The sequence below is a fragment of the Ischnura elegans genome (assembly GCF_921293095.1).
Source record: "Ischnura elegans chromosome 13 unlocalized genomic scaffold, ioIscEleg1.1 SUPER_13_unloc_2, whole genome shotgun sequence".
Taxonomy (NCBI): Eukaryota; Metazoa; Arthropoda; class Insecta; order Odonata; family Coenagrionidae; genus Ischnura; species Ischnura elegans.
In genome coordinates, this window is record NW_025791658.1 from 1,526,072 (window position 1) to 1,590,680 (window position 64,609).

Genomic DNA, 64,609 nt, shown 5'->3' on the forward strand with positions numbered 1-64,609 from the left:
CCTCACACGGCGCGCCGGAACCAGAATGACGTCACATTGGCTTTTCCCAGCACTCATTCTTAGCCTTCGCGTTTTTTCGCCCTTGAAAATTTTCACTTTTCATTTAATAGCGAATCGTCTTTTAAAAATCTACAAGCGTATACGTATACGTATCCCAGAAGTAATAATATTTCAATTTAGGCAATAAAAAATAATAGGTAACCACCCTATTCTAAACACACCCTAGTGTGTATATTAATAAAGCCAATATAATTGTTTTATCCCAATTAGCTGTATAAAAAATGTAATAATTACGAGTAGTTTTAAAGGGTGAAAATTATAGTTACTTGCAAGTTTCCTTGGATATGAAGCCATTTCACTCCTTCCAGGAGAATGAAGTCATATCCTAAGATCCTAGTATCATTAATCCTCTTCTGTAGCTGTCATGGTAACACAACAATCTGCACAAACACTACTAGATGCTTCCACACGCACACACCATTCAACATACTTAACAATATATCAGTATACCGATACAATAAAATAACAATATATCATGCACTCAACCAGTGATTTCCAAATTCAGATATTTTCGCATTCCACACAAACCAATGCACTTCACAGGGTTTAACGAACTATTTGCTTGTTTTAGATGCACACATTACTTCCTTCGTGCTATTGGAAATTTGAAATAATTGCTTCACTAGACGGAGAAGGCACACCACTCACAATCAGAAATGAATCCTAGCACTATATCATCACATGGTTACCAAGCAACTGAACTATTTTCTTTGCGGCTTCGCACCGATCCCATATGTTTTTTTCCACCCTCAACTCTTAACTGCGTCATGCCGAAGGCCTAAAGACACGACCTCTTTCTACAGATACTATTTGAAGGCAGTTCACGACCATTTTTTAGTCCGTAATCAAGAAAGCAAATACTGCCGGTTGAGCAGGAGTGATGCGTTGTGTTAACCGCACGAGTTAATGCTAGCGATTATTCAATATGGCTTTGTACGGAATTCTGGGTAATTATTCCCTTCGAGAGCATTTCCAATGATAATATGAAGCGAGGAATAAAAGACAAGCGCTCATCGCAGCATGCAATGGAGTAAACTCAAAATTGAAGGTATACGGTTAGACGGGGATTCATAAATCCATCATCAACACCATCATTAGTCAGAAATCCTAAGATTGGTGTGACGCAGTTCTCCATTCCTCTCTCCTATCCGCTAATCTCTTCATAGCTACATATTTATTCTCTTTTACATCCTTTATTACACATTGTCCTATGTAACTCATTAGGGGCCGTCCCTTACCCTTCTTCCCTACCGCCTGTCCTCCTTCGATTGTCTTCATCAGGTCATCTTGCTTCAAAATGTGGCCATATAAGTTATCCCGTCCTTTGCTTAAGGTTTTTAGGAGACTTCTCTATTCTCCCACTCTTCTAAGCACGAAATCATAAATCCATACACTGGAATAACGATCGCCGCATTTCGCCATTAGCTGAATTGCATAGTCGCCCACGAGATGTGAAGCAAGTCAGGCAGTGCAGCAGCTGTTGTTTCCACTTAAAATAAAGGGAAGACAGGAATTTAACCGCACGCGCAAGTGCTAGCGACCAGGGGCGCAGCTATAAGGAATTAAGGCCAGGGGGGGTTTTAGGCGCAACTAATACTTACGAGTGTGGGGGTATTGCATACCTACCAGGGTAAGAAGCAGTCCCGGGGGTCCACCTCAAAGAAAAATTTGAATTTGGTATGGAATACCCACCAGGATAAGCGGTAGGTTCGAGATTAACAAAATTGCTGAATTTTAATATAAAATGGTTCAAAATGGCGAGTTTTACGGCTTTCTGAGGGAAATTTGATAAATCCCAACACTATTCTATGAGTAATACTAATTCAAATTCTTAAAATGGATTAAACTTAAAGATTTCTCTGAGGTCTGAGGGAGGGGGGGTTTATCCCCCAAAACAACCCCCCCCCCTCGCTGTGCCACTGCTAGAGATTACTCATTACAGGTTGCACGGAGCCCTACCATGACTCACTCCTTCTTGACCTAGGGTGGGCGGAAAAAACACGTGGTTGGATAGTTAGAAAACTAAGCAAAAAATAAAAAATGGAGCTTACGGGATAGAGTTTTCTCTAACTTTCGATGGGACATAGAAGATCTTTCACAAGAGAATAGAGGAGCCGCTGGGGAAACTTTTCCTCTAGCAGCTACAAGTCTGCTGAAATGACCACTAGCCCACAGAGACAACCATTGTCTGATTGTCTGACCAGTGGCGCAGCGAGGGGGGGGGGTGGTTTTGGGGGATAAACCCCCCAAGAGCTCAGAAATTTTTTTAAAGGTATATCTCTCTATCTAATATATTATTTCTACTGTATAGATACCTTTTTCTCAACTTATACGCAACCGAACTCTACAAATGAGGTACCAAAATGCACAGAATTTATCAGAGAACATGCGACGGCATATCTTACTTCCTAAATATTGCTATTGTTTCCTAAAATTGGTTTTAAAAAATGAAAAAAATCGATTAAAAATATCGATTCAGACATTGATTGTCCTCATCCCAAGAATACAGTTGATGCCGTCGGATCCCACCATGCCTTTTAATTTGACTCGCGGACAATTTCCCATTAAGGTTTCCTATGCGATGACTATTAACAAGGCTCAGGGTCAGACTTTGCAAAGAGCTGGCTTATTGCTGCCTGACCCTGTATTCTCTCATGGCCAACTTTATGTAGCATCCTCTAGGGTAAGATCTTTTCAAAATATTTTTGTAAATATTAAGGAAAACGCTAAACAAGTATTTACAGAGGATAGTGTAATTACTTCCAATGTTGTGTCTAACGAGGTCCTCTGACCTCAATTTGTACGTGAACATTCCAATTAAATTTGTACATAAGACCCTGCCTTTTTTTTCTACATTCTAAAATTAGAAACGCGCCTATCCCTCTGTGGACCTGCATTGAAAAGAGCGGGGGAAGCCCGCTGGGAGTGGGCGCAGCACGCTCGTCTGGTATTATCATGTAAATGCATATACAGTAAAACCTCTTTACATCGTAATGGAGGGGACCAAAATTTGGGCAATTTCATGTATGGCGGTTCACTGTGGAGAGGTTTCAGTGAAAGGCATCGATTTCCCTAACCAGAACGACGTCACACAGGCTTTTCCCAGCATTCATACGTAGCCGTAGCATTTTCGAGCGCTGGAAAATTTTTCACTTTTCATTTAATTGCGACGCTGAGTTTACCACTAGCCCCCAGGCAAACATTCTCTGACCAGAGGGGCAGCGAGGAGGGGGTTTTGGGAGATAAACAGACCTCCCCCCTCCCCCAGAGCTCAGAACTTTTTTTAAGGTAAATCTATTTTACTCAATTGGGTTAACATTACTTATGGAATAGAGTGGGGATTAATAAAATATCCCTCAGAAGTCCATTAAACTCATTATTTTGAACAATTTACTTTAACTTTTTTCCGAGGGAGGGCCACCGCACCTCCCGGTTACCCTGGCGGGTATTCCGTACCCCTAGGCACCTTAGTATTGGTTGTGCCTGAAACGCCCTCTAGCCTCAACACTTCGCGTGCCATGGACGTAATATTACGTCCTGTTAATCTTTCTGAAGATTGCCATTGACGTAATATTACGTATTTCTATTTAATTGTCTTTGTTTGCGTGAAGCCGTAATATTTCGCCTGTGGTACTTTTCCAGTTTACTGCTTAGTGGTTCTGTTATCTCAAAATTCAACTGCTCGATGGAAAAAGAATTCTTTTAATGTCTTGAGGACGAAAAGTCCTCTGTAGCTACCGGCACCCTTATCTCAGCCTACTTTGCGTGAACATTCTTTGGAGGAAAGAACCGTTCGTTGAGGGTGCAGCGATCCTTTTTGTCATCCAGGATTTTGAATGCTACGCTTGGAACAATACTTTGGTATACGATTTCCATGGTTTAAATAGCTCAAATTGAGCGTAATAAAAATGTTATACATTTTATGGCGTTACATCATTTGTTGCAACTTTTTTATTTAAAAAAAACATTAGGTTTTCATCGTTAAAAATATATATATATAAAAGTTAGCAATGAATGTTATTCAACTCATTCGTAAAGAAGAGCAAAGTCCATTTTTATTGAAATACGCATCGATATAAATATATTTTTGATGATATTGTTTAAAATAAATTTGCGAATTTAGTAAAAAATGGCCGTATTTTTCAGTAGGGCTTTAGAATTAGCGATCGGCACTCAGAGTGTTAATTCCTAGCTGAGCCCCTGTCTCTGACCCTCCCATTTTTCGATACATTTCATAATGTCGGCCAATGGCCAACGATGAATTTAACTCTAGGTATTTTTCAAGCGAAATATACAGCCGATTTAATTACTTTTTGCTTCCCAAAGGGAGCAAATTCAGAGACTTAGCCAGGAATTTCTCTTTGGGGGGGGTCCCAAAACCAGGGGGAAAATATTTGAGAAACAGGGTACTAAGTCATGGGTTTTAAACTAATTTTAACAATTTTCACAATCGGAAAAATTTCATTTGTTAAATGAATATTTTGTAAATTCATGACGTTTCAATGTTTTGTTTTCTTTTACGAAGGAAAATAATTGTTTATATGATGTCTCCATGTTCCTGGGCTTCACCGCGTGGAGTTTCCTTCGTTTGATAGGGTATTAATAATCCTTATTTAAGCCAAGCGCTACCTGCCAGCAGGGTACTCTGTTACCTGCTGGCAGACTGTATCGTAGCGGCGCTCATGGCCTCGCCCAAAGGTGGCCTCACACGGCGCGCCGGAACCAGAATGACGTCATATTGGCTTTTCCCAGCACTCATTCTTAGCCTTCGCGTTTTTTCGCCCTTGAAAATTTTCACTTTTCATTTAATAGCGAATCGTCTTTTAAAAATCTACAAGCGTATACGTATACGTATCCCAGAAGTAATAATATTTCAATTTAGGCAATAAAAAATAATAGGTAACCACCCTATTCTAAACACACCCTAGTGTGTATATTAATAAAGCCAATATAATTGTTTTATCCCAATTAGCTGTATAAAAAATGTAATAATTACGAGTAGTTTTAAAGGGTGAAAATTATAGTTACTTGCAAGTTTCCTTGGATATGAAGCCATTTCACTCCTTCCAGGAGAATGAAGTCATATCCTAAGATCCTAGTATCATTAATCCTCTTCTGTAGCTGTCATGGTAACACAACAATCTGCACAAACACTACTAGATGCTTCCACACGCACACACCATTCAACATACTTAACAATATATCAGTATACCGATACAATAAAATAACAATATATCATGCACTCAACCAGTGATTTCCAAATTCAGATATTTTCGCATTCCACACAAACCAATGCACTTCACAGGGTTTAACGAACTATTTGCTTGTTTTAGATGCACACATTACTTCCTTCGTGCTATTGGAAATTTGAAATAATTGCTTCACTAGACGGAGAAGGCACACCACTCACAATCAGAAATGAATCCTAGCACTATATCATCACATGGTTACCAAGCAACTGAACTATTTTCTTTGCGGCTTCGCACCGATCCCATATGTTTTTTTCCACCCTCAACTCTTAACTGCGTCATGCCGAAGGCCTAAAGACACGACCTCTTTCTACAGATACTATTTGAAGGCAGTTCACGACCATTTTTTAGTCCGTAATCAAGAAAGCAAATACTGCCGGTTGAGCAGGAGTGATGCGTTGTGTTAACCGCACGAGTTAATGCTAGCGATTATTCAATATGGCTTTGTACGGAATTCTGGGTAATTATTCCCTTCGAGAGCATTTCCAATGATAATATGAAGCGAGGAATAAAAGACAAGCGCTCATCGCAGCATGCAATGGAGTAAACTCAAAATTGAAGGTATACGGTTAGACGGGGATTCATAAATCCATCATCAACACCATCATTAGTCAGAAATCCTAAGATTGGTGTGACGCAGTTCTCCATTCCTCTCTCCTATCCGCTAATCTCTTCATAGCTACATATTTATTCTCTTTTACATCCTTTATTACACATTGTCCTATGTAACTCATTAGGGGCCGTCCCTTACCCTTCTTCCCTACCGCCTGTCCTCCTTCGATTGTCTTCATCAGGTCATCTTGCTTCAAAATGTGGCCATATAAGTTATCCCGTCCTTTGCTTAAGGTTTTTAGGAGACTTCTCTATTCTCCCACTCTTCTAAGCACGAAATCATAAATCCATACACTGGAATAACGATCGCCGCATTTCGCCATTAGCTGAATTGCATAGTCGCCCACGAGATGTGAAGCAAGTCAGGCAGTGCAGCAGCTGTTGTTTCCACTTAAAATAAAGGGAAGACAGGAATTTAACCGCACGCGCAAGTGCTAGCGACCAGGGGCGCAGCTATAAGGAATTAAGGCCAGGGGGGGTTTTAGGCGCAACTAATACTTACGAGTGTGGGGGTATTGCATACCTACCAGGGTAAGAAGCAGTCCCGGGGGTCCACCTCAAAGAAAAATTTGAATTTGGTATGGAATACCCACCAGGATAAGCGGTAGGTTCGAGATTAACAAAATTGCTGAATTTTAATATAAAATGGTTCAAAATGGCGAGTTTTACGGCTTTCTGAGGGAAATTTGATAAATCCCAACACTATTCTATGAGTAATACTAATTCAAATTCTTAAAATGGATTAAACTTAAAGATTTCTCTGAGGTCTGAGGGAGGGGGGGTTTATCCCCCAAAACAACCCCCCCCCCTCGCTGTGCCACTGCTAGAGATTACTCATTACAGGTTGCACGGAGCCCTACCATGACTCACTCCTTCTTGACCTAGGGTGGGCGGAAAAAACACGTGGTTGGATAGTTAGAAAACTAAGCAAAAAATAAAAAATGGAGCTTACGGGATAGAGTTTTCTCTAACTTTCGATGGGACATAGAAGATCTTTCACAAGAGAATAGAGGAGCCGCTGGGGAAACTTTTCCTCTAGCAGCTACAAGTCTGCTGAAATGACCACTAGCCCACAGAGACAACCATTGTCTGATTGTCTGACCAGTGGCGCAGCGAGGGGGGGGGGTGGTTTTGGGGGATAAACCCCCCAAGAGCTCAGAAATTTTTTTAAAGGTATATCTCTCTATCTAATATATTATTTCTACTGTATAGATACCTTTTTCTCAACTTATACGCAACCGAACTCTACAAATGAGGTACCAAAATGCACAGAATTTATCAGAGAACATGCGACGGCATATCTTACTTCCTAAATATTGCTATTGTTTCCTAAAATTGGTTTTAAAAAATGAAAAAAATCGATTAAAAATATCGATTCAGACATTGATTGTCCTCATCCCAAGAATACAGTTGATGCCGTCGGATCCCACCATGCCTTTTAATTTGACTCGCGGACAATTTCCCATTAAGGTTTCCTATGCGATGACTATTAACAAGGCTCAGGGTCAGACTTTGCAAAGAGCTGGCTTATTGCTGCCTGACCCTGTATTCTCTCATGGCCAACTTTATGTAGCATCCTCTAGGGTAAGATCTTTTCAAAATATTTTTGTAAATATTAAGGAAAACGCTAAACAAGTATTTACAGAGGATAGTGTAATTACTTCCAATGTTGTGTCTAACGAGGTCCTCTGACCTCAATTTGTACGTGAACATTCCAATTAAATTTGTACATAAGACCCTGCCTTTTTTTTCTACATTCTAAAATTAGAAACGCGCCTATCCCTCTGTGGACCTGCATTGAAAAGAGCGGGGGAAGCCCGCTGGGAGTGGGCGCAGCACGCTCGTCTGGTATTATCATGTAAATGCATATACAGTAAAACCTCTTTACATCGTAATGGAGGGGACCAAAATTTGGGCAATTTCATGTATGGCGGTTCACTGTGGAGAGGTTTCAGTGAAAGGCATCGATTTCCCTAACCAGAACGACGTCACACAGGCTTTTCCCAGCATTCATACGTAGCCGTAGCATTTTCGAGCGCTGGAAAATTTTTCACTTTTCATTTAATTGCGACGCTGAGTTTACCACTAGCCCCCAGGCAAACATTCTCTGACCAGAGGGGCAGCGAGGAGGGGGTTTTGGGAGATAAACAGACCTCCCCCCTCCCCCAGAGCTCAGAACTTTTTTTAAGGTAAATCTATTTTACTCAATTGGGTTAACATTACTTATGGAATAGAGTGGGGATTAATAAAATATCCCTCAGAAGTCCATTAAACTCATTATTTTGAACAATTTACTTTAACTTTTTTCCGAGGGAGGGCCACCGCACCTCCCGGTTACCCTGGCGGGTATTCCGTACCCCTAGGCACCTTAGTATTGGTTGTGCCTGAAACGCCCTCTAGCCTCAACACTTCGCGTGCCATGGACGTAATATTACGTCCTGTTAATCTTTCTGAAGATTGCCATTGACGTAATATTACGTATTTCTATTTAATTGTCTTTGTTTGCGTGAAGCCGTAATATTTCGCCTGTGGTACTTTTCCAGTTTACTGCTTAGTGGTTCTGTTATCTCAAAATTCAACTGCTCGATGGAAAAAGAATTCTTTTAATGTCTTGAGGACGAAAAGTCCTCTGTAGCTACCGGCACCCTTATCTCAGCCTACTTTGCGTGAACATTCTTTGGAGGAAAGAACCGTTCGTTGAGGGTGCAGCGATCCTTTTTGTCATCCAGGATTTTGAATGCTACGCTTGGAACAATACTTTGGTATACGATTTCCATGGTTTAAATAGCTCAAATTGAGCGTAATAAAAATGTTATACATTTTATGGCGTTACATCATTTGTTGCAACTTTTTTATTTAAAAAAAACATTAGGTTTTCATCGTTAAAAATATATATATATAAAAGTTAGCAATGAATGTTATTCAACTCATTCGTAAAGAAGAGCAAAGTCCATTTTTATTGAAATACGCATCGATATAAATATATTTTTGATGATATTGTTTAAAATAAATTTGCGAATTTAGTAAAAAATGGCCGTATTTTTCAGTAGGGCTTTAGAATTAGCGATCGGCACTCAGAGTGTTAATTCCTAGCTGAGCCCCTGTCTCTGACCCTCCCATTTTTCGATACATTTCATAATGTCGGCCAATGGCCAACGATGAATTTAACTCTAGGTATTTTTCAAGCGAAATATACAGCCGATTTAATTACTTTTTGCTTCCCAAAGGGAGCAAATTCAGAGACTTAGCCAGGAATTTCTCTTTGGGGGGGGTCCCAAAACCAGGGGGAAAATATTTGAGAAACAGGGTACTAAGTCATGGGTTTTAAACTAATTTTAACAATTTTCACAATCGGAAAAATTTCATTTGTTAAATGAATATTTTGTAAATTCATGACGTTTCAATGTTTTGTTTTCTTTTACGAAGGAAAATAATTGTTTATATGATGTCTCCATGTTCCTGGGCTTCACCGCGTGGATTTTTCTTTATGACGACAGTTTCTCCGGTATTCCAACCGGCGTCTTCAGGTCGATCTGAAGACGCCGGTTGGAATACCGGAGAAACTGTCGTCATAAAGAAAAATCCACGCGGTGAAGCCCAGGAACATGGAGACATCATCTAGACAACGCCGCGGAAAACTACGCATCAACTAATTGTTTATATATTTCGTGAGGGGGTCCGGACCCCCCCTCCCTTCCCCGAGCTACGCCACTGCGCGAATTACCCACAAAATAACAGAATTATAAGATCAAGGCCCCGAGGCAGCTGTCAAATAGACTAAAATTTTCCTTCCTACATCAAGGGATTGGAAGGGAGGATTGGAATGGTTTACCGGAGAAAATATTTTTTGAGCCCTTTCCAACTCACGCCACTACATTTATCAATTGGATTAATAAAATTGAATTTTGAGGGCTTTATAAACGTATATTTTTTGAATTTGGTGTTCCTTGTCTTTTTTACTTTGGTCTTCGTATATTATTGTGTAAAAATGAATTTTGTGGGCTATGTCAATGTAGACATTCATTGTTTTTTTGCTGATTTGGTGCTATGTAAGTACATGGGGACATGTATTGTGCAAAGAATGGTATTTTGACGGCTTTTTTAATTTTTTTGTTGCTAAGTATTTTGTTTTGTATTTTGGTTTATGTATATTATTGTGTCTTTATGTTACCACCAGACTTCATGGTTGACTTGTAATTAATTATTTGATAATATAATATGCAACGCGCATATACCACACCGGCATCTCAAAGCATATTTTTGGAAAAATTAGACTGCAGCCTTCTAGGTTGATTTTGATAATTGCGCAATTGTCCATGGTTTTATTTTCTGCACGGTATGAATAGTAGAGTTCATTACGATTCTGGAAATGAGTGATCAGGACTAGCCTCTATTTCACTATTACCACATTCCTCCCAACATAATCAGTGCCAAATCACATTTTGATAAATATGATAAATGAATAACTCTTTTTAATACCCTTCATATATTTCTATCGATGCCAGTTTTCGTTTAGACTGCGAATTTGAAAGCATCGAATTACATGTAAATATGTATAGAATCTGTATTTTTTCATCATCGTTAATCTGGAGCAGGGGTTCCCAAACTGGGGGGCGTGACACCCATCAGTACCGCAGCAAACTTGATGTCGAAAGTGACCTACGCTGTGCTTTGTCTGAAACTCAACCCAGGATCTGTCAACGTATCCAGAACATGCAAGCGCACCACATCTCACTAAATTACATTTTATCTTTTGTTTTTGTAAGTAGGTAGGCCTATTGTTTCACCTTCCTTAAATTGAAAATGTATCTGTGTTACAATGTTAAATTTTGTATCAGTAATTATATTCGTTTTTCATGTAATACTTGTTTTAATTTTCATCATACGTACAATTATTGAATCTTTCCATTCTGCGTTACCGCATTCAACAGTGAACAAAAAAATCTACCTACTCACCGTATCAAGTAGGAACATACTTGTACGAGTACAAGTACTTGTGCAAGTAGGAGTTGGTATGTACGGCACCGTGGAAATAGGGTATTGCAAAATGGAAAGCTGATCTGTGTAGCGGGGGGGTGGTACAAAAATGTTTGGGAACCCCTGATCCATGTCCATGGTTTTATTTTCTACACAGTATGAATAGTAGAGTTCATTACGATTCTGGAAATGAGTGATCAAGAATAGCCTCTATTTCACTATTTCCACATTCCTCCCTACATAATCAGTGCCAAATCATATTTTGATAAATATAATAAACGAATAACTCTTTTTAATACCCTTTGTAGGTATATTTCTATCGATGCCAGTTTTCGTTTAGACTGCGAATTTTAAAGCATCGAATTACGTGTAAATATGTATGGAATCTGTATTTTTTCATCGTGGGTAATCTAGAGTATATAATCTGTGTCCATAGATTACTCAGAATAAAGTTATTTTTCAGCCGTTGTACTGTTTGTTTTGTTTTAACCCTCGACCATTTCGTTATTTGTGATCATAGCACTTTCGGTCGGTGTTTTTTATACCAATCCTCTTAGCTTTTTTTAGTACTTAACAAATATGGTATTTAGATTGATATATATTACGAGGAATTAAAAGAAGTCAATAGTTTTATTAGAGCTGTGCTAGTTGCCTTCGTATGGGGGACGGGCGAACGGACCCGCCATCTACCTGTGTCATACAATAGGGTAGTTTCCTTCATCAAAGAAAACGAAACGCATTGATTGCGATTCGTTACCCACCATTAGTGTATTCATAATATAAAAATTATTTGGTTTTAGAATTCGCAATTTAGACTAATGGCAATGGTCCATTTTTATCCTCATTTGAAAAGGGCCAGATTGGCGCCCATGCGATGCCACTCCACGTGACGTCACAGGGACCTGGTGTATATACGAGTAGATAGGAGTTTTACATCGTCTGAGATTACCAATGCATGCATGAGGCGCAGAGCTCAGGGAAACATGTCTTAATAATCACTTATTAAAACTGGTTAAGGTCGGAAAGTTTTCTTCATTTGATAAGGTATTAATAATCCTTATTTAAGCCAAGCGCTACCAGCCAGCAGGGTACTCAGCTACCCGCTATCAGCCTGCGTCGTATCAGCGCTCAACTCGCCTCAAGGTCACCTCACAGGGCGGCAGCGGGAACCAGAAATACGTCACACGGAGAGATTTCCCGACATTCATGCTTACGCGTCGCGTTTTCTCGCGCTAGAAAATTTTCACTCTTCATTTAATCGCGAGAAATAGTAGTTTAAAAATCTAAAAGCGTGAGGAACGTACTCCAGGAGTAATAATCTTTCGATTTAGTCAGTAAAAAATTATAGGAAACCACCCTATTCTTTTGTCGGTCCTTTCTTCCTCCTCTCCCTTGCTCGCGGCTCATGCCCTTCGCGGGCTCTCTGAGCCAACCAACTCACGGCATTCACACTATAGTTTCGACGGACATCAAGACAAACAGAAGGAGCGTTACATTGTCGAGCCTCATTTATATCCGACAACGGCAGGGGTGGGTGGACAGTGCGAGGGAAGGGGGGGGTGCACGTTAAAGGGAGGGTCAAAAAATATTAAAGCATGGGAGTACCCAGCGAGGGGCATCTCCCCCCCTAGAAGCAAAAATCGCAAAAGTCTTTGACCCTTTCTAACCCAGAGCTACTTAAGAGAGAAATAAAATTTTCAAGATTTTTCACTTTTTGAAAACTTGAAATTTTTCCATAAAATCATGTTTATCGTGGTTGCTGAATGTTTCGTCATTAAAATTTAAGCCACAAAATAATGTCAAGTCTTGATAATTCCCCAAATAGGGCTGAAAATGTATACATTTTTTGATGTTGCTTAGAAGTAACATTGGGTTATTTAAGGGTTCAGCAAAATCAGTACTGAATTGAAACGAAAGTATTCATAAAATTGTCTTTAATGCATCGAAAAATGATACACGAGGTTGTAGCAAAAGTAAGGTTGCCAATTAGCTACAATGGGTGCTTTCTATTCATGCGACTCACGCGTCGACTTGTGTCGACTCGCGGTAACTGTTTATAACTCTCCTATTCCTGTGCGTTACCGTTTGTTGACTTGTGTCACAACAGTCGGCGACACACACAGAATGGAACACGAAAACCGCGACGCAAGTCGACTTGTGTCGACGTGTGTCAATGAATGGAAAGCATCCAATGTAGAGGGAAGGTCCTAGGCTAAATCCAATTACAGTGCCGTGTGCAGTGGTTCCACTACTCTCGAGCCCGCCCGTCCGCGATTCACTACTTCGCTCGGTGTTGGCTTCGCAACCATCAACAATCGAAGTGTTTATCCCCGTTCCCGCCAAATGTGAGGTTAAAGCAGTAATCAGATTTCTCCATGCAAGGAAGTTACCGCCCGTGGAGATTTTATCTGCAACTGACTGAGGTTTATGGTGAAGAAATCATGTCCGTTCAGCACGTCCGCAAATGGTGCAGAGCTTTTGCTGAGGGTCGCACTGAAGTTCACGATGAAGAACGGAGTGGAAGACCGCCGGTTTCGGATTGTCCAGAAGATCAACAGTGAGCTGCTCAAAGATCGGAGGGTCACTGTCCGTGAACTTGTTGAACGCATTCCTGAAGCTTCCCGCGGCACAATTGAAAGAACTTTAACTGAAACGTTGGGTTATCGAAAGGTGTGTGCTCGCTGGGTCCCCCGGATGCTGACTGATAGACACAAGGAGCAACGCCTTCACTGTGCTCGCAAATTTCTTCAGCAGTGTGAGCGGGGAGGCAACAAGGAGAAGTTGTTGGACTCGATCGTCACGGGAGATGAAACATAAGTGTTGCATTACACCCCTGAAATAAAACAGCAATCTCGTCAGTGGAGTCACTCTGGTTCACCGCCTCCGAAGAAATTCAAACAGACGCAGTCGGCAGGAAAGGTTTATGGCGACAGTGTTTTGGAATCGAAAGGGGGTACTCCTCATCGATTTCATGCAACCAGGGACGACAATAAACTCCAAAAGATATTGTGAATCTTTGACTAAACTCCGGCGAGCTATCCAGAATCGCTGAAGAGGACGACTGACGGAGGGAGTAGTGCTTCTTCACGACAACGCTCGACCACACGCCGCTCGACAAACTCAGTAGCTTTGGAGAAATTTGGGTGGACTGTTTTGCCTCATGCCCCGTACAGCCCGGACTTAGCCCCTGGCGATTATCACCTCTTCCCCAAGCTAAAGGAACACTTAGGCGGCAAACGCTTCAAGAGCGCAGGTGAAGTCCAGACGGAGGTCACACGCTTCCTCAACGGGTTGGCGGAAGACTCCTTCAACTTAGGGATAGAAAAGCTGGAGCAACGTCTTCAAAAGAGTCTCGAAAAAAACGGAGACTACATTGAAAAATAGGCGAAAGTATAAGCTTTTCAACGATATAAAAATTTATAACAATAAAATTTTTTTTCTATTTGTAAAAAATATGGGAACCTTACATTTGGTGCAACCCTCGTATATTAGTATAAGATATGTTACTAAAATAAAACTGTTTTTTTTCAAGGAAATAATTTCATAAATCCCATGGCTTGCCCCACCCCTAGACCATTGTTTCCCCCCCCCCACCCTAGTTATGATCCTGGGTAAGCCCTTGCATTAAAGTCTAAAATCTGGGTGGAGAGAGAAGCGAAGAGAATTTGATAATGACCTCTATGGTTCGAAACATGTCGTACGGACGAAATAAATCAGTGGAAATCAAAGAAGTCTCTTTATCATTTTCGCCACTTTGATTTTCAGGAAGCACTTTGTCCTTGGAGTTAATCGGACATTTTTTTTCAACTTCATGATCTGCCGTTTTCTAAGGTTTTCCTAGCGAATACACCGCGTGAAGAGTTCACGGGATCGCCACCGAGCCAGGAGCTGCATTACTTCCGACGTTTCGATGTCCGACTGGGCCACCTTCCTCAGGGCCGTGAGTCTCACTCAGCCCGTTGTGCGCGGGTTATGCCGATTTTTATGCAAAAATAATAATTTAATATATCGAACATGGATTCTCGAGTTGACTGTCGACATTTCATTTTTAAATTTTTTATTATGGGAACATTAAATAGCATGAAATTTTCAAATAATGTTGTAATTAGCCTAAAAATATTATGGTCCATTTTGCTGACGTCGATTTCTTCATGTATCTTAAATCTCACCCATCCTAATAAACTTCATTAATGGGTAATGGAAGGCATTCCCTTAAATGTTGTTTTAAAACATAATAGGCACCTGCATTTAGATACAAAGAGGTTTTGCTGAGTGTCCCTTGATATCCTGACCAAAGGTTCCTAATTGGCCAATTTCCATCTTTCAGTGAACATATGATTTGTACATTCAAATAAAAATTTGACCTTGAAATAATTTTTAAAGTTATAAGGCCGATTCCAAGTTATATTATTCCTGCATCACCTTTCCTATACATTTGCTTTAGTAATGTGGATACGACGTAAATCGTCCCTCACACATACCCATTCGTAACAGCCGCGTCATGCAATGATTGGTCGGCTGTCGATGGTAAACTATCGATACTATCTATTGTATCGAGTTCTGAAATCTTTCGATTGTTATTTATTTACATTCAGTGCTTGCTGCGGTGCAACGTTTTGGGGATATAGTGGTCGCGTGTTTAATTGTTCGTGTTTGCATGTATCACTGTCATTTAAAAGATCCTTTGCGCTTTTCACTGGTTACAGATTCCAATAGTGCCGTTTATCAACTTCTCAGTTTAGGTTCATTATTTACCGTGATGGGAGATTGCGATATACGTGGAATGTGCAGGCTTTGTTTGTGCAAGTGTGATAATCTCGTTGAAATTTTTGTTCTCGGAGAAGGTCACGGGTATTATGCAGCTGAAGTGATACAAGACTTACTACAGATAGAGGTTTGTAGCTTTATTTATTATTTGCGTAGCCATCAAACGAACCAAAAGTTGTTATTCTCCAATTCAAAAATGGTTACTCCAGAGAACACTTTGATACGGTCTGGATATTATGCCGGATTGCCTCATATCCTGTTAATTGCTTTGTGAGAAAAATAGTAATTCCAATATTACCAGTTAGAGTATCAAAATTGTCAGTCTACGGTGAATGTTGTGTGATGTCAGCCCAAGAAATGTTCTTGATTTCTGAAAACAGTGTTTCCATCTTATATTGGAAAATGTAAAAGTACCATGTTTGTCGGTGGTTATTTTTTGTTGTTGTTAAGCCCTCCGAAATTGGCAGTAAAAGGTTGGAGGGGTTAGTAAATTCATGTTATTAAACAATTATATTGCCTATAGACAAGTAAATGTGACAGCGACACTTTGTAAAGCAGTTAAGCTATTGGAAATCATATTTTATTTTCTAAACTACCTGAGGATTCATCTCCATAAAAATTACAAATTACATTTTAACACGTTATTAATGCTAATTTTACATGCTTCAACTAATTTTATATCGACAAATAAGTAAGAATATGGAAAATTGCTTCAGGCATTGGCTGTAGACATTTTGTATTAAATTTTTCTATTTTAGGGCATTCATTAGCATGAAGTATGTTATAAATGTAGTAAATATCTATAAAATATTATAATTCAGATGCAAAAGGAACGGGTATTACCGATTTTCTGTCAGTTCACAATTAAACATTGCGTATAAGTGGCTTCCAGTATTTGACTTTCAGCATTATTGTTATCTCTCGGCTTGTATTTGTAAGTATTCAATTATTATAGCATTCGTCTGCATGAAACTTGCATCCAACAAATTGGATAGATTAGATGTTCTTTACACATACGTTGTGGGTTGTTCCTACTATTGTTCTAAAAGGGAATGAAACATTCAAAAAGGAAGCCACTTTTATTTGTATCATCACTGTATTATAATTGCTCAAATATGAGAGCATTCAGTGGCATGAAATTTTCAAAGATATTACCTTAAAAAAATTGAATTGAATCATCAAAAGTTACAGATGTCTACCGATATCTCTGTCCATAATCAAAACAAATGTGGCGTCCAGCATTTTCGACATTTTAATTTAATTTCTTACATTATCAGAACATATATTGGCATGAAATGTGCAAATAATGTTGGAAAAGATTGAAATGTTAAATTAATGTGGAAAACCTCTGTTAACTTGCATCATAATAACCCTGTGTAGAAATTGAATGGATGAATAATGATTTTGTGATATCCTTGTCTAAAGGACTACTCGAACAATGTCTAGGACTACTCAAACAATGTTAATTTAGCAAAGGTTAATGCCAATCGTGTCGATTACCGATACTGTGACCAATGGAGGGATGCTCTCATAGCTTTCTCTCATCAGTAGACTGATAACCTCCGATGACCTATTTTATTGATGTATATATAATTAATGTATAATATTATTTAAAAGTATTGAAGTAATTTTATACGTTTTAAATTTCTTATCTACATATCGCAGTAATCAAGCAAGATTAACCTGGAATTTTGTAAAAATTTCCTTGGAAAACAAGGAATTATGCATTAATTTTTTTGCTTGAATTGGCTGAACAACTTTGGCGGCATCACGAATGCAGAGCAACGTGATTAAAATTTTATATTTTCAGTGCTGAAAGAAATGTGAAGGTCCCTGATTATCTTGAAGTCAGTTAGCTTGTCTGTGTCTGTCTGTTCAGGCTGGCTGACAGACTTAAAGGTCTTCTCAGACCGGTGCTTCTAGTTGTACTCCACCTTCTGGCAAGAGTTCCAGGGATTGAGCGAGCCATGCTCTTCTACACAGCAGTTGACCAAGATCATACGTTGAGAGAGCTCTTTATGATGAGGCATGCCAATTTTAAAATTCCTTTCTTAACAGTGTGGTCATTCTATTTTGAAATCCCAATTCATGATAAGAATTTAGTGTATGGTCAGGCAGCCGAGAGTTGTCCGATGACAGGCAGTTCAAGGATCTAGTTCGGTGCGGGGGGCAAGATTGCCAGGTAAGAAAGGGAAATACCAACATCACATGTAAACAAAAGGTATCCGTGAAGATTGGAGCCAGAAGGGACAACAAGCGTGAAGGACCCAAAGTAATAACCCCTTGTTAAGGTGATTCGAAAGAGAAAGGGATTGTTTTGGTGGTTCATATGCATGTAACAACGCTGTATGACTTGGTGACGGTATGATGTGCGTTTGGGGGACAGCGATTGGCTACAAACTGTGCTGGCGCAGGGTTCTCCTCCCCTCCTCTTGAGCTGTCAGCGGACAACTCTTGCCGGCCAGACTGTAGGCAGTGGCTTAGCCAGAAATTTTGTTTGGGGAGGGATCCAAAACTAGGGGGGAAAATTTTTAAAACAGGGTACTAAGTAGAGGGTTTGAAACTGCATTCGTCAAAGGAATATTTTGTAAATTCATGGTTTTTCAATATTTCTCTTCTTTGATGAAGGAAAATAATTGTGTTTTTACTTTTGGGTGGATCTAGACACCCCCACCTGGTTACGTCACTGACTGTGGGTGAGGATTTTCTCCGTTGCAAACCACAGGTCTCACTTGTTAATCGAGTGCTCTGAATTATAAGTGATGTATGTAATGGGTTTTTAGACCTGGATTTTATCATGTCATGTCGCAATAAATGCAAGAAATTCTGAGGTTATTTTAAAATAAAAGTGGGAAAGTTGACGCTTACTTCTCACAAGATAGCAAAGTCATTTATTCGCATCCATTTGACATTATTTTTCTATTTCATTACTAAATAATCATGTTCAATGTTCAACTTGTATCACTCATAGTTCCAATATTTTTTACCCGATTGTTTAACGTCATTTCGCGATAACGTCACGAAAATTTTGAGACCGTCATTGGTTTATCGCACCTTCGCTTCGCGATAACATCAAGGCTTTCAAATTTCGCGCGAGAAAAAACGCGAAGCGGCGGACGTAGCAGGCTCTTCGTTTTGTGGGCGGTAATACAGTCAGTCTAAACGAAGTGGAAAACGGTGCGTTTATTGTTAATTGCGATTACGGTTTTAGCAAATTTTCTGCAAAATTAATTCTTAGGTAGGTGCGCAAGGTTTTACTTGACATAATGGTTTTCAGGAACCTAAAAAGTCATTTCAAGGAATTTTTCCGTGTTTAACTCGGAGTTTTTGTTGCCACTTTTTTCGCTGTGTTCACTATAATTTTGGTTCCTGTAACTGCGACGATGTTTCAGCGTTGATGATGCCCAGGCGACACTCGCTCGGGCGACCACCATAACGAAGCCGAAGAGCAAATGCGGGGAGATACAAAAATGGAGAAGGATTTACGTCACTGCTGCTATTGTCGTCAATGATGACAGGAACTCGTATTTATGCGATAGTTTGGCATTCCCATCGTAAAAAATTCCCCAAGATATGATACGCTTAAATTTTTTTGCGTATTAATTGTGAGGTCTAGGAGCCGACATTCACTTTTTACATTGTTTCTTATGGGATATTATGTTTCGATTAACGTCATTTCGTTTATCGTCACATTTTTCAGGAACGGTAAGTGACATTAAACGAGGACTCACTGTATTACTCTTTGTCAAGAAAGCTTTCCTGGCCGTTATAGGGTGCATCATTAGGGGTGAATAAAAATTGGAAGGGGGATGTCATTTATATACTTGTCAACCCTCCTCACTCCACTGCAGGTGGGGGCTAGAGTGTTGGCTTCCCACTTCGTAGGCTTGAGTTCAAATCCCAGCGGTCAGAGACTGCCTGTCCCCTGATTGAATGTTGTGTGGAGGACATTTCAAGGACGACACTCAGTCCGTCGAATGGGACGTTGAGCCGTGGTCCCATTGGCGCCTTTCGTTAAGAGCAGGCTAACGCCGACTCCGGGTTTCTCTCCACCCTTCCTTACCTACACTTCCCTCATGGCGTAGATGACCTAAGCTGTCGGTCGTCTCCTTCAAAATACCATCAACTGCAATTGCAGATTAAGAGTCAAATTAGGGGGGGTTGTGGTGAGTTTGGAATACCCCCCAGGAGAGTGTGGCGTGTAAAACTGTTTGTAGGGAGTTCAACGCTCAGTGGCATATTGAGGGGGGGGGGCTCTGAGGGGCAGAACTACACCCAAAATATGGAAACACAATCACATACTTTCATAAAAGAAAATAAAATATTGTAACTAAAGTCTAACACCTTTTTTGCATTATATATGACCTATATTTCAAGAATTATTTTATCATTTCCTTTTTATGTGTAAATGGCTGATGTCCTAGCACCCCCTTCCACATGCCTTTTAGGCGGCTTGCAGGGTAGTATATTATTATTATTATAGTATTCTACCGATTAAGGTAGGTTTTCATGGAGTATCTCCTTTTCCTTCCAGCACTGCCTTCTTTAATTCACTGTAAGGCCTACTCTCTTTCAATCTATCTAAAAATCCTATTCTTTTCCTTCCCCTCCCTCGTTTACCTAACATTTTTCCCTCTAACACCATTTTCAACATTCCCTCCCCGCTAAGCACTAACTCCATCCATACCTTCTGTCTCCTGCGTATCTCATCTAAAAGCTGCCTCTCCTCGCCAACCATATCCAGCACTTCGTCGTTCCTTTTCCTCTCCGTCCATTTCACCCTCTCCATTCTTCTCCATACCCGCATCTCGAATGCCTCCAATCTTCTCTCGTCTTCTTTCCTCAGTGTCCACGTTTCCGCACCGTAGAGAGCTACGCTCCAAATCAAACTCTTCACTAACCTTTTCTTTAAACTCTTACACAACGATCCTCTCAGAAGCTCCTTCCTGTTCATGAACGCCTCCTTCGCTAATGCTATTCTCTTCCTGATGTCCTTACTACTGTATCCATTTTCCTCTAACGTACTTCCTAAATAGTTGAATTGTTCAACCTGCTCAAGTTTTTCACCACCCACCTTTATCTTGAGTCTCACATTCCTCGCTCGTGATGCTTTACAAAACCGCATTACCTTAGTTTTCTTGTGATTCATCCTCATCCCATACTCCTCGCAACGTTCATATAACGCATCCACTAGAGCCTGAAGCCCCCTCGCTGACTGGCTGATCAACGCCTGGTCATCCGCGAATATCACTGATTTGAACATCATTCCTCCCACTTTTATCCCAGCTTCTAACTCATCCCACGCTTCCCTCACCATCTCCTCAGCGTACACGTTAAAGAGCAGCGGCGATAGAGGACAGCCTTGCCTCACACCTCGGCCAATGCTTGCCCACCCAGATTCTCCGTCCACTACCCTCACTTGCGCCGTCTGGGCCATATAAAGATAGTTTATAGATGTGGATAAAAAGCCTACGTTTCATGTTCTATTGTCCTTCTAAACACACTTAATTTATCACAACTTTTCCTTCGTCTTGACTGTAGGTCAGTCTGGTGGATGGTTTCCCGCAATGCATCTGTGCAGAGTGCCTGGACAAGTTAACTGACTTCAAAGTCTTCAAGGACAAGTGTCTTAAGTCACGCTCCACCTTCCAGCAAATGCTTCAACGCAAGATTGAGCAAGCTGAACAGAAAGACCTTCAAGATGTACAAGTCGATGTATTACCTATGGTGAGTGAGCTATTCTTTGATGCAAATTCAATATTGGAAATGCCCTTCTAAATTGTTATTTTTTTTTTAATAGAGTATAAAGACTGGTTTTTGATGAACTATCGTCTGGTTTAAACTTCTTGGCCCATGATGGGTGATACATAATTATATGTTCCCATCCCTTTCTTTCCTTACCTATGAATTTATTTGTATGTTTACGCTTAAGGTGCTGTGTGAATGTGAATGAAGTAGTGTATCGGCCATATTGGCTTATTTCACTTGAGCTCAGCGTGCCCAGAAATGCATGTTCCTGTCTCTTTCCTGCTATCGTGTGAGTGTGTATCTTTCCTTTCATCCTTGTGTCCTCGTCCATTCCTTCTGTTGGTAAGTGGTGAGCTGCCCCAGTGCCATCTATTGGTTACTCTTGTGGGCCAAAGCAAAGGGAGTTTCCTGTTCATAAACCCCTGCCAAAATCATGGTAAATCTAAGCATCCTGGTAGCTCTCTGCTTTTTACAATAATAAAATTGATAACAAAATAAATATAATGCAGTTGTTAGTTAATTTATAATTCTAGTCTTCTATTCATTAAATTAACTACTGAATTATTTTTCTATTTTAATTTTAGTAAAAAACTTTGGTACAACCTTTTTGAAAGTAGTAATGCTATGAACAAAAAAAAAATGCAGGTCAATTTTAACTACATACTTGTGAAAGTCGTTTGTTCTGGTGCATTGAATTAGAATGCTATTAAATTAGAAGGGTGTATTCAATTGTTTTCCATCAAATGTGGGTTTAAGTTATGTTAATCCAAGTCTGATATGTTATGTTACTCCTTAACCAATGTGTTTGCCTTTGATAGTCGTATGAAAGTCATTTAAAATGTCTTATGTAAAGTAGAGTGTATTGTTTACAGTTTGAAACTCTGGTGCAGATGGAAATGTGAAAAAGTACTTACTGTATTTGTCTGAACATAGTCCCCCCTTTTTTTCCAAAAATGCCCGTGGTAAAAATAAAGGTGGGGGACTATATTCAAACGCATTTTTTTAACTTTTCCCGAAACTGAAGCCTCAAAATTAATGAAGGGGGACTATATTCAGAGAAATACGGTTATACAGTTGAGGACCTCAAATCCAGAATCCCGAAACCTGGAAAACCCGAAATCTTAGAACATTTGAAAATTCCTCTGCGTAGTGTCTCGACTTGCCACCTGGTGGCACCACTCTCCAAGCCTTGTTCTGGGATGAGTAGGAAGTTAGCACATGCTATGGACATACGCTGAGAACCTTGTCAGGGACACATAAGGATATCAAATATCAAGTACAAAAGCCTGAGCACATGTATTAATTAATTAACTCACTAAATATACTATGAAGACCAGAAATCCAGAAGCCCTTCGGTCCCAAGCTTTCAGGATTTGAGGTCCTCGATTGTACTTTTCTGTTTTATGTATCGTAGCCATGGCCTGCTGGTGTTTAACGCTTTCACTGCTCTTCAATCTCCGAAAACCTTCTCCACACATGCGGCGAAAAGTTTAAAATGCATTTAGTGGGCCCATGGATTAGGGACCCTTTATAGGACCCTTTCCTTGACGAGCTCACCCATGCACGACCGTGTCATCGACCTTAACAGCGGGGGTCGAAAAGTGACCACTCTGACTGCAATTTGATAATCAATCAATCTATGCAATCATCAAAAAATGATTGTTTGCATTGCACTCCTGCCAATAAAGCAATCAAGTACGTCTTTGAACCGTGTTTCTGCGATGAAAAATAATGATTTTTTTTTACTTTGCTAAAAACCCCTGAACTGTGTTTCTGCGATGAAAAAAAACGATTTTGTTAACTTCACTGAGAACGTGGCTGCGGACCACCGGAAAATGGCCATTTTAGCAAAGTTAACAAATTTGTTATTTTTCATCTCAGAAACACGGTTCAAAGACGTGCTTGATTTCCTTATTGGCAGGAGTGCGATGCAAACAATCATTTTTTGATGACCGCATTCATTGATAGATTTTCAAATTGCAGTCAGAGAAGTCACTTTTCGGAAGGAAGACTGGTGCTGAAGGAGGGCTGGTAGGGTCGATGAGTCGGTCCTGCGTGGGTGAGCTCGTCGAGGAAAGGGTCCCGGATTAGGGAGCATTCGAAGTGCTTTTGCGTAAGTCCATGGCAGGGAGGAAGGAAAAGTACATTCACAGCAGTGAAAGGGTTAATATATTTTTTACCTATTTATATTTTTAAGGTACTGGTTTTTACCATTAATAGTATACAGTGGAACCTCGTTAAAGCGAGTACGGGCTATAGCGACACCCCCGCTATTACGAGAGATAGCCGATGCACCGTCAATTGACCCTATAATAAGCGTGTTAAAAAATTCGTTTTTACGAGACCCTTTCGGTGTTGGCTCTCGCCATAGCGAGGGTTTCACCGCCGGAAGACTTTCATCAAGACTCCTTAACCTCTGTAATTGCTAGCGATCTGTTAGAAATGAAGTTAATGGAGTGCTCAGTCTCAAATTTATGTGGTAAACTGTCGTTCGATAAATATAATGATGACGAAACAATGCTTTGCATGATTTTTATTCAGTGCGGCGCTTATAAATTGTTTGAATAGTTAGTCGTTATTTGAGTAAGGAAATTTAGTGATGCAAAAAAACATCGCCTTTCGTCTGGATTTATGCTTATGTTTATCAGATAGATGTTTATCTGTCGCCGCACCACTCCTGTTCCTGTACATCTGTTCGCAACAGGTATATTGGCTATTATTTGCTCCACCTCCGGTAAAGCGACAATTCGCTATAGCGAGTGTTTATTAGTGCACCGTGGGGTGTCGTTATATCGAGGTTGCACTGTACATACATTGATTCTTGCTACTTTCTTTCTGGTAGCCCAGAATGTATGATTTAAGTTCCAGAGAACTTTTCATAATTTGATTCAAAGCCAGGATACCCTTTTGACAGTTGGAATTAGTGTGAACGCAACTGGCTGTTATTTAGACAGTGTTTTGTTTTTCCTTCTAATAGGTTTGCTCGATCAAGGAGGAGCCGCAAGAGTCGGAGATTGTTGAGATTCCTGTCGAGCCAGAAGTCTCCATCAACGAGGAACCGAACGAGGTGATTATATTTTGATCATGAATTTGGTATTTTGCAGCCCTCCATTTATTTTTAATTACATACCAATCAATGGCAAAATCTCTGTTCCTTCGGTGAACACATTCCAACGAAAACAAGCCTTTTTAGGTTTGGCTTTACATTTTTGTCTGAGCTTTTGTGACATCCCGGACACCCCTGGAAGGCTACGCTAATGGGAAAGGGGAAGTACACCGAAAGAGAGAGGGGGGGAGGGAACTTAACGTTGCCTTATGTACATACCCACACTAGTTTGTCCCTGAAAAAACCTATTTAGTATTAAAGGTATTGGTGTAATTTCTGCAGCTGTTTTTATTACAATGATTTGTGATATTAATGATTTTCACAACCCTGAAAAACTCACTGCTTATTTTGGAGTAGTACCATCAGTTTCTCAGTCCAATCAGCAATTTACTATAGGAAAAATCACCAAACATGGAACAAAAATGGCACGTACTTCTTTAGTACAGTGTACCTGGTTTGCTATACGTTACAGTCCTTACTTGAAAAGCTTTTATGAACATATAAAGGAAAAGCGTGGTTCTGCTAAGGCTATTATTGCAGAACCACGCTGAGACAATATAAGTGGTTTTCCTCTTTGTTCAAAACAAATCCTGTGGTCAGAAATAATAAGTCATGTGTATAAATAACAAGTTGGTAATATCGTTAGAATCGAAATACATTATCGATAATCGCACCAGTGCACATCATTTCTGCGCAGAAAATTTGCCGAAATCATTCACCATGTAAAGTGGTACTGACATATGTATTTAATTTGAATGATCATTCGAATGAAAGTTCCCCGTGTGAAGTGGTCTTTAGGGGAACCCGTGAGGTTAGGCAACACTGCTCCACGAGAAGATTCACGATGTTCACTCATCGGAGGTCTGAGAGCGACTCACTGAGGCCACGCCTACTGTATACTGATTGGCCAAAGGCAAAGTCCCGTGACGGGAAACTAACCCTCCCCTAATCCCCACTTGCTTAAACCACACCAGCTCACCAGCAAAAATATAATGAACAGGAAGGAGTCAATGGGGAAATAGAGTAGTTTCCTTCATCAAATAAAACGAAAGGCATTGATTGCGATTCGTTACCCACCATTACTGTATTTATAATATACAAATTATTTGGTTTTAGAAATACCGGTTTACACGAATGGCAATGGTCCATTTTTATCCTCATTCGAAAAGGGCCAGATTGGCGCCCATGCGATGCCACTCCACGTGACGTCACAGGGACCTAGTTTCTATACGAGAAGATAGGAGTTATACATCGTCTGAGGTTACCAATGCATGCATGAGGCACAGAGCCCAGGGAAACATATCTTAATAATCCCCTAGCAGCAGGGTACTCAGCTACCCGCTAGCAGCCTGCGTCGTATCAGCGCTCAACTCGCCTCAAGGTCACCTCACAGGGCGGCACCGGGGACCAGAAATACGTCCTACAGAGAAATTTCCCGGCATTCATACTTACGCGTCGCGTTTTCGCGCGCTTGAAAATTTTCACTTCTCATTTATTCGCGAAAAATAGATACGGTCATTTAAAAATCTAAAAGCGTGAAATACGTACTCCAGGAGTAATAATCTTTCGATTTAGGCAATAAAAAAATTATAGGAAACCACCCTATTAGCATTTAATGGTGCTTGAGGCACACTATCTGTGCAGCCCCAGATCAAGAAGATGGACTCATGGCCATCTGAAGAATGCCAGGCCACAGAGGAGGAGGAATTGACAAAACAGAAACGTACAAAACAAAACAGATGTAGTGATAGTCATACAAAAAGTTTTCTCTATTTTTCAGGCATCACGTGACCCCATGTTCACCCCTCCCCCTTTATCCACCTATGCCGATTCGATTGATTATTATCCATCCTTACTGGTGGAATATTGATTTGTCAGTAGCATTCCTGTCATTAAAATTTAAGAATGGAATGGAATAAAATAAGAAAGATGATTATTGATTGATTGATGAGGCGTTGGGGGATCAGCTCCCAGGGCACTTAGACCTGTGGGTCCGTTGTGCTAACCACCGACAACTGAGCACCCAAAGAGGCCTATGTCCTTAGCGAAGGACAAGAGGTCCCCAATGGGAAGATCCCTTACCTCCTTGGGCTCTGTAAAAGGTTAGCCCAGGCGTCTGTATCGAGTCCTCATGATTGCGGGGCACTCGCATATTAGATGAGTGGTTGTTTCTTCTCCCATCTCACACTATCTGCACCTATCTTAGTCTGTTACCCCCAGTGGGTGCATATGTCTCATTACATGATAGTGTCCCGTAAGCAGGCCTACTACCGTCTGCACTAGTCTTCTGTTCATAAGAAGAAGTCTTCTCTCGAGTCTAGGAGAGAGCTCTCCTATAATGGTTTTAGCCTGTCGTAACCCCGGTGTTTCTCGCCAGATTTTTGAGTGTTGGGTTGATCCCCACACTTTGATTGCAGCCATCCCCATTGAGGGGGCAAATTGCACAATTGGTTCTGGGCCAATTGGGTTCTGTTCAGCGCTGGCCTTAGCCAGTTCATCTGCCTTCTCGTTTCCAGTAATACCTGAATGTCCCGGTACCCAGAAAAGTTCTATTTTGCAACGGCTGCCCAAATTATTGAGTGCTTTGTAGCATTCAGCCAATAGCTTGGACCTGCACCAAGGTGAGTTCAGGGCTTTAAGAGCAGCCTGACTATCGGTGCATATATGGATCAGTCTCTTGTGGAGACCTGTCTCCTCAATATCGTGCACTCAGGTTAGGATAGCAAACATTTCTGCCTGAAACACTGTGGCATATCTTCCTAGGGGGACATATATGCTCCTAAGGCGAAGATTATTAAGTGACCCTAAAAGTAAACAGTGGAACTTGGTTAGTACATTCCTCTTCCGCACGTTTTCCTCCTTAACACGGCAATTTCTCTCGGTCTCTGTACCATCTGAACAAAATACATGAAAAACTATTTGGTTAGTATGTTTTAAATAGTACGCTCATTTACTTACATGACGACACAACCCACAAGTTGTTTCCTAGTATTTTCTGAAGGTGTTTACACCTTGTAATTCACAAGTTATTTTATTATTACAGTAAAACCTCTTTACATCTTAATGGAGGGGACCAAAATTTGGGCAATTTGATGTATTGGAGGTTCACTATAGAGAGGTTTCAGTGATAGGCACCATTTTTTCATATCCTTTGGAAATGAAAGCCTTTACTGTCTTTTAAACCATTATATTTATGAGTTTAAACAAACATGCATGCATAAGTGAACATATATTCATTGTTTAATTATTAAAGAAAGTGAGTAGTATCGCATGATTTTTTCCATGATTCGGGAGAAAACGATGTGATCTCTCTTAATTCAACAGTCACTTAAAATGATTATGATTGTTGGATACCTTTTTTCTTATTTACTGTTAGGTATGCTTTCATATGGAACAAAATGGCCACCACTAATGGTTAACGTGAAAATTACAGCACATAAAAAGTGTATGAGAAAAAAAATAAGGGTGAAACATTTATCGCTGAAAATGTCATTCCATGTACGTAATCGCAGCTGCATTAATAGTATCTAGTTGTCTCGGTACGATTTGCGGAGGTAGTTAGGCTGTCTCGTGGGTGTCTCCTTGGTATGATAAGTGGAGTTTTTATGAGATAAAGAGGTTCACTACAAATAGGATTGCCTATAAATTTACATGTAAATCTGACGGGACGGTAGGGGTGGTATGAAGTATGGAGGTTTATGATGTAACGTGGTTCCCAACATAGAGGTTTTACTGTAACAGCCATTGATCTTCTAACATTCATCCCACATTTCTCTTTCTACGCGCGAGTGTTGTGGGAGCAGACGACGCTTTGGGTCTCCATGTGAAACTTAATGCAAAAATATTTGATCACGGCACTAGAAAGCAGACAACATTTGACAAATGTGTTAAGAGAATTTAAACTGAAGAGTATAAAAAACTGCTTATAATAACCTTTGAATGTCTTATTAATTGTGGTATCAATATTGATGTATTCATCGATATGGAATCATTCCGAGAGAGTATATGGGTCGTGCCGGAATTTATGGTACAGGAAATGTTGCCCAATTTCGATGATTTTTTATCATTTTCCACGAGTAGTCTGTGAGAAAGAAGAAATGTCCTAGGTTAACTTGTCCCCTTAATACATAAACGACAAATCTTGGGAGAATGAAGACGTTTGTCTGTAATATCCTCGGGGAAATCTGTGTAAACATTGTGATTTTAATTCACATGGTAGTTTTTTGGCAGTTCAGCACTAATTTTCTTGATTTTTAAAGTGAAAAGATATATTGAAAGCGATCCTAAAAGAACATCGGATCAGGGTTGATTGATTTAAATCACTTTGATTTAAATCATGATTTAAATCACAATTTAAATCACGATTTAAATCATAATTTGATCTATATGTTTGATTTTTAAAGAGTCAAGAAAAGGAAGCTGTAAGTGTATAATTTTGATTTTTATTTCTTAATTAATACAATGAATCGACAGTTATCAGCACAATGGTGGCTCTTAAGTAGAATTATTGATACTGTAGGAATGCATGTAACATGAAAATTTAAATAAATGGCTTTGGTTAGAATACTATAGTGTATCGGTTGAAAAAAAATTGTTTTCTGATTTAACTTCTAAGCGTAGGCACCATACAAAGTTGCAATTACAGAATTTTTCTTAACTTCGTATGCTTTAGAACCGCATAATATAGCACATTTGAGACTTCCAATGGTAATTTTATATTATGCTGGCGTAATTTTTAATTTGATACCATTGGCATTTCCATAGTTCTCTCCCCTGATTGACTAAATGTTGTATTGAGTTTAGAGTATGTTGCCTCTTATTGTTTCTGCAAACGATCATTCTCCAATATGCTGCCCAAATAGTTAGTTTTGCAAATAACTGAATTTTTGATGAATGAAGAATCATAAAAATCTCATTTAAATCAATAAAATCCAATTTGAATCAAAAAAATCAACAAAAATGATTTTTTTTTTAATCAGGATTTTTATCAACCCTGCTTCGGATAGTGATAGTAATTATGATGACTTTTCCACAAACTACAATTACCCCGATTGCTATTACTGACTTCCCTGGTTAGCACGTATTCCTGGATAGTAATTTCATTTTTTGTGGTCCCTTCAAAAACGTACCGAAGAAGTTCTACAATATTTCGATAAAATTGTAAAATACAAAAAAATTGTAAGATTTCTAACATGATCAAAAAACACTTATGAAGGTAATGTTCACATTAAGAAACAAAATTAATTATCGAAGTACCTTCTAAATATGCCCACAATTAACATGTGATGGAATTCCTCAACCTCCTAACTGTAATGCTTTCAAAAATCTTTAAAAACTATTTGAATGGAAGGATAATTAGAAAACTTTTATAATGCTCTGAATACTGTTTCAAATACTGATTTCATAAAATTCAGTCATTTAGCCGTTGATTTAACAAGATAAAATATTTCCTGCCTATGGCCTGTATTCTTAGTGGACCCTTCAGGGCCAACCGACCCTGGATACGTCATCAGCCCCTACATAAACCGATCTCGCCTTACATACGCCACATCTAGCCCTACAATTTGGCCATTTTTGGAACTGATCGGGCCCTACTTAATGTTTGGTACCCGAACCAGCCCTACAACCTACAAAAACATGGCGGCCAAATTTCATCTGCTGAACACTTCGATTAAAGAATGTACCGTATAAGCACGTGTAAGAGGCGCACCTTTTTTCCCAGACATTGCAGCCGAAAATGGGGATGCGCCTCTTACACAAACATCTTATCTCCCCCCTCCCCTTCACCGGTCGCAAGTTCAAGGGGAACTGAGTGGCCTTGGTTTTCAGCGTGAGTCAGTCATCTGAAACCCTGGGTCAAAATCAAGCGGCAGGCAGGGTACTTTCTCCCTTAGTGACGTATTTTTTAAAATGCTCCTGTTTGAATTTCTTGCAAGCATCGCGCCGTCACGTCGCTACCCCAGAGGTGAACATTGAAAAGATCGCGCGGGGTGATTCGCACCGGAGTGCACACTAAATTTACTGCCACGAGTGGGCATCCCGCGGCATTTATACTGCATAGTGTAATCGCTTATCAAACGTATAGGAATGCGTAGTTTTGAATGACATACCTGGTCAATAGTCAACATCTGTCTTGCCGAGCAATTTGTAAAATAACATTACGCTGAGGACCTGATTTTCCAAAAATCATCTTCAGACGCTAATATGAGGATTTTTGCAACTGAAAATCATATTGGTGTCAAAACCTGCGGTTGAAAAAATTCGAACGAGTGTGTTCATTGTTGGACTAAATGGTGGATAGAAGATATCGGAAATGCTTATAAGTGAAGAGCGCTGAAGGAGAGGTCGAGGGGAAGGAGCGCGCTCCCTCCCCTCCGTATTTCAAGCTACGAGGCTATGAGCGAAGGAGCAAGGGAAGAACACGTCCGATCTTGCTTGTGATGTCGTTGCCTTTAATGCGAAGGGGCGAAGGCGCAGCAATGTGATATACGCAGTTTGCGTTGCGTGAAGTTTCTAGTCCGTCTCGTCTTGTTTGAATGAGCTTATGCTACGCTTGTTTCTTCCAAAATTGTGCTGTTTGGACTATGTTGAATATTAGTAGCCTTGTTTTAGCTATAAATCTTTGTGTCAATCAATTAGAGCTAAAAAAAAACTTAAATACTGTCAGATATACTTCGCGTTAGGTCTAATTCTTTTTAGAACCTCGTGCGTGTCTTACAATTGCTGAAAGATATCGAGATATCTCCGAGCTCAGAAGGTGACTCACCTAGCATTTGACCTCCAGAAACTCGGAAAATTGAACCTGGTAGACTGAAAAAGGTTAGTTGGTGAGATGGGGTAGGGATGAAACACGTTTCCATTGCTCTCCTGTAACTTGATATTTTCCTATTTTCCTGTGGAGTCTCGGAAAGGAAAAAAACGGCCGAGGCATTGGCTGATGGAGGGCCGAGTGTAGTTCCGTTAGGCCCCTTGCACACACACCGATTATGGACGGCCGGTAAAATATCGGCCGATATTCTACCGGCGAAGTGATGCTTGCACACAAGCCGGATTTTTACCGGTCAAACGATATGTTGCTATGTTTTTGAGCCGGCGCCAGCGATCCACAGTGACAATGGCCGGCAGCTAACCGGCATTTTGCCGGTGCCGGCGCGTGGTCGGTACGTGTGCAAGCTCCAATGCTCTCCCATTGTTCACTTTTGGAATGTGGACGGCCTATGTTTTACCGGCCGTCCAAAATCGGTGTGTGTGCAAGGGGCCTTAAATCTTCGACGTGGTTATTATCCTACGGCGCTGAGATTGCCCCGATTGTTGTCCAATCTCTTGGGAAGGTTCATGCTATGTGCCTGTCGTGTTTTGCCTTAAAATTTTCCACTGCTGCAATTCTATTGCAATACTTCTGCGAGAGCTTTTAAAGAAAATTGTTCGTGAGTAGGACAAGCAACGTAGAGCTATGGCGGATGCAAAGAGAGGATCGGAACTCTTTCTACTCCCTCTTATGCCGCTATTACCGCCGCAGTTATCAAAATTTCCTCTTTCAAATAGTACTGAAAGAGGAAATTTTGATAACTGTATAAATTCCAGGCATACGTATGCAACACCGCATGATAGGATAAAAAAAAATGCCGCAAAATTTTTTTCTTTATAGCTTCGATCCTCAAAATAGGGGTGCACCTCTTACACACGCTTATGCGGTACGTTACAATTGATATTAAGGTTACTTACAATTGATACTCTCCCATAAACCATTTTAAAATGTTCAGTAACACAGCAGAAAGGTAATAATACTACCACATTATACCCATCAAGTGAAATTAATAATAAACTTGGCTGAAGTATAACAAGTACAATATAATGTGGTATACATCACTTTGTTTCTGCGGATATATATATTAACACCGATTTATCTCGTTTATTTACCTTGAGCCGTTTGCCATACAATACTCCCAAAAATTATCGCACGTCTTTTCTTAGTTTCATAGGTAGTTCCCATTATGCCACCAGAATGGGAAAGTGGCGCTGTGCCATCATGTACGTCTCTCAGAGAAGTTGACGACGGAATTACCCCCCACCACTTTTGTAGGGTCGACTATGAAACGCATGTAGGGGCCTCTAGTTATGTAGGGACGGATATGTTGGGTCGTCTAAGAATACGGGCCTAAATGTTGATTTGAGAGAAAAAGCTGACATTTTTATGGAAATGCCCTGCTGTCTGAAATTTAATTTCAAAAGGGAACTATCATTTTTTTTGGTAGTGTGCCAACGATCAAGTTTTGGGGAAGCAAACATACAGAAAGAAGAAAAAACCAGGTACCTACATGTACAAATCAAGGAAGAGGAAGCGTATATTCTGCGGCTACAGGAATAAAGCTCCGGAGAAGAGGTATTGCTCGCTTGTTTCAAACTTATTTTATTGCTGATATTGATAATTCAATGTGTTTACCCATCTTATAGCTAGCATCCTGGTAGTGTTTTGGTAATGAATAAATTGATATATTTTATAGTGACCCCAGAGATGAAGCGGATTTGGGTCCACAAGAAAATCTGCCGGCCATAAAAACAAGCGAAAAACCTGATGCACGAATAGCCCATGAAATGCCGGAAGAATCGACACCACTCCCCATTCCGCCTTCATTACCAATGCCAGATTGCAGCCCCTCGGAAGACGAAATTGTTTCTCAATATACTCCACTGACATAGTAGTGTTGTGCACAGACCAGAACGCTGTCTCAGGTGAGTTAATGATGTATGTACTCATTATTTATTCAATTAACCTTTTTACTGCCACCGGGCCGATGTATCGCCCCTCGCTGGTTCAGCGAAAAGTACCTGGGGCCGATTTATCAGCCAGAATTATTTCACTTTTTTTTCGTGATTATGGCCATTTCAGTGGCTGCAATTTATGTAAACCCCCATAATCTATCTATGGTTATAAGATCTAAATGTTTCTTAAGAATTGGGAAAAAATGTAGACATGTTGAATAAAATTAAGTATCTGAAAATTGTTAAAATCTGAAATGTTGCAAATTCCGGAAAATAGCCTTGGCAGTCTTCGTACATTCCACCCGAAATGGGCTGGCCCTAAAAGAGTTAAAACATACATTTTTTCTTTATTGCATTTGAAAAATTATCAGTAAGATTGAGTGAAACTGTGGCTGGACAATTAAGTTCTTCGTCGAGTGTATGTATATTTATTTGTGCCCTTCAAAAAATTGTCCTAATAAAGCAAAGTGTGTACTGATGAAATTGTGTCCTTGGTAAAGAATACTGGCTTGTAGAAAAGTAAGCTAAATCATGGATGATGAGGTTGATAAATTGTAAGTAAACATTCTTTGCAAGAAAAAGCTGGTAAAACCAATTTATTTGATCAATGATTATAATGTTTGAAAATAAAAACACTTTTGATTATGAATAACTATAAGGGTATCATGCACATCCCGCCCGAAATGGGCTTGCAGTGAAAGGAATATCAAGGGCATATCCATGATGAAAACTACAGGAGGGCATTCCGAGGTCGTTCAAGTTGGGACACAGAAAAGGTTACGAAACCAAAATTTGCTACGTATTAATTTTGCTATTTGGTGATTGTTTTTCGGGTTCATTCCGCGTTGACTCACGTTTTGCGGACGACATGGCCACGGATTTATCTGCACACGTACATATATTTGATCTTTTTGCCATGATGACACATTGACCTTAAGGCTGTACCAAAGCCGGAAGACTGGTAACCAAAGTGTTCATTAACACTTGCGAAAATTCAGACTCTTCTTAACTTCTCTGGCATCCTGGTCCCTCTATTTTCCCACCCACAACCTTTCGAGCTCCGACTCGGCGCTCATCATCAGGGCTACTGGATGCTGTGATACGGGAATGGGCCTGCTTATATGCTGCCCTCCCCCGGTCAGGTTCCTCGGGATTGGCTGGTAGTTTCCCGCCTGGTGGGGTTGACTCCGGATTGGTCCGTCCGTCGTATCGTCCCTTCCCTGTATTCGGTCAGTTTTTTTAGAACGGGTTTCCAAGTGCTGCTAAGGGAATACCCTGAATCGCGATTAAAGTTCTTCCTCTCCAGTTTAATTTCGATGGCCTCTTTGGTGAGACGGTCCCAAAAACTTATGGCATGACAAAATATCTCTGTTTTTTCGAATTGAATTTTATGGTCGTGTTCGACACTATGCTCAGCAATGGCAGATTTTCCTAGCTGACCAAGCCTCAGATGCCGCTTATGTTCTTTAAGCCTGGTTTCGATGGTGCGGCCAGTTTCTCCAATGTATGCCTCACCGCACTCGCAGGGGACACGGTAGACACCAGGAATCTTGAGACCGGCTGGGTCCTTCGCTCGTACCAGCTGTTCCTTCAATTTCATGGGAGGCTTGTGGATGGTCTCGATGTTGTGCCTCCTGAGTATCCTCGAAATCTTCCCCGAAACTGTTGAGACATAACTGCCCCGAAACTGATAGGTGACGTCGCGAGAGATAGCACTTTCATTGCTACGTTTGAATTCACTGTCGCGGCTAATAGTTTTTTTAGTTAGTTTTAAAAGTACAAATGTATTTGAAAATGGTGTAACAGCCGACACTGGTAATAAAATAGAAACTCTGTGAATTTTGTGGAAGTAACAAAGTGTTTTTCATTATTAAACTTAAAACCGTGAATAAGCCGAGAATTTAGTATACAGGCATCCCCCGAGTTACGTAAGGGATGCGTTCCGGCAGACTCTGCGTAAGTCGAAATTTACGTAAGTCGAACCTTTGCCTTAGTGCTTCAGAGATTGCGATCGGCGCGGTGAAATTCTCTGCGGAGAAATACGCGGTAAATTCTCGATGAAGTTTCATTGAATTCACTGCGATATTCATGAACTCTACCGCGTATTCTTACATTATTAGATACAAAATCGATAAACATTAATATAGTCTGAGAGTTGCATCTCGAGCATTGCCAATCTAAATGCGTGATATTATTCCCAGAGTTGACCGATCGCGTGGATTCGGAAAAGTGCGGTATCTCAACGCTACATTACTAAACTGAATACTTAAATTGATTCATTATGTTATACTGCGATCTAAGGGCCCAAAGAATGCGTCGTATAACTACCTATAATCATTATATCTTCTGCCTTTTATATATTACGTTGATCGATGAATCTGGTGGTTTCACTGTCACAGTTAATACACATAGGAGTGTCTAGGACGATCTAGGATTACGAGTAAATAACTTACACAAAAATACCAGTAAATTACTATATTCTTAGATACATTCTCACGCATTTACACTCAATCTTTCACGCACGGAGACATACTTTCATTCTCTCATATCTCAATAAAATAACGTGAAAATATCATCATTTGAATATTTACTTCGCTGGAAACATCGAAGAGTATTTCCAAAGCACGAAGCTAATTAAAAGTGAGCTTTTATTCAGCCAACTCCGTCATTAACATGAAATGAAGTTAGTGGGGAAAAGCTATCAATGACGCAATATTCATTTACAGTTGCACACAATATGAGAGAACGAGAAAATGCAGCTTAATAAAATTTTCCGCCAGAAACATGTAAAAAATTACGCAATTAATATCGTGTGTCAACTTTTTCTTAACTTTTTCGCAGCGCTCATTGCCAACACTCAAAATTTCAATGCCGTTACGTGCGTACTAAACAATTCTTTTCCGCAATAAATATTTCTGCTTGAACTTCATTTCCTTTTAATTCCACAGATGGAAATGTCCAAACTTAAGGATACAATTTTTAAATAGTTGAAAGTCGGAGTTTGGGTGTGAATGCTGTATAACAAGTTGTATCGTACAGGAATGAGCGCAACCACTTCCATTGCTAGAACTGCAAATTTTCACGTTGATTGCTGACTTGGGATTTTTAAGCGATTTTTACACAGAAATTAATGAAAATTCCTTCGAGGAATGACAAAAATGGGTCAGTTTGTTACGTTTAGCTCGTAAAAGACTCGATAACTATTCGATATTTTTTCTACCATAGGTTGTACGAGCGAATATCTACTTCTTCGCGCTCGCATTCGAAAATTAACGTAATCATTTGAAATACGATTATCGCTTACGTAAGTACGGATTTACGTAAGTCGAGACATACGTAACTCGGGGGATGCCTGTACCGTGAAAAAACCTGGAAAAAGCCGTGAGTTTCATTCTAAAAGCCTTAAAATCTCCCAATCTTGATTTTACGATCGTAGAACTAGGATTGTTAGATTAAAAGAAAAATTGATATTTAGATCATATTTCAAGGTCAGTAACGCGCAGACATGGCCGAGGGTTTATCTGCACACGTATATTTGAGGCGCAATTATTAGTCCATGTGCCATGATGACACATTTACCTGTAGCAAAGCCGGAAGACTGGTAACCACAGTGTTCATGAACACTTGCAAAAATTCAGACTCTTCTTAACTTCTCTGGCATCCTGGTCCCTCCATTTTCCCGCTCACAACCTTTAGCCGGAGCTGATATGTGACATCAGAAGAGAGAGCACTTTCATTGCTGCGTTTGCATTCATGGCGTTGTCGCGTTTGCTAAATTTGTACAGTGGAACCTTGTTAAAGCGAGTACTGGCTATTGCGAGACCTCCGCCATTACGAGAGATAGCCAATGCACCGTCAATTGACCCTATAATAAGCATGTTTAAAAAATTCGTTTTTACGAGGCCTTTTTGGTTTTGGCAATTTCCATAGCGAGTGTTTTGCCGGAGAGATCGCCGGAAAACCTTCACCAAGAGTCCCTTATCTCTGTAATTTCTTGCGATCTGTTAGAAATGAAGTTAACATGGAGTGCTCAGTCTCAAATTCATGTAGTAAACTGTCATTCGATATAAATAAGTAGTTCATTTTGGTGAAAATATTGCGGCATTAACATTCGCGAATGCTTGATCTTCTTACGTTCCTCGGGCGGCAGAAAGCAGACGGCAGCATACCCGCACGTCCGAGAGTTGCGTGAATAGAAAGCATTTCATGGCAGACACCATGACCAAAAAACAATGCTTTGCATGATTTTTATTCAGTGCGGCGCTTATAAATTGTTTGAATAGTTATTCGTTGTTTGAGTAAGGAATTTTAGTGATGCAAAAAAAACATCACCTTTCGTCTGGATTTATACTTACGTTTATCGGATATAAGTTTATCTGTCGCTGCACCACTCCTGTTCCTCTGTAACTGTTCGCAACAGGTATATTGACTGTTATTTGCTCCACCCCTGGTAAAGCGACAATTCGCTATAGCGAGTGCTTATTGGAGCACCGTGGGGTCTCGTTTTATCAAGGTTGTACTGTTGTTAACATGCGGCCTATGATTGCTACGTGATCAATATTTCTCCCTAAAATGGTTCATCTACAAACCGTGAATTTGAAGACATTTAGACCGTGACAACCTGGAAAAAAACTGAGAATTTTATAATTTAGCTGGGGTGGCTTAAGTTCTAACAACACGAATCTCAAAAAAAAAAAGAAACTTTTCAGGAGAGCTAAAAAAATGATATATATTTTTTTAATTGCATATAATTTTAATTTAAATTTAAAACAAAAAATACATAAAACTGAAAAAGAAGAATACGTTTCCAAACAAAGAGTTGTTTTTTTGCTTGAATTTTATCGTTTATTAACAGTATTAGCAGTATTAACTCAGAGCGGCCAAATTTGGAGATACGTGTTGTTAGAACTAAGCCTTCGATGTATGTATTCATCAGCACGAACCTCAGTAAATGTGGTCTCGAAAGTGACTTTTGATTGTCTTGTGCAAACACAATAGGGTGTACCCAAAACCTCCTTTAACGGACATTTTTCTTCCATTTTTTCTAGCGTGGTCCACAGCGATCGCTTGGATTGCATTTGGCAGTGTGTTGTTCTTCTACCTTGGCAAGTTGCACATGCTGATATTGTGTCGGACATGGACAGATTTCGTCTGCACCTTTGTGAACAGCGGCGACCACTTTCGGAGCCATGCACACATAGTACAGAACGTGGACCGAATGTGGCGATGGCATAAAAGAGCATGCACTCATCCTAGTGACTACCCTTGACAACTTCAGACATGATTTACGCGTTTTTGACTGAAAACATCTTCATTTCACGTAATTTATCGTATGCATAGAGTGTAGAATGAGGCTGTGTGTTGCGGGTTGTCTACCCAATTCAACCGCTTTCGGGGACACGATCAAAGGTCATTTTCTCGATAATTAAAAGGAATAGAGCTGACGCATTTGGTCTAAAATATCATGGGAAGACCAATGTTATACACCATTGGAAGAAGTGAGCGCTCGATAGAACCAAATTGAAATTATTTACATTTTCAGCGTTTTTCGTTAAAAATTTCGAAATTTCAAGACAAAATGGCGAACAGAAGATATTTACTGATTTTGGAAAAAAAATCAAATCTCTTATTCCCACCAGGGTGTGTAACTTTTGCAGGGTATTACGATTCGCTCCTAAAAAAGTGGCGAAATGAGGCACCCTAGTATCCGTCCATGTGAAACAGGCCTAAGGGTCCACCGTCAGACCCCATTCAATGCTTGGAAGAGTGCATTCCAGAAACCAGCCAATCACAGTACAGCGGCAAGGAAGTAGAGCTGAACGAGCTCAGTGAAAATGCTGATATTGGCACTCAGAGACCTAAAGATGCGTGGAGGAATCCCGAAAAAACTGTCGTCAAAATCTGAAAACAATGCGGTGGAAAACAGGATGATGGAGATATCTTTGAAATGCTATTATTCTTGCCATGGTAATCCTCAAATTGAGGCAATTAAGAATGAAAGTATCGTTTACCTTGAAATCCAGGAAGTAAATATCAATCCAGAGAGAAGTTCAGATTATTTTAATCAAATCCGATGGCAACTCATTATGGATTTCAAAAGAGGAGTGCTGTATTATATGTATTTTTAATTTGGAGCCTTACCTGCTTTTATTTCAGGAAAAAGGAAAGAGATGTGACACTTTAGTGAATGCCACACTGTGCAAGGTTTAAAGTCATTTCAAGTCAATCATTATCTTTCATAAATATTGAAATTGGAGCACAATATTAAATAAATGCTTTTATTTTCATAAAATAATGTTTTTTCATTGACTACCAACTCCATGAGACTTACTCTTTGACGGTTAGAAGCTCTGCAAGGAACTAAGGAAATTCAAATTACAGTAAAACACCTATGTAGTGTTGAACCTCATTACATCATAAACCTCCATACTTCATACCACCCCAATGGTCCCGTCAGATTTACATGTAAATTTATAGGCAAACATCTTTTAGCGAAACTCTCTATCTCGTAAAACCTCCACTTATCATACCAAGGAGACACCCCCGAGACAGCCTAACTACCTCCGCAAATCGTACCGAGACAAATAGATACCATTTACGCAGCCGCAATTACATATATTGAATGAAATTATCAGCAATATGTACCTATTACCATTTTGGTGTACAAGATGGAATTTTATTTGCTTTAAGGCATTTAACTAAGAATAGTGTGCCAAGTGTAGTAGAAATTCTGGTCAATGTAGATGGACTTCCCGTGTGTAAAAGTTCTCTAAGTCAGTTCTGGCCAATATTGGGGACATGTGCAAATATTAACTCATGTCAACCGTTCCTAATGGGCTGTCACAGTAAAACCTCTTATGTAGTGATGAACCTCTTTACATTATAAACCTCCATACTTCATACCACCCCTATGGTCCCGTCAGATTTACATGTAAATTTATTGGCAAACCTCTTTGTAGTGAACCTCTTTATCTCATAAAAACTCCACTTATCATACCAAGGAGACACCCACGAGACAGCCTAACTACCTCCACAAATCGTACCAAGACAACTAGAGACCATTAATGCAGCCGCAATTATGTACATGGAATGACATTTTCAGCAATAAATATTTCAAGCTTATTTTTTTTCTTTTACACCTTTAATATGCTGTAATTTTCATATTTATCATTAGTTATGGCCATTTTTTTTCATATGAGAGCATACCTAACATTAAATAAGAAAAAAAGATATCCAACCATCATAATCATTTAAAGTGACTGTTGAATTAATAGAGATCACATCGTTTTCTCTCGAATCATGGCAAAAATCATGCAATAGCGCTCGCTTTGTGATATCATTTAATAATGAATACATGTTCACTAATGCATTTATGTTCATTTAAACACATTAATCTAATGGTTTACAAGACAGCAGTGCCTTTCATTTCCAAAGGATATGAAAAAATGGTGCCTATCGCTAAAACCTCTCTATAGTGAACCTCCATACATCAAAATGCCCAAATTTTGGTCCCCTCATTCACGGTGTAAAGAGGTTTTACTCTAATATAATGTACTCATCGTCATCACTGGTCAACAATCCTAACATTGGCTTGATGTGGCTCTCCACTCAATAATCCTATCAGCCAATATTTACTAACGTTGGGGACATGTGCCAATATTAACTCATGTCAACTGTCCTTAATTGGCTTTTACTATGTACCATTGCAGAGGGAAACCAGATAGCTGCAACATTTTCTTGCGACCATTCCCTAACAAAGTTAAACAGTTGATAACAAATGGATTCCTATTTGGCTCCAAGAAAGTGGTTGTTAGTGTAGTGGTTTTCATTTGCGATGCCCCAGCCCATGCTTGAATGACAAGAATTAAGTCGACTGGGAAATGAACAAACTCCAATGGCCGTAAGAGGGGACCTCGTCGCAGGTATAAACAAAACACTGCGTTGGTATGCTGGAAAGGGAAGATTTGCAGCAGTGACCAACCCCAGCCTGTCAACCAGAAACCCTTCACTAACACACGTTCAACAGTGAAGAAACCTTCGCGAGGGTTTTGGGGGGCCTCGCTAAGGTTGCTTAAGTTAAGGAAACACACACAATCAATCACACACACAACACTTACTCCGTGGGTTAAACTGCGGGAGAATTTGCTCGAAAACGAGCGATGGAAGTGCCACCTGGACGGGAGAAGCGTGCCGATTTCGGAATCCAAGATTCCCTTCTCAACGCAACTGAGGATTTGAGCTTCACTTCAACAAGGTTGAATGATGTAAAAACAATAGACATTGCTGAAATATATAGCTAGAGAGGGAGGGGGATGGTTGTGGGGTTTTAGGGTGGTGGAGGAGAGGGGGGGGTTTGAGGGCTGATGAAGACCATCATTTGGATGGAGAAAGAATTATTTTGGAGGAAGTGCCAGGCCTAAAAGAGGTTGAGCACTTTCCTTTTGTATAGGGTGGTTTCCCATTATTTTATTGTTGCCTAAATCGAAAGATTATTACTCCTGGAGTACGTATTTCACGCTCTTAGATTTTTAAATGACAATACATATCTATTTTTTCGATTGAATGAAAAGTGAAAATTTTCAAATGCTCGAAAATGCAATGGCTAAGTATGAATGCTGGGAAAACCCCGGGTGACGTTATTCTGGTTCCCGCTGTCGCCATGTGAGGTGACCTTGGGGAAAGGGTATGTGCTTTGCTGCAAAGCAGTCTGCTAGCAGTTAGCAGAGTACCCTGCTAGCAGGTAGTGCTGGGCTTAAATAAGGATTATTAATGCCCTATCAAACGAAGGAAACTTTCCGACCATAGGTAGTTTTAATAGTTGTTTATTAAGAAGTGTTTCCCTGTGCTCTGTGCCTCATGCATGCATTGGTAATCTCAGACAATGCAAAACTCCTATCTACTCGTATAGAAACTAGGTCCCTGTGACGTCACGTGGAGTGGCATCGCATGGGGACCTATCTGGCCGTTTTCAAATGGTCATTCTGGTTCCCGCTGTCACAGTGTGAGGTGACCTTTGGGCGAGTCTTTGAGCGCTGCTACGATCCTGGCTGCTAGCAGGTAGCAGAGTACCCTGCTAGCAGGTAGCACTTGGATTATTAATGGATTATTAATACCTTGTCAAACAAAGGAAACTTTCCGACCATAGCCAGTTTTAATAGGTGATTATTAAGACATGTTTCCCTGAGCTCTGTGCCTCATGCATACATTGGTAATCTCAGATGATGTAAAACTCCCTTCTACTCCTATAGAAACTAGGTCCCTTTGACGTCACAATGAGTGGCATCACATGGGCGCCAATCTTGCCTTTTTCAAATAAGGTTAAAATTCACCATTGCCATTCGTCTAAATCGGTATTTCTAAAACGAAATAATTTTATATTATGAATACACTAATGGTGGGTAACGAATCGCAATCAATGCATTTCATTTTCATTGATGATGGAAACTACCCTATTGCCTTTGGGGTATGGCATTTTTTACGTTGCAGTTCTTTTAAATGCGAAGGAAGTGAATCTAATGTCATCATTCGGTAAGGTCGTTTTTAGGCAAAAGCTGAAAAGGGGTGCTTTAAAGTAGGTGGTTGAATTGCAGCATGATGTAGAAGGCAATGGAACCTGGGGGTGTAGAGGGGGGGAAGGGTGGTGGGGGGTTAGGACACTATGTTCTGCTGAGGCGCAATGTGTACACAAAGGGAAGAATGAAAAGAGGAAGAAAGTCCGGCAGATAGCAAAGAGAGTTTGTTTTTCTAGGGTTAGTGTTTGAACATTAACTCTGTGTAGCCTTAAGTACCTAAAGAGTATAGAATGTGCGCAGTGTACCTATCAAATTTCAGCGTAATAATATATTTCTTGTAGATTTACTGTTTGTGTCGCATTTTGTCTTGAGTTTTTGAATGGTGTTATTTGTGTGTGTGTATATGTATATATATATATAACATAAAAATATCCCAGGTGGGCAGAATCACAGGACACAAAAAAAGATAAAAAACACTCACAGTACTAAATTTTTGGTGGCACATTGCCACCTTCCTCAGAGTTAGGTAGGAGGCAGTCTCCTACCTAACTCTGAGGAAGGTGGTTATGTGCCACCAAAAATTTAGTACTGTGAGTATCCCCCGCCGAAAAAAATACTGGAGATAAGATTAGCCTGGATAGCTTGGTGGTCTGAGCAGCATTCATTCCATCTCCGAGCCACAATGTGTCATCGTCCTGTATTTATGTTTCTGTCTCTTTGTTTCAATCTCTATCTGTTATTATGATTGTATATTTGCCTGTGGCGCATTGTGTGAATGTGAATTTGAAATATATATTGTGACGAACGGGTTTTGCGTCCGTTATAAAATAGAGCAAGAAACACCTCAGAGCGGGGGCGACGTGAAAAAACAAGTAATTTTGGGAATGCGAAACATACGGGATAATTGGAAGGGGAGGTTGAGGGTAAAAGACCACACGTATTCCTGGGTTGGGAACCCAAGAAATGCATTTATTCACAAAGATCGCAATAATTAAATTTAACATACAAAAACATGGGGAGTAGCACTTGAAAAAATGTTAGTAGGGCCGGATTGTCAAGGATCAAATACAAAATACAACGAAACCAAAAATCAACTTGATAACATAAAAGTAAACTTGAAATGAACTGCATTTACCTAAATCTTTTCGCAGGGTTTAAAAGTCCACTGCTGCACATTTGAGATTCAAGATTCACTAATTGTTCTAGCGCTTTCTTGTAATGGGAAAAAAGGGGGGGTAGGAGGGAAAAACGTTCTTGACGCTGCTTCGACTGGGGAGAGTGGTGAGGGCACGGTTGATTACTGCACCTTATTCGGGAACACGTTGTGGTGACGAGGCCGAGTAGACTTCTCATGGGCTCGTGATGGTTCCTCGTTGCATTTTCCAAGCCGTTGACTGGGGAGTTGCCAAGGTGCTTTCTCTCTCTCCGGTGTCCTTTGGCTCAAATGCTCCACCGACTCTCTCCGATGTTGGTGGCTCGATCAATGCTCGACCGACTCTCTCCGATGTTGAGTGGTTCAATGAAAGACTGCCTCCAGGCACCTCGTGAGAGGGGAAGGGAGGGGAGGGCAGTGGTTTCACTAGCGCGCTCTGTCGGTTCGTGATTCACTTTCTTTGCGCGGTATTAAAAAAAAATGCTATTCACACGCATACATGAAATAAATTAAATTTATACCAAAAACACTCAAATAGTAAAAAAAAGGAAAGGGTAGGAATTGGGACAAGTGCTACTCATAATCAGATAATTAGCGCTGCCGTTACAATATGTATACTACTTCATTCATTCACGAGGCACAGTAAACATACAAATAAAGTGAGAGATAAGGAAAGAAAGGGATAGGAACATATAATGGAAAAAGTACGAGGACAACAGTGCTGTGGTAGATGGAAAAAAGCCAGAAATCAGAGGGTAAAAATGCGGCCTGACTGGGCCGAAGCAAAGGGAGTTTCCTGTGTATAAACCCCCGCCGAAATCATGGTAAATTTAAGCGTCCTGGTAGCGCAACTGGTAGAGCACCTGGCCGGCAACCAGGAGGTTCTGGGTTTGAGTCCCAGTCAGGCCGCATTTTTACCTTCTGATTTCTGGCTTTTTTCCATCTACCACAGCACCGTTGTCCTCGTCCTTTTTCCATTATATCTTCCTATCCCTATCTTTCCTTACCTGTGAATTTATTTGTATATTTCTGTATGTATATATTTTTAAAAGAAGTTAAATGAGAAATTGGTACAGAACAGTTTTTAAATGTGCTTATTTCTGGCAACAGATGAACAGTTTTGCGGTCGTGCTCTTTTTGGGCAATGAAGACACGTTGGCTGTTGTGCCTGAAAAATGGCTCATAAGGCGTGTTGATTCCACCGAGAGCTACTGGCCGAATGGGCCAGGCACGGAGAGGAAGGTGCGCTGCCAGCGGGAACCACAACAAACGTGGGATGTATACCCCGTGCGAGTGTTGGAGGAAAAGTGTGGTAAGGATATCATTGTTATCGTGCATTCTTGTTGAACTTTACCATCTCTACTTTACCAGATGCATCAATTTGTTAATAGTACACTTTATTAATTATTATTTGTGCTTATTTTTTCTCAATCAGTCTTCTTCTATTATGTTGCTAAAGTTTTTCCCCAATGTATGCATTAATACATTCATGGTAAAATTCTTTTTCCCAGAAACTTATGATCGTGCGAGGTTGAACTGTATGAAGGTAGAGAGTACCTCCAACCTTAACTCTGCTGGTCAAATGGGAAGGGGATGCAGAATCAAGAAGAGGAAGCGTACGGATATGGAAGGTGAGAGGGGTAAGTTCTAGGGCTTAAATCAGATATTGGACATGTATTTATCGTGTGAAACCTCCATGCAGTGAACCTCTTTACATCGTAAACCTCCATACTTCATACCACCCTTACGGTCCCGTCAGATTTACATGTAAATTTATAGGCAAACCTCTTTGTAGTGAACCTCTTTATATCGTAAAACCTCCACTTATCATACTAAGGATATACCCCCGAGACAGCCTAACATCCTCCGCAAATTGCACCGAGACAACTAGAGACCATTAATGCAGCCATGATTACGTACTTGGAATGACATTTTCAGTGATAAATATTTCACGCTTATTATTTTTCTTGTACACCTTTAATATGCTGTAATTTTCACGTTAATCATTAGTTGTGGCCATTTTGTTTCATATGAGAGCCTACCTAACAGTAAATAAGAAAAAAGGTAATCAACTATCATAATCATTTTAAGTGACTGTTGAATTAAGAGAGATCACATCGTTTTCTCTAAAATCATGGTAAAAATCACGTGATAGCGCTCGCTTTCTGCTATCATTAGATAATGAATGTATGTTCACTAATGCATGCATGTTTGTTTAAACAAATAAATATAATGGTTTAAAAGACAATAGTGCCTTTCATTTCCAAAGGATATGAAAAAATGGTGCCTAACGCTAAAACCTCTCTATAGTGAACCTCCATATATCAAATTGCCCAAATGTTGGTTCCATCCATTAAGATGTAAAGAGGTTTTACTGTATCATGCAAAATTGTCAGTCTCTGAACTGAGCAATTTTTAATTCTTAGGAATTTTTACATTTTCATTCATTTCAGAAAGAAGAGGAGAGAGTGACGATGAAGCAAGTACCCAGCATTCTCTTCTTCCTCCTCCTCCTCCCAAGTGTTCCTCCACGAGTCTTCCCACCAGAGGCTTGCACCAAAGTGAGGGTGGCAGTTCTACAAATGGTTTTCAACATCAGCCTGCGAGTGAAAACTCACGAAAGCCGGAAAGTTCCAAAGATAAAGAAAAAATACCGCAGTCGCCCACGGCAAGTTGCAGCTTAGGTAAGGTGGAAAATGAAGTACAGTAAGACCTCTTTACATCGTAATGGAGGGGACCAAAATTTGGGCATTTTGAAATTTGGAGGTTCACTATAGAGAGGTTTGAGTTATATGCACCATTTTTTCATATCCTTCAGAAATGAAAGGCACTACTCTCTTTTAAACGATTATATTTATGCCTTTAAACAAACATGCATGGATTAGTGAACATATATTCATTATTTAATGTTGACACAAAGTGAGTGCTATCAGTGGGGCAGCAAGGGGGGGGGGTTTTATCCCCCAAAACCCCCCCCAGAGCTCACAGAAATTTTTAAGTTTAATCCATTTTACTTATTTGGATCAGTATTACTTATAGAATAGTGTTAGGATTAATCAAATATCACTCAGAAAGCCGTAAAACTCGCCATTTTGAACCATTATTCTTCAAATTTTTCTGGAGGAGGGCCCCTGCAACTCCTGCTTACCCTGGTGGGTATGCAATACCCCCACACCCATAAGTATTAGTTGCGCCCAAACCCCCCCCAGCCTTAATTCCCTGCGCCCCTGAGCACTATCGAATGATTTATAATCATGATTCAAGAGAAAACGATGTAATTCTCTCAATTCAACAGTCACTTAAAGTGATTACGATAGTTGATTACCTTTTTTCTTATTTACTGTTAGGCATGCTCTCATAGGGAACAAAATGGCCATAACTAATGATAAATATGAAAATTACAGCACATTAAAGGTGTATAAGATAAAAAATAAGGGTGAAACATTTATTGCTGAAAATGTCATTCCATGTACGTAATCGCGGCTGCATTAATGGTCTCTAGTGGTCTTGTTACGATTTGTAAAGGTAGTTGAGACATCTCGGGAGTTTCTCCTTGGCATGATAAGTGGAGGTTTTATGTGATAAAGAGGTTCACTTTAAAGAGGTTTTCCTATAAATTTGCATGTAAATCTGAGACGACCATAGGGGTGGTATGAAGTATGGAGGTTTACGATGTAAAGAGGTTTGCTACAAAGAGGTTTTACTGTATTGCTTAATTATAGACATAAATTACAAATGGAAAATATTCACAGTTTTTTATTTCTGCTTGCATTTTTCTCAAATAGGATTGCAACTAAAAATGGAACGAAAAATTAATCAGGTGCTGCAAAATCAGCAAGAAATACTGATTAGGCTGAACGAAATTGCTGATAAAAGCAAAGAGAAGATTGAAGAGAATGTATTTGAGCATTTACCTTTTCAGCATTTGCGCCTCGTCACAGATTTTGAGAACGAATTGGAGAACTCGGATATCAGGAATCAATTTGTAAGTACAGGTTTGGTCCATGTGTCACTGAATTAGTCTTTGATAATAAGTCTACAGATATATGTAAAGTGATGCACTTTATGCATTGCTACATGATCTGTGGTGTATTGGATTTAAGTGTAGATAGCTTTGAACGTAGGTTTACGCAGCGAGTGGTATCTTTGCTAATGGCTTCCGGGTGCAGCTGCGTATTGCGCTTTGTTGTGCAAGCTTTCGCGTCCGTTACAGGGCACATCATCAGGCGATGAATGAAAATATGGAATTGGTTGTCAATTAATATACTCGTCCACCCTCCCCCATCCACCAGAGTCGTGTGGGGGAGGAGGGCGAAGCTGACGTCAGCAGGACTATCAGCCCTGTCCTTGAGCGGCAAGCGGACTCTTCTTCTTATCTAGCGAATAACCTTGTTGGTAACATATTCGCCGTTTTCTCTTTCTGAAAATTGTTTTCCAGGTCTGGCTGAGTTTGACGCTCCGTCAACTCTGTTGAAATTCTGGGGGCATTTCTCAATCTCAATAGCCTCCCGAATTAGTCGTCGATGATAAAATTTCTCTTGCTAACACCTGCGTCTCGTCGATTAAAATTCAATGCCCATCTTCCGAGTAAGCATGCTCCGCTATAGCCGACTTCTCCGTGTCACGATTTAATATCGCCCGTTTGTGTTCCTTAATATATAATATTCTTCATTAAACCAGTTTGGCACTTGTGAGGGAGCGCATTAAATCTACACGTTACTCTCTCCACTACTGCACCGTGGAGCTGTATTCTCTCCACCTGGAGCTCTCACGCACTCTGCGACCGGAGGATTGGAACCACATCGATCATATCACCAACGAATCCGCCAGCAAAACCTTTTCTAAGTCTACCAGCAAGCAGAAGAAAAAATGCCAACATCTCCACGAGAGACAGCATCCTCAGCCACCCAACAACAAGGAAAAGTTAATTTGCAACCTTGCGGGCATTCAACTGAGTGACGCAGCCACGCCTGTTCTTGCGAAAGGATTAAACTTTGCCTTCTCGCCACGCCATATCCCCATGGAAGATATCATCACCGGAGTAGAAGTCGCCCTGCGGAAGCTTCCAAATCAAGATGCCGAAGAGATATGGCAAGATGTCGCCAATGTTTTGACAAAGTCTAAGCCTCCACGTCCCAACCTACCTTTGGACCAAAGACGAGCGCTGGACGACCTGAAATCCAATCGTGGCATCATCATTCTGGGAGCCAGCAAAAGGAATTCAACAGTCATCATCAATGGAAAGGAGTACCAGGCCAAGATAAAGTCACTATTGGAGGATCCAACGTATGAAAAATTGAAGTACCCGACTGCTAAAATTGAACGAGAAGTAAGGGAGCTCATCAAGCGCTCCTCCGTCTCTAACGAAGAACAATTTCAACTTTTGCCTTCGTCTGCCAGACCTCCTCGTCTCTACGGGCTGCCGAAGATTCACAAAGAAGGAGTTCCGCTTCGTCCTATCGTCAGCTGTATTGGGTCACCAACCTATGCATTGGCACGCTATCTCGCCCACCACCTCCAACCCTTCATCGGACAGACGGGATCCTGCGTGAAGAATTCGAAAGAATTCATCGAAGTTTTGAAACAACTGAGAAAATCTGACAATGACATCCTCGTTCTGTTTATACGTTGTTTCACTTTTCACAAAGGTTCCCATAAAAGAGTCTGTTGACATCATAAAAAGGCTCACCAAATTCGGGCTTCCGACAGATTTTCAGAAACTGGCTGATTTCTGTCTGAGGAGCACCTACTTTTTGTGGGACGGAGAACTTTACAAACAAAAGGATGGAGCAGCTATGAGGAGCCCCCTAGTGATGGGTCGGTCATGAACGATCGAATCATGTGACCAGGATCATCTCTGAGCGAATCGGTGAACAGGATCATTCAGATGACCAAGAGGGTCATTTCCTCCCGTCGGTAGTTCGTGACCGTGGACGTTCTCCATCAGTCGCGATCGTCGGTCGTTCATGATTGTTCTAGATGCAGGTCATTCATGATTGTTCTAGATGCAGGTCATTCGTGATCGTGGTCGTTCTCCGTCAATCGCCAGCCATTAGGTCATTCGTGATTGTTCATTGAATAGGTCATTCTCAAACACAGTCCAATCGCTATCATTCTTCCAAGATGTCGCGGCTGATGAACATCACTCGTGACCTGAATTGACCGTTTTTGACTGCTCTTTCACTCGTGGTGATGAATGGCATGGTATTGCACTCACAATTAGGGGCAATTTTCGTAATAACTGTACATTTTTCTATAATCGACATTTCAGGGTACCTTCCTATGGCCTTCATATCTCAGGTGATATGCCGAACTTCTTGAGAGAGCCCAGTTTTCTCTCATGCCTCTCAATCAGTTCCATTATTTATATTGACTTTCCATAATAAAATATTGATCACTAACCCTATGCCCCACGAATGATTGGAAATTATCGTTGATTCTGTATCTTGAAAAAAAATAAAAGGAGTGTAATAAACAACATTTAAGGAACATTCTGTATTTTTAAATGTTTTTGAAGTAATTAAGATAAGAATTAACTAGTTTCTGGTTTTATCAAATGAAAAACTTTATAGATTAATGATAATAACTCATTTCTCGTTTAACAAGCTACATAGATATTGCCTTTAAGAAGAAAGTGATAAGCGGGTCATGATTGACAACAGAGTAGTGATTGCCCCCTCGGTCGTGATTGTCTACGCGGTCGTGATTGCCTACTCGGTCGTGATTGCCTACTCGGTCGTGATTGCCGTCCACTTTCCACAATCATGACCTCCCGTTCATGACAGAGTCACTCAAATGAATGGTCACCGTGATTGGGATCATGAGAATGACCGACTAAGTCCATCACTAGAGCCCCCTCTCGCCCGTTGTTGCCAACTTATACATGGAGCATTTTGAAGAAGACGCCATGGTCTCGAGCAAGCTTCAACCATCTTGTTGGATTAGATATGTCGACGATACTTTCGTCATATGGCCACATGGAAAAGAGACGCTAAAAGAATTCGCCGGTCATCTCAACGGCATCCACCCATCCATCCAAATCGCCATGGAGATAGAGATGAATGGAGAACTACCCTTTTTAGATGTTCTGGTGCAGAGAGGCATGAACGGATCCGTGAGACACGCGGTCTGCAGAGAAGCTACACACACGGACCGTTACCTCCACGCGCACTCCCACCATCGTCCGCAACAGAAAGCATCGGTCATGAAAACACTCCTTCATAGGACCAGAGTGGTTTCTGACGATTGCGCTCTGAAGAAAGAAGAGGACCTCGTTAAAGATACCTTCAGACAGAATGGATATTCGGAAGCCTTCATCCATTGCCACGCAAGAATACCGAATAAACGCCCACCACAAGACTGCGCGGAGAGAAGGGAGGAAAACAAGCCAGTGGCCTATGCCACTATCCCATATGTTGCAGGAACGTCTGAGAGAATTTCTCGTGTGCTGAGGAAAGCAGGCATCGTGACGCGGCACGGAGCATTAAAGAAGATGAGCTACTTGTTTCCCTCTGCTAAGGACCAACTCCATCCCCTCAACGTGGAAGGCATTTATGGAATCATGTGCTCATGCGGGAAATCTTACGTTGGGCAGACAGGGCACACCGTGACTTCCCGTATTAAGGAACACAATCGGGCGATATTGAATCGTGACACGGAGAAGTCGGCGATATGGGAGCATGCTTACGCGGAAGATGGGCATTGAATTTTAATCGACGAGACGCAGGTGTCAGCCAAAGAGAAATTTTATCATGGACGACTAATTCGGGAGGCTGTTGAGATTGAGAAATGCCCCCAGAATTTCAACAGAGTTGACGGAGTGTCAAACTCAGCCAGACCTGGAAAACAATTTTCAGAAAGAGAAAACGGCGAATATGTTACCAACAAGGTTATTCGCTAGATAAGAAGAAGAGTCCGCTTGCCGCTCAAGGACAGGGCTGATAGTCCTGCTGACGTCAGCTTCGCCCTCCTCCCCCACACGACTCTGGTGGATGGGGGAGGGTGGACGAGTATATTAATTGACGACCAATTCCGTATTTTCATTCATCGCCTGATGATGTGCCCTGTAAGGGACGCGGAAGCTTGCACGACAAAGCGCAACACGCAGCTGCACCCGGAAGCCATTAGCAATGATTAAGTGTACATAGCTTCATATCAAAAACCTCTCCATGGTGATGTTTTGGATCGGAGTTCCAATCAGGCAATTGTTATCAAAAGTAGAAATTTCAATTAATTTTGTCTGTCTCATTTTTGAGAAAGATTTTTGTAGTTAAAGATGTCACCGTGATATTGTTAAAGGTGGGATAAGTAGTGGGATTTGATTTGTTGGAGGCAACTTTTTGTGCTCATTACTCAGGGATAAAACCATTGGGCCATAATGATAAGGTGAATATCAGTTTATCTGTGGTACTATGTATTGTTAATACCCAGCCCAATATAGGAGATGGTTTAGATTCATTTTAATTTATGTCTGCTTGAATCACTTCTCAATTGAGTAGATGTGTTGGCTCCCTGGTATTGTTTATTTCTAAGCAAGCCGACTGTTTAATCTTGATTCCTATTATATTCTTCACGTGAAACTGTCATATTAGATACATATAGCCTTTGGTTCAATGAATTATCCCTAATTTCATCCCTAATCCCATTGTATCTCTGCCCAACATTCAAATCGGAAACTACACCATACCCTATGAAGAATCAATAAAAAACCTTGGTGTAACATTTGATAAACATCTTACTTGGAAGCAACAAGCACGAAGTACTAAACAGAGAACCCTAGGTATATTACACCAGCTGTATAGATCAAAGAATATTAAACAGTGGAGCCCCGCTAATCCGAAATAATTCGGACCGGACCCATCTCGGATTAGCGAATATTTCGGATTAAGCGGACTGTTATTAATTTAACGATAAATTATTAAATACAACGTGCAACTACATAAATTAATCGCCGAAACGCCGTTTCACGTCCATACGGTATGAGAAACAACCAACTTCATTATGTATGCCGTACGGCAACGCTCTGCACGGCTACCGCTTGAGTTCGTAGTTGCAAAGAAATCCGATAGGTAACAGCACAACCAACGTTGTTGTTCTCTCCGATAAAAAAATGTTACGGACTTTTTTAAACCAATGTAGTTTTGTTCTGTGACACTGTTTTATTTCGTTTATTACATTTTCCAACCTGAAAACATACTGTAATTTTCAAAAATAAATTTTACCATGTTTTTTCTAGATTTTATAAAGTTTTGTTTTTTCCTGATTTTGATTTCGGATTAAGCGGATTTTCGGATTACCGGATTTCGGATTAGCGGGGCTCCGCTGTACCCCCAAAAATACGCACCATCCTTGTACAAACACTAATATATTCTTTATTAGTGACATAATTTTCTATTAGTCCTACGTGTTTATGTTACACCTGAATATTTTTCTTAGTATAAATAGTGATGCTGTTTCAAATGTATTTTATATGTCTGAAAATGTTGTGTGGCTAGATACAGGGATATCTGCATTCGGGATGCAATTGTACGTACAGGTATGCTTGTAAAGACTTATACAGTAAAACCTCTATGTAGTGAACCTCTTTACATCATAAACCTTCATACATCATACCATCCCTACGGTCCCGTCAGATTTACATGTAAATTTATAGGCAAACCTCTTTGTAGCGAAACTCTTTACATCGTAAAAACTCCACTTATCATACCAAGGAGACACCCACGAGACAGCCTAACTACCTCCGCAAATCGTACCGAGACAACTAGACACCATTAATGCAGCCGCGATTACATACATGGAATGACATTTTCAGAAATAAATGTTTCACCCTTATTATTTTTTTCTTATATACCTTTAATATGCTGTAATTTTCACGTTAATCATTAGTTGTGGCCATTTTGTTCCATATGAAAGCATACCTAACAGTAAATAAGAAAAAAGGTATCTAACCATCCTAATCATTTTAAATGACTGTTGAATTAAGTGAGATCTCATAATTTTCTCTCAAATCGTAGTAAAAATCATGTGATAGCACACCCTTTCTGTAATTATTATGTATATAGGTAATAAATATATGTTCACTAATCCAGGCATGTTTGTTTAAACACATACATATAATGGTTTAAAAGACAGCAGTGCCTTTCATTTCTGAAAGATATGAAAAAATGGTGCCTATCACTGAAACCTCTCTATAGTGAACCTCCATACATCATAATGCCCAAATTTTGGTCCCCACCGTTACGATATAAAGAGGTTTTACTGTATTTTGTTTTTGTTTTCTTTCTCTATTTTTTTGCATTTTTATGAGTCTTGCTGTAGTGTTTTTTTTTTCTTTTAACCTTTGTCAAATGATATTTGCGTAATTGTTGTGCACTTGTAAATTATCTCATAGGCCAAATGGCCCACGATAATAAATTATTTGAATTGAATCAATACCATTTTTATTTCAGATTCATTTTTTAAAAAGAGTCGGGGGTTCCACTCCACAAGATGCGACAAGGCGAGGGTTGAGGTCAATATTTTCGGATGATATTGCAAAAAATTATTCACTGGAAGGCCTGAAAGGGAACATTAAGTTTGGAGATACACGTATTTATTCGTCTCTGAGCTGTAAGTAAAGTTTTCAAATTTCTATTAACCCTCAACCGGTGACGTGCGATCTTAGAGTCGGCTGCGCTTCTAAAATTATGAATATTTCAAAATATCTACAATCATTGTGAGCATCATAATTTTGCATGAGAAGGATTTAGCACTCTTAAAATGTAACGTTGTTATTATTTAATTCTGAAAATTTGCAACTGAATTTTAGTAGCGGTCTGTGAGACCTTGCGTCACAAAATTGGAAAAACCGATAAACGTAATGCTGGTGGAAATGATTCGAAAAGTTATTAAAAACAATTCTTGGTGATTTTCCAAGAATAATAATAATAATAGTAATTAATAATTTGAAAGGCAGCATTTTTAGTTGTACAACGTGTATAATTAAGTAGTACTTAATCAAATAAAGTACCATAATAAAAACAATAACTCGAGTGGTTTTTGGTCCTGTTTCAAATAACAGTTTTTACTGAAAAATTTGGTTCGTATTGGGAATGCGTAATATTAAAATAAGTTTTACAATAGTTCAGAAGTCAAAGAAACATTAAACTAAGCTATAAAAATGACTTTGCATTATATTATGAATTTTTGTTTTATTGCGGTCTTCCAGTCACTGGTAGTGTAACGAGAATTGCACTTCAGTGTTTAAGGGTTAATTAAATACTTCAATAAGACCCAACATATGTCAGTAGCTTAGGTATTTTCCTTGAGAGCTAGCGGCAATCCCTCCACGCTTTCTGTTGAAATTCTCGTGAGGTCATTACTTTTGTTATTTTGTGCTGTCTAGAGCCCGGAATTGAATTATGATTTCTAGTTTCTTGGGTTGAATGGAAAGGTATTACCCTCCCTTTTAATACAACCTTAGCATTCAATTATTTACATTAGCATTCCCTTGATGTTCCACATTGGCTGTTGTCAAAAAAAATCATGAGATAATAGGGCGGTTTCCTTTTATTTTTTTATTGCCCAAATCGAAAGATTATTACTCCTGGAGTACGTATTTCATGCTTTTAGATTTTTAAATGACGATATCTATTATTCGCGATTAAATGAAAAGTGAACAATTTCAAGCGCACGAAAACGTAATGGCAAAGTATGAATGGTGTGACGTCATTCTGGTTCCTGCTGTCACCGTGTGAGGTGACCTTGGGGCGATGCTTTGAGCACTGATACGATGCAGGCTGCTAGCATGTAGCAGAATACCCTGCTAGCAGATAGCGCTTCGCTTAAATAAGGATTATTAATACCCTATCAAAAGAAGAAAACTTTACGACCTTAGCCAGTTTTAATAAGTGATTATTAAAATATGTTTCCCTGAGCTCCGTGCCTCATGCATGTATTGCTATTCTCAGACGATGTAAAACTCCTATCTACTCGTATAGAAACTACGTCCCTGTGACGTCGCGTGGAGTGGCATCGCACGGGCGCCAATCTGGCCTTTTTCTAATGAGGTTAAAATTGACCGTTAACATTCGTCTAAATTGTGATTTCTAAAACCAAATGATTTGTATATTATGAATACTCTCATGGTGGATAACGAATCCTAATCAATGCTTTTCATTTTCTTTGAAGAAGGAAACTACCCTATTTGTGTTTTCTTTGAATAACTTTTTATCGGTGTTGTGCTAGCTTATTTCATGAACATTTGGACTTAAAATTTTGTTTCTCTGAAGTAATGAAACCACTTTCCAGCCTTAAATTTAACAGGTGGATCTTGTGGGAAAATGAACTGCTCAGGCCTTAATTATCAAAGACATTTCAAGATGTAATGTAATGACAGTTATGCTAATGGAATAGCTCAAGAGAATGACTTAAGTATATGCAGCCAAGCTCATGTCTCGAACCCTTCTTTGTTATTTCATATGAAGTAATTTCCTGCCTTAGAGAAAGTCCAAATTAGTGGGCTCTTGCCTAGGTGGCAAGTGCAATACTGAACGTGTTACAATTCTGTGATGACCCGTTGTCTTATGCTGGTAATTTGCTTATAATGACAGGTGCAGTTCTAAGAAATTTCCCAGCCGCAACAAAGAAAGAAGTGGATTCAGCTATAAGGGATTGGCTGAGGCACGCTAATGATAGACGTAAATACAAGAAAAATGTAACTGGTGGTGTTTAAATGTTGTTTCAATAAATTTTTTTTAAATAAGGCTTTTACTCACTTATTGGCATGTTACAGATTGTTTGAACCCTTTAGATAGCATTTCTCTGAAATAATTGCAAAATCCTGAAAATGGCATCCTATGGATGTCCATAAGTGGGACATTTGGACGTCCATAGGAAGTCCATAGGACATCCAATGGATGTCCATGGATGTCAGCCAGGGCATCCAATGGATGTCCAAAGGAGGAGGACTGTTGGGGTGTGTGTAGCTTATTAGCCGAGGCGACCAGGCATGCAACTGTCGACTGAACATTGCATGCGTGCGCATGATACTGCCCTGATGACAACGCTCCAGGCAGACACAATCTCAGTTCACAGCCCATACTAGTGGTGAGTTGTTCCCACTTGAAGTAACTTACTTCCCCTAGCACGAATACTATCGTATAGTGTGTCATAAAGCCCGTAGGTAAGTCTAGACATCAACAGAGGATGCTTCCAAAACCTTCCGACCATTCGCCTTCCCTTTTTTTTATGGGAAGAGCTAGCAATGGTACGTCCTTGCAACACAACACCATGTTAACTACTGCTGTGTGATGTTAAATTTTTGAACCAATACTGTTGGCACCATTGGTGACCTGGTCGGTGTAATCCTGAGCAACCAGAAGACGCTCCTCCGTTGGGACGTGTGGTGGAGTGTCCAGGTTGCCTCAGCTAATAGAGGCCTAAGCCACTCGTTTTCAGCAACAAACTAGGGTGGCCATGTACACTTGGCAACGTTAACCGTTTTGGACTCTGCATTATCTTTGACTCTGGGGGTAGTTGTGCTCCCTCCTTTCGGGGTTTATAACCCTACCAACGGCATTGGTTCGCGATTGATTATATGAATTAGCTATATGGATAATTGTTGCTTGAACGTAAATTGCACACTTCGAATTGAATTCCTCCTTTTATTCTGAGAATTGTCAAGTTTTGAATGAAGCTCTACCGCCAATATTAATGCATTTAATGCAGCAACAATTTCCATTTTGTGTATAGATTGAAATCAAGATATATCGAACCTAATTCACACATTTTCAGTGACGAAGTAGGGTGGGTGTGTACATTTGGCAATGTTAAATTTACTCCAGCCCTCTCTCTCTCTCTCTCCCTCTCACTGTACTTCCCTCCCCTATCAGCAAAGCATGTAAACCCTTTCAGTGCTATCCTTCTTCCCGGGGTACAGTCGAAAAATCCAGAGGGTATTTTAATAAAATGTGGCAATTAGGAAAAATAAACTTTATGTAGTCAATTTTATAGATATCTTTAAGCGGTTTTTTTTTAATTAATGAGATTAAATTGGACAATAATCACAACATTTTTTATACGTTTACTGATGTATAAGTTTTATTATTTTCCTCTCTCCCTCTCTCTCACTGTACTTCCCCTCCCCAATCAGCAAAGGGCTTCAAGAGCGTCCGGACATCCACAGAAGCTCACCGACAAACATGAGGGGAACAGACTAAAGATCAGTTCAAGACCTTTGAGAACGAACGCACAATTGTAATGCAGTTTTGATTTCTGCAGGATAGCCCTCAATATACGATGTCTTGTGTAGGTTTTTCAACTTACGAAGAAGTTCTCGGAATTCATCTTGTTCGTATGTCGAGGACTTACGGTACTTGCTATGCATTGCTTCCATATTTTCCCACTTATATATTCAGCAGTATGATGATTTTGTGTATGTGATGTATTTTTGTTTGTGTATAAGAATTCTAAAATAACAGACTAACTGCATCAATAATAATATATTGTTGATTTTAGGTAAAATATAAACGTTGCAAGATATTTAAGTGAAAGTTTGGGTTATCCGGGTTTTTCGATTATTCGAGCCGTCCCTTCCCATCATTAGCCCGGATAATCGGGAGTGCATTGAATGTTGATTTTTTTGTATGTGATGTATTTTTTTAGTGTATAAGAACTCTAAAATAACAGGAACAAACTGCATCAATAATAATATATTGTGTGTTTTAGGTAAATTATGAACGTTGCAAGACATTTAAGTCAAAGTTTGGTTTATCCGTGGTTTTAGGTTATCCGTGCCGCCCCCTCCTTAGCACGGACAATCGGGAGTGTACTGAATGCTGATTTTTGTGTATGTGATGTATTTTTTTTATTCTGAAGGTCCTGGATAGCGGAGGTGAACGTGGACCAGGGGGTGAGAGTCTACAGGGGATGCACTCTGGAGAAACGGTGGACAAGACTAACGAAAGCCGCAAGAGCGACGTCGGTGGCGGAAGGCAGCACGCGTGCGGCACGTGTTCGATGTCATTCGCTCGGAAAGACGACCTCAGCAGGCACGTGCGTTCGCATTCTGGAGAGAGGCCTTATTCGTGCAGGCTCTGCCTCAAAACCTTCACTCAGAGCTTCAACCTGGACAGGCACGTGCGCGCGCACGGCTCGGAGAGGCCCCACGCGTGCGGCGAGTGTAAGAAATCGTTCGTCGACAGCGGGGATCTCACGAAGCACATGCGGACGCACACGGGAGAGAAGCCGTACGCTTGCACCGTGTGCTGCAAGGCGTTCAGCAAGAGCTGCAACCTCAACAGACACGTCTTGACGCACACGGGACAGAAATTGTATTCGTGCGACGTCTGTTGCAAGGCTTTCTCCGGGAGTGATCACCTCCGCGTGCACATGCGAGTACATTCGGGAGAGAAACCGTACTCGTGCAATGCGTGTCCCAAGTCGTTTGCGCAGAGGAGCGACCTGAAAGCGCACGTCCGCACGCACACGGGGGAAAGACCGTACAAGTGCAGTGTTTGCGCAAAGGCATTCACGCAGAGTAGCAACCTCGACAGGCATATGCTCATTCATAAATCGGTTAAGGACGAAAATTTGAGAAAGGAGGAGGAGAAGGAGTCGATGACGTGATCACGATGAAAAGATAGAAAGTCTTATACGACCGACTCTCGATTATCCGGCTTCGGTTTATCCGTGTTGTTGATTATCCGCCCAGGAGTTCACACAGTGGCAATGGCAAACCGCATCGCAAGTTGACTTGTGTCGACGTGTGTCGATGAATGGAAAGCACCCAGTGTAGTTTCCGATGTCGCATAGTGGTTTTGCCCCTTTGCATTGTTCGGGAATCAGCCTCGATGGTTGGCCTGGACTGCAGTTTCATCAACATAATGAGCAGTCTTTTCAAAGCAAGTTGACTGCATATAGGAGGCCCAATTGCATTTTATTGAAGGCTGATTTCTGTTGCCACTTCGGTCGCATTTTAATCGGTCTTCATAAATGTCCACAGCATGGTGGTGAGTGCATTGGGATCCCTTTATCTCCAATATTTGGCAGTGTAATGTTTATAATTGCAAGGAATGGCATTGAAAAGTAATGAATCTGATAATCTCTATAGTCTACGGCTCAACTTTGCCGAAGTTCATTACAAACAAATGGAAAGAAAACTATTTACTTATCGGGGATCGGGTTGGAGTGGTGGCTAGAGTGTTGGCTTCCCACCTTAGTGGGCTCGGGTTCAAATCATGGAGGTGGCACAGAATTTTCATAGACTACCTGATCCCTGCTTGAATGCTATGTGGAGGAGATTTCAAGCGCAACACTCTGTCCATCGGATGGGACGTTAAGCCGTGGTCCCCTTGGTGACTTAGGTTAAGAGCAGGTTGACGCCAGCGCTGGGTTTCTCTCCACCGTTCCTTCCATATACCCTTCCCTCATGGTGCAAATGACTTCAGCTGTCGGTCTCCTCCTCCAAATACCGTATATCTCCGAATATAGTCCCCCTCTGAATATAGTCCCCCCCCCAATTTTGAGACCTCAGTTTTGGGAAAAATTTTAAAATGCAAAGGAAGGCAATTTTTCTGTGGTTAGCAAGTTAAGATTCTAGAGTCTATAAAAACTATTATTTTCTGTGAAGATGAAGAACAAATCTGTTCACATATTTTCCATCATAACAAAATAACTATACCTAAAACATGTTGTGATCCATTGCATGTATCAGTAATTTATAGTTCCTTAACCAGATGTAATGAAGAAATGAGAAAACTTTTTTAGCATCCAAGGCTATTGTATTTTTTAAACATTCACAAATTATTAATATTTTTGATTTCCAAATGACTACAGACAATGTCAATATATAAGCTTTAACTTAAAGCCCATAAACAGTATTGCATTTGGCCCTGAAACTTCCTTAGATCCAGTGTAACACACCCATCAAGTCATCACAAATCCAAGTGACCTGAAGAATTTAGGAAATCTAAATAAAATTGTGTTAAATAAATTATAAATATTATAAAAATATTGCCATCAAATGCCTGCTAAGCAAAATAATTAAACTACAGGACTTACAAATATCAAAGTAATAAAATTAAGAAATAAACTTTTTCCAACAAACATTAAAACTGAAAAAAATATGATATCAATTTTCAATGCCTCATCGCGAATCATTGCGTAAGTTACACAAAGAGCTTCTGCTCTGCATTTGCGCACAAATTCGAGGATATTTTCCTCTAATTCTTTGAATCTGCCGCATCGAGACCCCTGAAATGACTTCCGCGATGTATTAGCGCTTTGCAAGCGCTGTGAATACTATGATTTACGGCGTATTCTGCAACGGCTATTTTGAAATTGGCATCGAAACTCCGTCTTTGATGGCCTCTAATCTGCCGCAGGATTGATCCTCATCTTTCTACTTGATCCATCACCTCACTGTTGAACGTAAAATTATTTTTAATAAAGAAAATATCGCGGAAATAATTGCGAAACATTATGTGACGTAATTAATCGATCCTACTTACCCTGGCGAATTGAATAGATTCCTCAATAAATTGATAACACTTTAGATGCTGAGTCGCTGGATTTCGATCAAATGCTGTAATGCCGGCGCTTCTGGTTTAAAGTCGTCGATTATTGCGCCTTTTCAGAAACAAATGAACATCACCTATTGCGCATTCTTGTTCTGTGAAGGCGGTAAAGGCAGTGGTTGTAAACACGAATCTCACGGGCACATAGCTACGGACGCAATGAAATGCTAAATCGTCACGAAAGGTTCACTTTATCTGCTTATTTTTCGCAATTATTTAAATCGTGTAACTATTAAATGAGCGACGGGTACATATATTATTGATTCAATTCTAGTGCTCGATTAATGTAATGATAGTGTGTGTTTAGTTTTCATTTTAATTATTTACTGTTTTGCGTCATTAAGTGATCAGTGTCGATTGAATTATTCTAACAATACTTTTCCAAGAAAAATTAACGGCTACGCGATGGATTCCGTGAAAACGCGTATTCGATATGCTATTTGAATCGGAAGAATCGTATCTTTACAACATTTGTGGTAAAAATTGTCTTAATTTCCGGTAAAACGTGGCAGTATTTACTAATATTTCCGATTATAATCCTCATAAATATACTCAAATAGAAAGACTACGAGAACATTAGCCATTATGCCGTTATTTATACCTTTATGGTCACCTTTAGTATGCTAAACTGGATTACACTCGATTATAGTCCCCCCCCCCTTACTTTTCCGCGGCCATTTTTGGAAAAAAAGGGGGGACTATATTCGGAGATATACGGTACATACCATGCCACCCATTTACCGTATTTCTCCAAGAATAATCTCCCCCTGAATATAGTACCCCCCCCCCCCCCTAATTTTGAGGCTTGAGGAAAAAATTTTAAAAAATGGGTTTTGAATATAGTCCCCTCTTAACTTATATCATGGGCATTTTTGGAGAAAAGGGGGGACTATATTCAGACAAAAACGGTAATTGACACCAATTTATTCTTGCGGTACAACTAGTTTCGATGCAACGGCGTCACCTTCATATATACCAAGGTTACAAGCATAAAATACGCCCTTGTGTATCATGAAAGTGATGTGAATTCAGTGGGGGTAGAAAACTATGTACTTATCCGCAGGGGCGCAGCTAGGAATTAAGGCTAGTTGATTAAACCTGGCTCAGCAATAGAGTGGGCGATAGTGAATTGGAATTAGCACACAGTCACCAGCTATTTCGACGTGATCGGAGCTCTCGTGGTTGGGGGTGTACTTATGGCGATTGACCCCACCATCCCGGCCACTCGACGTTTTGATCTCGAGTGTGAAATAGTGTAGGTTGAAATTCGGCTTGAGGATGGTTGCGGAATCCGGAAGAAAAAAACTCTTCATTGGCTGCTTCCATCGTCCCCCTTCAAGTGATGTATCAGTGTTAGAGGCATGCCTTGAGTCGGTCCTCCGCGTTCACACCCTTGGTGACCTAATCCTACTAGGGGATTTCAACCTCCCGATCACATGGAATTCCCAGACCAGCGGCATCAGCGCCAACAACAATGGCACGTTTCTTATAGATCATTTCTTAGACGGCATGGGCCTTTTCCAGTGCAACCCTTTCCCCACCAGAAATTTGGCAACCTTGGATCTCGTCCTTTCCTCATTCAGTGTAAACTCTCCCACCACATGCAGGAATATTTTCAACTCGGACCACTCCTCGCTCGAGTTCTCATCGCCCATGTCCCTCCCCCACTGCATTTCTGCCCAAACTTCGCCACCAGCACGGTCAGTGAAATCTTGGAAGAAGGCCGACTGGGAAGCCATCAACTGCACCCTCTCCCTCCTGCCCTGGGGTCTCCTGGAGAGCGGGTCCCCGGATGATGCTAGACAGAAGTGTTTTATGACTTTGTGCACGGTGTCACCAATGGCTTAGTTATCCCTCCCGAAGAATATCGAAGAAAAGACCCATGTGGCTCACAGCTGAAACCACCCGAGAAAACAAAAGAGCTGCTTGGAAGCTTTGGAAATCTTTTCCCAATCCCCACACATATGCCTCATTTTCTTCCCTTCGTAGAGTGTCACGGAATCTCTTAAGCCGCATTGTAGCAATAGCATCAAATCAATTACAGATGACATGGCTTCTAACCCTAAACGCTTCTGGTCATTATTTAACTCGAAACGGAAATCAGCCCGAATACCATCCATCATTAAAGCAGACCAAGGGTCTTCTCGGGGGTTGAGCGACCTTCGGCTTTTAACAAATACTTTCCTCAAACTTCACCCCTCCCACTCTGCAATTCGAACTTCCAACACTTTATCCGGTTTGCTCTCACTCACTTGCCATGGTCTCTGTTACGCCCGAGGAGACTCTACGTACGCCTCCTTAAATCTTTGCCTCCCAACAAAGCCACTGGAGCCGACGGCCTCGGATCACTCTTTCTGCACCGAACAGCTGATACTCTCCACATCCCCCTCTGTAAATTATGCAAGCGATTCTTTTCAGCGGGATCATTTCCTTCAACTTGGAAAACAGCACTTGTTACTCCCATTTTGAAATCCGGCAAAAAAGATGATGTAAGTAACTATCGTCCTGTGTCTATCCTCCCTATTCTTTCTATTTTATTCGAACGTGTTATTCATGACCGACTTCTAGCATTTACTATCGCTTACATCTCACCCCAGCAGCATGGCTTCCTTCCTGCTAGCTCCACTGTTACGAACCTATCTATCCTACATCAGCATATCACCGCTGCTTTCGAAGCTTCTCAAGTAGGCGTTTGCTACATTGACTTTGCTTAAGCCTTCGACTCTGTCAATCACACCCTTCTCATCCACAAATTGTCTTATCGCTACAATATCCACGGCTCTTTCCTATCTATACTCTCGAATTTCCTAACCGACCGCACTCAGCGAGTTATTCTTGACGGAGCGTCTTCTCCAAGCACCCCCATCCTTTCAGGCATCCCCCAAGGCAGTGTTCTCGGACCTCTTCTCTTTTCCCTCTTCATTGACGATATTACGAGCTGTGCACTTTCTAACGCATGCGGAATTCTCCTCTTTGCAGATGACTGCAAAATATTCAAAAGAGTCGAGAATACTTCTGACTCTCTGTCTTTGCAGTCTTCCCTTCATTCCCTCGAGGCCTTCAGTGGCAACTCAAAATTAATATAAGTAAATCAAAATACATACCTT

At 40.4% G+C, this 64,609-nt stretch overlaps 2 protein-coding genes across 2 annotated transcripts; both read left to right on the plus strand.

Annotated features, from left to right (window-relative positions):
* Positions 1-15,500: 15,500 nt before the first annotated feature.
* LOC124172733 lies at positions 15,501-56,683 on the plus strand. The gene is made up of 9 exons (XM_046552202.1): positions 15,501-15,792; positions 21,207-21,392; positions 24,391-24,480; positions 45,058-45,259; positions 45,459-45,587; positions 46,401-46,631; positions 47,733-47,932; positions 54,396-54,555; positions 56,538-56,683. The coding sequence occupies exons 1-9, from the start codon at positions 15,556-15,558 to the stop codon at positions 56,657-56,659; spliced, it is 1,557 nt and encodes a 518-aa protein (XP_046408158.1). The 5' UTR covers positions 15,501-15,555; the 3' UTR covers positions 56,660-56,683.
* Positions 56,684-56,839: 156 nt separating this feature from the next.
* Positions 56,840-60,107, plus strand: LOC124172749 (gastrula zinc finger protein XlCGF71.1-like). The gene is made up of 2 exons (XM_046552235.1): positions 56,840-56,902; positions 58,804-60,107. The coding sequence occupies exons 1-2, from the start codon at positions 56,840-56,842 to the stop codon at positions 59,551-59,553; spliced, it is 813 nt and encodes a 270-aa protein (XP_046408191.1). The 3' UTR covers positions 59,554-60,107.
* Positions 60,108-64,609: the final 4,502 nt, after the last annotated feature.

What these genes read in the sequence shown, in the direction of transcription:
- LOC124172733 (XM_046552202.1), top strand. Translation starts at nt 15,556, where the DNA reads ATGTATCACTGTCATTTAAAAGATCCTTTGCGCTTTTCACTGGTTACA. An exon ending in GGATATGGAAGGTGAGAGGG is followed by an intron (nt 45,588 to 46,400) that starts GTAAGTTCTAGG and finishes CATTCATTTCAG; the next exon opens with AAAGAAGAGGAGAGAGTGAC. An exon ending in CGGATATCAGGAATCAATTT is followed by an intron (nt 47,933 to 54,395) that starts GTAAGTACAGGT and finishes TTTTTATTTCAG; the next exon opens with ATTCATTTTTTAAAAAGAGT.
- LOC124172749 (XM_046552235.1), top strand. Translation starts at nt 56,840, where the DNA reads ATGGATGTCCATGGATGTCAGCCAGGGCATCCAATGGATGTCCAAAGG. An exon ending in AAAGGAGGAGGACTGTTGGG is followed by an intron (nt 56,903 to 58,803) that starts GTGTGTGTAGCT and finishes TTTATTCTGAAG; the next exon opens with GTCCTGGATAGCGGAGGTGA.